At 44.7% G+C, this 71,943-nt stretch overlaps 1 protein-coding gene, 1 non-coding gene and 2 pseudogenes across 2 annotated transcripts; 3 read left to right on the top strand and 1 right to left on the bottom strand.

Moving 5' to 3' along the window:
• Positions 1-7,494: 7,494 nt before the first annotated feature.
• Positions 7,495-26,162, top strand: NNMT (nicotinamide N-methyltransferase). Its single transcript, XM_070426085.1, has 3 exons — positions 7,495-7,856; positions 8,576-8,783; positions 23,839-26,162. The coding sequence occupies exons 1-3, from the start codon at positions 7,703-7,705 to the stop codon at positions 24,269-24,271; spliced, it is 795 nt and encodes a 264-aa protein (XP_070282186.1). The 5' UTR covers positions 7,495-7,702; the 3' UTR covers positions 24,272-26,162.
• LOC139017646 (UPF0729 protein C18orf32 homolog pseudogene) lies at positions 11,808-12,108 on the bottom strand (annotated as a pseudogene).
• LOC139019087 (U1 spliceosomal RNA) lies at positions 23,505-23,682 on the top strand (annotated as a pseudogene).
• A 7,994-nt stretch (positions 26,163-34,156) lies between the features above and the next one.
• On the top strand, positions 34,157-34,262 carry LOC139019205 (U6 spliceosomal RNA). Its single transcript, XR_011473083.1, has one exon. It is a non-coding gene; the product is annotated as a U6 spliceosomal RNA (small nuclear RNA).
• Positions 34,263-71,943: the final 37,681 nt, after the last annotated feature.

A 71,943-nucleotide genomic window follows, 5' to 3' on the forward strand; every position in this document is an offset into this window, starting at 1 on the left:
ATGTTTTTGGTCACTCCGTTTCCTCTCCTCTACTAATTCCAAAGTTAATGCAATTTGATTACATTATTTTTGTGATGTCTAAATTGCTGGTAGGTATTTTACTTTGGATCCCATGAAGCACTAAATGAGTGAATGAGACAGTGAGACAGAAAGAAAAAAAGCCAGTGCAGGCTACATTGATGAACCAGTTACTGCTATGGGCAGCTGGGACCTCTGGGAGAGCATGGAGAACATGTTTCAGCATTCCCATCCCACAAGCAAGGAAGCTGGTACATTTATTCAGAACTGAGCTTTCATTAGCTCTATTAACTCCCTAGCCTTACTGGCCTGCCCTACATGGAGGCTGAATATACTCCTGCAACCAGAGAAGTCCCTCAGGCGGAGTCTCAGGTGCTTGCTGTAGGAAAACATTGACATATAGCCGTGGTAAGTGCCGACGGAATGTGGGCAGGCACCATCATCTGCTTAGAACGACATCATGCATAGCTAACGTATCAAAGTCTAAAGACAATCAACACTTTACCCCTCCTGGGCACTACACAGGTCTACAACACTTCGACTATGTAGTCACCCTCCCCTGAAATTCTTAGGCTATTGTTACTGTGTATTTTAATTCTATCTGGCTTATTTTTAACCACATATGGCATTATTTTTCAAATGTCTATTAGAATTACCCACATATTAGCCTGCTTACTTGTTCTGCATTCTTTCTTGCATCTCAGACCTTCTATTTGGGTCACATTCCTTTTGTCTGAAATATGTTATTGGTATACTAGAGGCCCGGTGCATGAAATTTGTGCACGGGAACGGGGGGAGGTGGTATCCCTCAGCCCAACCTGCACCCTCTCCAATCTGGGACATCCCTCTCACAATCCAGGACAGCTGGCTCCCAACTGCTCACCTGCCTGCCTGCCTGATTACTCCTAACCGCTTTTGCCTGCCAGCCTGATCACCTCGTAACCACTCCCCTGCCAGCCTGATCGATGCCTAACTGCTCTCCTGCCAGCCCAATTGCCCCTAACTGCCCTCCCTTGCCAGCCTAGTCACCCCTAACTACCCTCCCCTGCAGGCCTGGTCACCCCCAACTGCCCTCCCCTGCTGGCCAAGTTGCCCCCAACTGCCCTCCCCTGCAGGCCTGGGTCCCCCCCAACTGTCCTCCCCTGCAGGCCTGGTCACCCCTAACTGCCTTCCCTGCAGGCATTATCGCTCACAACTGCTCTCCCCTGCCAGTCATCTTGTGGTGGCCATCTTGTGTCCACATGAGTGCAGCCATCTTTGACCACATTGGGGTGGCCATCTTGTGTATTGGAGTGATGGCCAATTTGCATATTATCTCTTTATTATATAGAATTGGAGAATTGCAAACATTCGCCTTTATGGTCTGACATGTCTTTATTTTGTCTTAAATCTTGAAAGACTTTTTCTGGTTATATAATTCTAAGTTAACAGGTATTTTGTTTTAACCTATTGACAACATTATTTTCCTGCCCTCCCCAGCCCCCATCCAACAAAAAGTTCAGCTCTCAGTGTACTTGCCACTCTTTAAAGGTAATTGGTATGGCCTTGGCTGGTTTGGCTCAGTGGATAAAGTGTTGGCCTGTGGACTAAAGGGTCCTGGGGTTTGATTCTGGTTAAAGGCACATGCCTAGGTTGTGGGCTCAATTCCCAGTAGAGTGTGTAGGAGACAGCTGATCAATGATTCTTTCTCATCATTGATGCTTCTATCTCTCCCTCTCCCTTCCTCTCTGAAATTAATTAAAAAAATAAAAGAGCCCTAACCAGTTTGACTCAATGGATAGAGCATCAGTCTGTGGACTCAAGGGTCCCAGGTTCGATTCCAGTCAAGAGCATGTACCTTGGTTGTGGGCACATACCCAGTAGGGAGTGTGCAGGAGGCAGCTGATCGATGTTTCTCTCTTATTGATGTTTCTAACTCTCTATCACTCTCCCTTCCGCTCTGTAAAAAAACTAATAAAATATATTTAAAAATAAATAAATACATACATAAAGAAAGAAAGAAAGAAAGAAAGAAAGAAAGAAAGAAAGAAAGAAAAGAAAAATATTGCTATGAAAAATGACAAATTTTAATGCCTATGTTTCATTTAGGATTTTTATGGTTTTGATTCTAACATTTAAATCTTTAATCTCTTTTTTTTTTTTAATATATTTTATTGATTTTTTACAGAGAGGAAGGGAGAGAGATAGAGAGTTAGAAACATCGATGAGAGAGAAACATCGATCAGCTGCCTCCTGCACATCTCCCACGGGGGATGTGCCCGCAACCCAGGTACATGCCCTTGACCGGAATCGAACCTGGGACCTTTCAGTCCGCAGGCTGACGCTCTATCCACTGAGCCAAACCGGTTTCGGCAAAATCTTTAATCTCTTTTGAGTTTATTCTTGTGCATGGTGTAAAAAGGTGGTCTAGTTTCATTTTTTTGCATTATCTGTCTAATATTCCCAACACCATTTATTGAATAGACTAGCTTCACCCCATTGTATGTTTTTGCCTCCTTTGCCAAATATTAATCAACTATAAAGGGTGGGTTTCTTTCTCTATTCTGCTCCATTGACCTATATGCCTATTTTTATGCCAGTACCATGCTATTTTGATTACTATGGCTTCTTAGTATAGTGTGATATCACGCAGCATAATTCCTTCAACTTTGTTCTTCTTTATCAAGATTAGTGTTGCTATTTTGGGTCTTTTGTGGTTCCATATATATTTTTGGAATGTTTGTTCTAGTTCTGTGAAATACTATCTTGATAGGGATTGCATTGAATCTATAAATTGCTTTGGCTAGCATGGACATTTTTATGATGTTAATTATTCCTATCCATGAACACTACATATGCTTCCACTTGTATCTTCTTCAACTTTTTTTATAGTGTCTTATAATCTTCTGAGCACAGATCTTTTACATCTTTGGTTAAATTTATTCCTAGATATTTTATTGTTTTTAAAGCAATTGTGAATGGGATTGTTTTCTTAGTTTCCATTTTGGATAGCTCATTATTGATGTATAAAAATGCAACTGATTTCTGGATATTTATTTTGTATTCTGCAACTTGACGGAACTCATTAATTAGTCCTAGTAGTTTTTTGTGTGAAATCTTTAGGGTTCACTACTACATAATCAGGTTGTCTTCAAATAATGACAGTTTTACTTCTTCTTTTCCAATTTGAATGCCTTTTATTTCTTCTTCTTGCCTGATTGCTATGGCCAGAATTTCCAGTACTATGTTGAATAAGAGTGGTGTCTATTCAGGTGCTTTGCCCATTTTTTAAATTGGATTGTTTGGTTTTTTTGGTATTGAGTTTTGTAAGTTTCTTTTACATTTTAGATATTAACTCCTTCTCAGATATATATTATTGGTGACTATGTTCCCAATCTTAAGGGAAATGCTTGCAGTTTTTGCCCATTGAGTATGATGTTGGATGTGGGTTTGTCATGTATGGCTTTTATTATGTTGAGATATGTTCCCTCTATACCCACTTTGCTGAGAGTTATCATAAATGGGTGCTGGATTTTGTCAAATGCTTTTTCTGCATCTATTGATATGATCATATGGTGTGTTATTTTTTTTTACATTTTTTAAAAAATATGTTTTTATTGATTTCAGAGAGAAGAAAGGAGAGGGAGAGAGAGATAGAAACATCAATGATGAGAGAGAATCATTGATCAGCTGCCTCCTGCACACCCCTTCCTGGGGATCGAGCCCACAACCCAGGCATGTGCCCTGACTGGGAATCAAACTGTGACCTCCTGGTTCATGGGTTGACACTCAACCAGTAAGCCACACCTGCCAGGCTAAGGTTTCATTTTTAAATTGATTTTAGCCAGAGAGGGAGATGGAGAGAGAAAGAGAGAAAAACATTGATGTGAGAGAGAAACATCGATCAGTTACCTCTTGTACATGCCCCACCTGAGGCTAGAACCCGGCAATCTGGGTATGGGCCAATCTGACTGGGAATCAAACCAGTGACCCTTCACTGCATGGGATGACTCTCAACCAACTGAACCACATCAGCCAGGGCTCAAGGTATCTTTTAATTTCTTCACTGATCTCATTGTTAACCCATTCATTGTTTAGTAAAATGGTATTTAGTCTCCATGTCTTTGTGGGTTTTTCAGGATTTTTTTACCACAGTAATTGATTTCTAGTTTCATATCATTATGGTCAGAGAAGATTCTTGATATGATCTCAATCTTCTTAAATTTATTGAGGCTTGTTGTGTGTTATGTGATCTATCCTAAAAAATGTTCCATGTGCACATGAAAAGAATGTATATCCTGATGCTTTGGGGTGAAATACTCTGAAGATATCAATTAAATCCATCTGAACTAGTGTGTCATTTGAGGCTGCCATTTCCTTATTGATTTTCTGTCTGGAAGATCTATCTATTGATGCCAATGGGGTGTTAAAATCCTCTACTATGACTGTTGTATTACTTTGGATCTCTACCTTTATTTCCATCAAGATATACTTTACATTTTTGGGTACTCCTATGTTGGCTGCGAAATGTTTACAAGGATTATATCCTCTTGTTGAATTGCCACCTTTATTATTATGTAGTGTCCTTTTTAAAAAAACATATTTTTATTGACTTTTTCAGACAGAGAGGAAGGGGAGGGGAATAGAAACACTGATGAGAGAGAACATCAATTGGCTGCCTCTTGCATGCCTTTCACTGGGGATAGAGCCCGCAACCCGAGTGTGTTCCCTTACCGGGAATTGAACTGGTGACCTGTTGGTAGGTCAATGCTCAACCACCAAGCCACACTGGCTGGGCTATTGTGTCTTTCTTTGTCTCTTATTATAGCCTTTGTTTTAAAGTCTATTTTGTCAGATATAAGTATTGGTACCCCAGCTTTTTTTTTCATTTCTATTTGCATGAAATACCTTTTTCCATCCCTTTACTTCTAGTCTGTGTGTATCTTTTTGTTCTGGAGTGTGTCTCTTGTAGACAGCATATATATGGGTCTTATTTTCTTATCCACTTAGCTACCATATGTCTTTTGATTGAAGCATTTAATCATTTACATTTAAAGTGATTATTAATAGGTACGTATTTATTGCCATTTTATTCTTTATCTATATTCCCCTGTTTTTATTTTTGTAGTACTGATTTGGTGGTAACAATTCCTTTAGCTTTTTCTTGTCTGAGAAGCTCTTTATTTTTCATTCAATTTTAAGTGATAGCCTTGCTGGGTAAAGTAGTCTTAGTTGTAGGTCCTTGCTTTTTCTCACTTTGAATATTTCATGCCAATCTCTTCTGGCCTGAAATGTTTCTATTAAGAAATAAGCTAACAGTCTTATGGGAGCTCCCTTGTAGGTAACTGTCTTTCTCTTTAAGCTTTTAAGATTTTTTCTTTGTCTTTAACCTTTGCTATTTCAATTATGATGTGGGCCTCGTTGGGTTCCTATTGTTTGGGACCCTCTGCACTTCCTGAACTTGTCATTTTCCTTCACTATGTTAGAGAAGTTTTTGGTCATTATTTCTTCAAATAGGTTCTTGATCCTTCTCTCTCTCTCTCTCTCTCTCTCTCTCTCTCTCTTCTCCTTATAAGACCCCTATGATGCAGATGTTGTTATACTTGATGTTATCCCAAAGGTCCCTTAGACTATTGTAATTTTAAAAAAATTCTTTTCTCTTTATGCTGCTCTGATTGGTGTTTTTTTCTACCTTGTCTTCCAAATCACTGATTCAGTGCTCTGCTTCACCCAACCTACTCTTTGTTCCTTTCAGTGTATTCTTCATGTCAGTATTGTATTCTTTATTTCTGGCTGGTTCCTTTTTTTTTTTTTTGGTGGTTTCTCGGCCATTTTTTATGCTGTTGGGCATCCTTATAGCCATTACTTCGAACTCTATATCTGATAAATTGCTCACCTCCATTTTATTTAGCTCTTTTCCTGGAGATTTCTCCTATTCTTTCACTAGGGTCCTGTTTCTTTGTCTCCCCATTTCAGCTGACTCTTTGTGTTTGTGTCTATATATTAGGTAGATCTGCTCTGACTCCCCATCTTCATGGGGTGGCTTTATGTAGTAGGTGTCCTGTGAGGTCCAGTGGTGCTGTCTCCTTGATCACCTGAGCTGGGTGCTCCAGGAATGTTCCTTGTGTGGGCTATGTGGACCTTCCTGTTGTAATTTAGTCTTGATTCCTATTGGGCCATTCATGTGTAGGATTGACCCTATGGCTGGCTGACTGGGAGACTCAACCCGGACCATAGCATGTGAGCTACTGTGCAGGTGCTGACCACATGAAGCAGAATTCGCCTCACTAGGGCTTGCTGCCTGCCAAGATACCCCTTTGGATATGCTGCTCTGATGTTGTCTGAAGGTGGCCACTGGGTGTGTTGATTCTGAGCCTCTTGTGAGAGACTCTGGTGCAGGCCAATATAAGATGCTGCCTGTGACTGGCTCTCAGCAACCTGTTGGAGCCACAAGCAAGCCACAATTTGTGGCTACCTCTGCTGGGTGTGCACAGGAAGGACCAAGCTGCACACCAAGGCTGGCTTTTAGCAGCACCAGGTCCAGGGGCAGGTCAGCAAAAGTCCTAAGGCACCCCAAGATCTGCCTCTGCCTACCTTCACCTGCTAGCTGCCTGTCAGGCTCAGTCACTGAGAGAACCTCTGGCTGTACTCCTCAGCAGGCTGTAAGCTCCACAGTGTGGAATGAGAGGGAGTCCAGAGGCTGGGGCTATTGCTTTCCCCCAGGGCAATGCCACACAGAGGGGAATGCTCCACTCGAGAAAGATGGCATTGTGGTGTGGGAGAATGACCCAGCACGGGGATCCTGGCAGGTATCCCTTCAGCTCCTCCCAGAGCCTCAAACCCCAGTCTCTGCTCATGCGATTCTAGTCTGCTTCACCCCCCTCTGCTGGAGCCCCGGGTGAGTGGCAGGCAGTCTCCATGTAACTTCTTCTGTAATCCTTGGTTACAAGACTTCTCTCCAGCTAGTCTTCAGTTGGTTGTTCAGGATGATTACAACTATAATTACAACTATAGTTACAACTATAATTTAGTTGTAATTCCAGTTTGGTCCTGGGACGAGGTGAGTGTAGCTACCACCTATTCTACCACCATATCACATCCCTCCTCATTCAGGATTTTTAAATTGCTCCTTCACCTTTCCTTTTTCCAGACCTCATCTGAGACTCCTTCTTTAGTTCACATTCAGCCCTGAACACATTTCTTATCCTCGTCCTTCTCCTCTTTTCTTTAACTTGTTTAAATTTAAACCAGTCTTTGTGACTCTCTTTCCTGGGATAATCACTGTAAGAAGAGAAGAATGATGTCCTGAAGGGAGATGACCCATCTTGCTGGACTTAGTAGTTCTTCTATGAGTTAAATCATTTCCCCGGTGAGCTCAGTTGATCTCTCCTGTCTATAATCCCTCCAAGCTGAACTTTGCCCCTTGGCCAATATTGCATGCAGCTCATGGCTCTGCCCCTGCCACTCCCCCCTTTGAGAGGATCCCTTCCCCAGGAATTTCATCACTTCCTAGAACAGCCAAACTTTTTTGGTATATTTCTCTCAGTTAGTGTTTAACCAAACACCTATCTCTAAGGGGTGGGCTGAACTGACAGAGGAAATGTTAAAAACATGAGACTCAGGAGGACAATTTCTGCAGGGACGCCCTGGCTTCTGGAGGAGAGGGCGGTAGGGCAGTGGACAGGTGGCATAGGAGAGAGGCACAATGGAGTCTGGCTTCACCTCCAAGGACACCTATCTGAGCCATTTTAACCCTCGAGATTACCTAGAAAAATATTACAGCTTTGGGTCCACACAGTCTGCAGAAAACCAGATTCTTAGGCTTCTTCTGAAAAAGCTTTTCAATATATTCTGTGTGGGTAAGTTTGTCTGTTGTCTGTGTCTCCTATCTCCCCTCCCCACCCCAAAACGTGAGTCATATAGATAAGAGTCTCAGGGCATGACTGGAATTTTTGTCTAGTCATTGCTATTTAACAGCCCTTTTGGCATCACCTTCGTATGTAGCTAAGATAAAAACTAATGTTGGTGTGGATATTTTACAGTTTACAAAGTGCTTTTATATCCATTATCTTGTTGGGTCACACTAACGGGAAACCAGAAGACGGGAGTTCTGTCCTTGATTCTACATGGATTTGCTATGTGACTAGAGCCAGCCATTTAACTCTTGTGATTGATCACTTAAGAAAAGGAGGTTCTAATACTTATTCTGTTCCTAATTCAATGGACTATTGTGAATATGCATGAGATAAAGACCTCCCAACATACGAAAAACTGGATGAAGACATTATATAAACTCAAATTTACAAAAACAACACTTTCCCCCCAAAGTATTCCTTAATAGTTTTGAGCAGCATGCCTCCACCCTAGATGAGGGAACAGAAAATGAAAGTCTGTTTTAAAAAAAAAAGACTTTGACAGAATAGTCATGATGATATAAGTGGTGAGATGATCGAGGTGGTCTATCTCTGGGGCTCTCCCTGGGGCTCTCCATCATAATGCCAGCAAAGGCAATGCACGTCAGCTCTACCGCCACCATATAAAGCCTAATTCCCCTTCCTCATTCCTTCCTCTCAACCAGCTGGCGTGAAGGGAGACCTCCTGATTGACATTGGCTCTGGCCCCACCATCTATCAGCTCCTCTCTGCTTGTGAATCCTTCAAGACGATCATTGCTACTGACTACACCGATCAGAACCTGCAGGAGCTAGAGAAGTGGCTGAAGAAGGAGCCAGGGGCCTTCGACTGGTCCCCGGTAGTGACCTATGTGTGTGAGCTCGAAGGGAACAGGTAGAGAAACTGGGCTCTGCTTCTGGGCTTTCTGAGGGGACTTGGGTGACAGTTTGTTTTTCAGAACCAAGAATTATCTTTAGAGTCCAAGTTGAAAAGCAAAGGAGAGAGAAATCCAAATGGAGAATGAGAGAGCAAGAATGAGGTGGGGATGGGAGGTGTGAGCACGCACCAGAACACAGGTAGAGGGCTGAAGAGATGCACACTGAGCCAGGAGGAATAGAGCTTTCCAGGCCGGTGTGTGGGCTCAGTGTCCTGGCCAGGTACCTTAGGGCCTTGTTTTAGGACAGATTCAAGAGGCGAAACCAGCTCCTCACCAGAAGCTCTTGGGTGTCAGAACTGTCCCCCTAGTGCCATCCTGTTGCTAGCCACCCAAGCACACAGGATTCTGCTGTGAGGGTGGCTAACGCTGATACCCCCAAAAGCTGACTCTATTTTTAAACTGAGATTTGCAGCATAAAGGGGTTATTTGAAAGGAACTTGTTACTTCACCATCCATAAAGTGAGAGCTTTACATACTCACAACTCATGACCAAAATCTGACAGCACCTTACCGACAGGTAAACTTACGCCACAAATTTAGCTTAAATTGCTCCTTCTCCCCACACGAGAAACTGGCAATAGTCCACTAGGCAGAGGTGACAGTTCTGTGTTTCACTGCCTTGTGCTCCTGTCCTGATGTGCCTCCACTCTGCTGCCCAGCCATCTTCAGTCCTCAGAGCACCATGTCTGCTGCTACGCATACTGCTGAGACCCCAACAACTCCTTTGCAAACTGCATAAAAATACTACTTTAGTATTTTTCCTAGGATCCTGCTGGCCCTGTCTGCTACTTGCTCAGTTTACTTACTGTTTTTTCCTGCTCTTGTGGTTGTTTTTTGTTTGTGTGTCTGTTTTTGGTGCATTCTTTTTGTCTTTCCCCCAAGGGTTTAATTTTTACAAGAAATCTCTCTCTTCCTTCCCCAGTCCATTTTGCCATGTATTCCCCCCTTTGCTCATATAATGCACACTTTGTGTGTTGCACCACATCCTCTGTCTTTCCTTTTCTTTCACAACGGGAAAGCATATATATATTTTTAATTCACATGTCTCAAGATTTGGTCTAGAAAGAACTCTAATTTCCTGGCAAGACAGGCCTCTCAAAAAACAAGTACTGACACTTTTACACATGATTAAAGAAGTTCCTTCCTCCCTCCCTTCCTTCCTTCCTTCCTTCCTTCCTTCCTTCCTTCCTTCCTCCCTCCCTCCCCCTCCCTCCCTCCCTCTCTCCCTCCCTCCCTCCCTTCCTTCCTTCCTTCCTTCCTTCCTTCCTTCCTTCCTTCCTTCCTTCCTTCCTTCCTTCCTTCCTTCCACAAACCTGTACTGACCACCTATGATGTGCTGCAGTGCTAGCTACTGGGATAGAATGGTAAATGAGATGGAGGAGGGCCCTGTCTCATAGAGCTTACGTCAGGAAGGCACACAAGTGCCAGATCACTTGGGTCCTCAAGACCAAGTTGAAGATTGCTGACTTCAGATATAACAGGAATGCATAGAGGAATAACCAAGACAGTGCTGTGACCCAATTTGCATTTGTAAAATCTCTCTGGCTGTTGTGTGGGAATGGGTGAGAGGGGGTTAGAGGAGAATGAGAGATGCAGAAAGGAGACAATTTAAATCCAGGTAAGAGATGGTGGTGGTCTGGACTAGGTGATGGAGAGAGGTAGATGATTTTAAGATGCATTTCTGAAATAGGATGGGTAAGCATTGGTATCACATATCAGTGGTGATTTCCATATTCCTGAACTAAAAAAACAGGAAGATTGAGGCAATAGTCCTGAATCTCAGGGGGAAATATAAGGTAATGTGGTCTTCACATGTCCCTAGGAATGTGCCACCTCCATCCTCTTCCTCTGGAGTGATGGTCATTTTCCTGTCCTTGTACCTACCTACCTTCGGCTGCCATCTAGTTACCAGCGCGCTCATTTCCTTCTAAAGCTAACTCTAAAGTCTGTTCTTTAACCCTCCCATATGCTTTGAACTGTTTGCTAACTTTGAGCTATTCAGGGTGTTCTACACTTTATCTTCATTTCTTTACATATCATTGCTACACTGTCTTATTGTTAGCAAACATGAATTGTCAAATGGAAATAAGCAAGGTGACTCATTGGTGGTACAATTCTTTATAACTTTGGTTGTGATTTTTTTGACTTTACAGATCAATTTAGGAGAATGGGTATATTGACTCTTCAGTGCGTGAGCATGGCTTATTTTTTCACTTATTTAAGACTTCATTTCTCTCAGCAATATTCTGTAGTTCTCATATTTTATTTTGCTAAAATTTTCCTTTGTGTCACATTTTGAATGCTATTGCTAAATTTATTTTAAAATGTTTTAACTTTATTTTATTAATTTTTACTTCATTAGCTACTATATAGAAATACAATTGATTTTTGTATGTTGGCCTTGTGTCCTGTGATCTTGCTGACTTCATTAACTAATTTATGAGTGTTTTTGTAGATTCCATAGGGGCTGTTTTCTTTGTTTTTTAGAATTTTATAATATACATTAGACATTTATGTACGTTAAGAGGTATTCCATTTTTCAAAGAAATTTCCTCTAGCTCCTGTCTTCGCCCTCTTCTCCAGAGCAGTAAGCAGTAATTACTACTCTTGTAGGTGAGCTGCTCCATCGCGTTGGGCAGTGATTATAACTTTATGTTTAAAGTCATTATCATCTCCCCAAACTCATTTCACCACAGTCTCACTGCACTGTTCACAGTAAAAATACGCTCTACTCAGATTTGAAGCGCCTACTGAAAAGCTAGAGGCCCCGAAGATGTTTGGCTGCTGACCTAGTAAGTGTTGACTGGCACCAAGGTCTATTTGTTCAATTACTAAAACTACAACAATAGAAATGCAAGCTAACTTAATGGAAAAGGAACTTGGGAATGAGATCATTAAATATAACTAATAAATTGTAGATACAAATACCATGTATTTCCTGATTAGTATCAGGTAAATATCTAAACTATCCAATATCTGGTCTAAGGGGAAAAGGTCAGAGACTCTGGGGTCCATTGTGAAAACCTGAGGTCCTCTGGGACAGTCACTTTAGTCTTTTTCTCAGAGACTTCCGTTGGTCCTTTTTTTGGTACCCATTTGTGTCTGCATCTTTAGAGTCTACTTTGCCTTTGCTTTTATTATTGGATGGTGGGTAGCTTTTCTAGGCCACCATGCCACCTACGACTGACAAATGGGGAGACCACAGGGTACGTACATGGTGCCAGGAACTTTTTGTAGACCCAGAGCAGAACTGGAATGAGGATGTACAGGAACGCACACCATTGCCTCAGGCCGGAGCTCCTGAGTGGGAAAGCCCGGGACAGGAGAGCAGTAACTGGGCTGGGCTCCTTGTGCGTGGTCAGGCTGGAGCCTGCAGAGCAGCCGTCAGTGCCCAGGCCCCAACTTCCTCCCCCGCCTCACTCCCCACCCTTCCGCCCCCTACCAAAAGCCTGAGATCAACTGGGTCCATAGGGTTTCTGCATACAAACTTTTAAAATATATATATATATATATATATATATATATATATATATATTTTATTGATTTCAGAGAGGAAGGGAGAGGGAGAGAGAGATAGAAACATCAATGATGAGAGAGAATCACTGATTGGCTGCCTCCTGCACCCCTCCACTAGGAATCAAGCCCATAACCTGGGCATGTGCCCTTGACCGGAATCGAACCTGGGACCCTTCAGTCCGCAGGCCAATGCTCTATCCACTAAGCCAAACCCGCTAGGGCTCTACTTACATTCTTTTATCACCTGCAAATAAAAAGTTTTACTTTTATTCCAACTTTCCACCTTTTAGTTATTTTTCTGGCCTATTATACTGATGAGGACTTCCAGAACAGTGTTGAGTAGAAATTATGAGAGCAGACATCTGTGCCTTTTTCCATATGTTAGGAAAACATGTTCAATGATTCATCACTAAAAATGATGATGTTAGCTCTGGGTTTTTTCATGCATATTGTTTATCAGACTAAGTTCCCTTATAATTCATAGTTTCTTGGGACTTTTTAACCAAATGTTGAATTTTATCAAATTTTCTTTTATTTGTTGAGAGATAGTCCCATGTGATTTTTCTCATTTATTCTGAAAATGTGAATTACATTGGATGATTTTGAATGTTTAAACCAAATTGACCTAAACCCCTTGGTCATGAAATGTTATTCTTTTTATATCTGTATTTATGAGAGATATTGAGCTTTAAATTTAAATATGCTTGGCAGATGTGGTATCAGCATGATGCTAGAGTCATATACCAAGCTAAGAGTGTTTCTACACCCTCTATTTTTTAAGAGTTTGTATTTCTTCCTTAAGTGACTGGTAGAGTTCACCGGTGCAGCCATCTGAACTTGGAGGTTCTTTTTCATGTGCGTGAAGGATTTTTATTAAGAATACTACTCCTTTAATGGCTATTTGGATTTTCTATTTCTACTTTTGTGTTTTGATAAGCACTATTTTTCAAGAAATTTGTTCTTTTCATCCTGCTTGTCAACTTTTTTGGCACAAGGTTTTTTTGTTTTGTTTTAACATATTCCTTTATTAACCTTTTAATATCTGTAGCTTCTGTAGTAATCTTCCCTCTTTCATTCTTGAAATTGACAATTTGTCTTTTTAAAAATCTGGGTAAATCTTGCTGTAGATTGGTAAATTTTATTAATCTTTTCAAAGGTCCAACTTTTGGTTCTGTGATTCTCTTTTAAAATATATATATTGATTTCAGAGAGAAAGAGAGAGGGAGAGATAGAAACATTAAAGATGAGAGAGAATCATTGATCGGCTGCCTCCTGCACGTCCCACACTGAAGATCAAGCCCACAACCTGGCATGTGCCCTGACAAGGAATCAAACTGTGACCTGGTTCATAGATCGGTGTTCAACCACTGAGCCCCTCCAGCTGGGCTTGGCTTTGTTGATTTTCTTGATTGCCCATATTATATTGTATTGATTTCTGTTCTTATTTTCTTTCTTTCATTTACTTTAGTTTTAATGTGCTCTTTTTCCCTAGCTTCTTAAATAGAATCTTAGATCACTGATTTCACACATTTCTTTCTTCTAATGTAGGTATGTAAAGCTATAATTTCTTTTAGAATTGTTTTAGTTGCATCCCACAATTTTTGGTAGGTCATGTTTTTATTATTCAATTCATCATATTTTCTAAATTTCTTTGTGATTTCTTCTTTGACAGTAAATTATTTAGAATTGTGTTGCTTAATTTCCAAAATTTCTATTTTTTCTAGATATCATCTTATTATTAGTTTCTAATTAAATTTTGTTGTAGTCAGCCTGGCCAGGGTAGCTCAGTGGTTGAGCATTGACCTATGAACCAGGAGATCATAGTTTGATTCCCAGTCAGGGCAAATGCCTGAATTGCAGGCTCAGTCCCCAGTGTGGGGCATGACGATTCTCTCTCATCAATGAAGTTTCTATCTTGCTCTCCATCTCCCTTCCTCTCTGTAATCAATAAAAATATGTTTTTTAAAAAATTTGTAGTCAGAGATTTATTTTATGATCAGCATATAGTCTACATTGGTGAACAATCTATGTGCTTTCTACATTGAAAAGAATGCATATTGTCCAGGTCTCAGTTTAGTTTCTATAAATATCTATTAAGTCCAGTAGAATAATAGTATTGTTCAAATTTTCTGCATGAGTTTTTAATCAATTACTGAGAGGTGTTAAAATTTCAAATTATGATTGTGAATTTATCTCTTGCTCCCCAAGATGAGTCAACATTTCCTTCCTGTACATTGGAGCTTTGTAATAACTGCATATATTTTTAGTATTATTATATCTTCTTGATGAATTGACTATTTGTCATTATGAAATATCTCCATTTTCATCCAGTAATATACTTTGTCTTGAAATGTGGCCACAACAGCCATCTCATGCTTGGTGTCTGTGTGGCTAGTAGGTAGTCTCCATGGTGGCTCCCAATAATCCTCACCTCAAGTTTTCAAACTCTTGTTGAGCTCTCTCCACTTGACTGTTGGATTTAGTGATTGATTCTAACAAATACAATGCAGCAGAATGATGGGTGAGCAATTCTGAGGTTAGGTCATAAAAGACCACAGCTTCTCTTATGGGGTGCTCTTTCTTACTCTCACTCATCTGTGCTGAGGAGTGAGCTTGGAAGCAAATTTCCTCCCCGCTGGGCTTTTAGATGAGTCTGAAGATATGGCCAACACTCTGCAGCCTCACGAGAGACCTTGCACCAGAGGCTCTCAGCTAATCTGTGCCCAGGTATCTAACACAGAGGAACTGTCAGATAAATGTTTGTCATTTTAAATTGCTAAGTTTTGGGGTAGTTTACTAGTATTATACAGAACAGATAACTAATTTACATGGTATGTTTTTTCCCACCCTTTTGTTTTCAACATGTCTGTCTTTATACTTCAAGTGTTTTTCTTGCAAATAATAATGTTGTAGGTCTTGCTTTTCAATCCAATCTGACAATTTCTGCCTTTAACTGGATTGTTTAGCTGATTTACATTTAATACAATTACTGGTAATGTAGGTTGAGTTTAGTCTACCATCTCGGTACATGTTTTCTATTTGTCCCATCTTCTGTCATTCATTTATGCCTTTGTTCCTGCTTCTCCTTGGTGAATGGGATAATTTTTAGTGTTCTATTTAATATAAGTATACATATTTTTAGTATGTCTTTTTATATTTTCTATTGACTTTTAGCGCCTCTTTTGACCACTTTGTGTTTTGTGTGCGTGTAACACATTGTTGTGGGTAGTTTTTATCGCGCGCTAACAGGTGGCGTGTGGCGCAGGCCATTTTTGCTAATTTTTTGCGCAAATGGCAACGTTCAGTAAAATTACGATAACTTTAGTTTACGTATTTATATGTTACCCTCATTCTACCGCTAGTCTATAAAAAAAGTATTAATACGTGTCCCGCGCTCTACTTACTACCAGTCAACGTAAAACGTATAAATACATTTCCCGAATACAATGTGGTAAATGTGATTTTTCTAGAAATTACATGATATATATTTAGCATATCTATTACATCATGAACAAAGTAATATATTAAAACAGTATAATTCCTTTAACCCACTCTACCACCCCATATGCACATGTTGTCATATATTTTATTGGATATATACTATAACACTACAATACCTTGCATCACAGGCACTCAGCTAATCTGTGCCCAGATTATCTAACACAGAGAAACTGTTAGATAAATGTTATTTTTGCTTTAAGCAGTCAGTAGTGCATTTGGTTTTTTATTACTTTATTTATCATCCTAACTATCTTTAAGTGTATAGTTCAGCAGTTTTAAGTATATCCACATAAGACAGTATATATATATCTATCCAGTCTAGCATTCTTCATTCCTTTCTGCAGATCTAGGCTTCTATCTGGTATCATTCCCCTTCACCCGAAGGACTTCTTTTAGTATTTCTTATAATGCAGTTCTGCTGAAGACAAATCCTCTCAGCTTATTAATATCAGGTAAGAACCAATCATTTTTTCTTCCTGTACTATGAGGACTTTAACAAATTTTGAATCCCAAAGTTCTTCTGGCAAATCTTTTCCCAATGTTTATTGCTAAAATTGGGGATTTTAAATTGAAATATTGTTATTCAAAGTATTATTTTTATATTTCCTTTCAAGATCAATTTGGACATTTGCTTTGTAATTATATTTGCAAGTATGTAGACCTATTTTATGCTCACTTTATATGATTTTTCTAGTTATTTGAATTATTTATTCTGATTCATCTCTTAGTCAACTAGTCTTCAAATAATTTTTTCCAAAAGTACACATAGTCCCCTGCAGTTTGGCTCAGTGGTTGGCCCTGGGACTGAAGGGTCTTGGGATCAATTCCCAGTCAAGGGCACGTATGTCAGTTGCAGGCTAGATCCTCAGGTTTGTGTGCTCCTCCCCCCTCCCCCCACCCACCCAATTCTCCCTCTCCTTCACGCTCTCTAAAAAAATCAACAGAAAAAATATCCTTGGGTGAGGATTAAAAATAATAATAATAATTTAAAAAAGAAATATACATAGTGACATATTTTCTAAGCTCATGCATATACAGTATAGGAATGGATTTTTGCTACCCTTCACATGAGTAACAAAGTAAAATTGTTTAATACTGCTTAAATATTGCTCCATTTTTTCCTGGCATTTAGTAGTAAGTTGAAAAGGTCCTGGTCAGTGAGGTGCAGTGTCATCCTGTACACTGAAAGGTTGCCAGTTCGATTCCCAGTCAGGGCATGTGCCAGGGTTTCAGGCTTGATTTTTGGCAGGGGTCACGCAGGAGGCAGCTGATGGATGTTTCACTCTTACGTGGATTTTTTCTCTCTTTCTCTCTTCCTCTCTCTCTCTAAATAAGAGGCTATTTTCATTTGCCATTTTTAACTTGTAAACCCCCTTAGAATTTTATGCTAGCTATAGCCTTCAAATGGAAGATATCTCCTTCAAAATAAAAGTAATTTAAAACTGTTGTATTAACTATGTGTTCCCAAGAATTAAATTAGTATTAACTAGAAAAATAACTGTAGCTATAAGGATTTGGATAATATCTAAAATTACTACTAAATAACAACGAATTTCCCAGAATTCATAGAATTTCAGAGAAAGTTTGTAAAAAAAAAAAAGTTCTCGGTCATTGTCAGACAATACAGCTTTCTGAGGTCCAAATCATTTATCAAGAAGGCTTCTATAACTTTCTTAATTTCTCTAGCCATCACAAGCCTTTCCTTCTCATTCAGAAATGAGCCCTGAAAATCTGGCAGGGTACTAAAAGCATCACTTACCTCATGCAGAATCAGCAGCTTATAACAACAGGCTCTTAAGACACTGTCCCTTCCCAATTGCTCTGTGAGACTAAAGAACTTTATTTCTGGCAGGAAAATTCTGCATTCTCACCCTTATCCTTGTGCTAGATCCTGTGGCTTCAACTATTTTGAGAATGATAGTGATCCCATTCAACTGATGTCTTTCTTGAGTCTTCAAGTACCTCTATCAACCCACAACCTATTTCTCCTGAGAGCATTTCCTTTTTATCTGAAGCTATTTCTTCTCCTGACTGCTGCTGAAGACAATTGGAGCTGTCTCCCGTTCCTCTGCCTTTGGAGTGTGACTCATACATTTCAATACCACTCATTTTTATAACAACCCTAAAAGTTATAAGACACTGGCACCCAATTCTTTTTTCACACTATTCATTTATCAAGTGAGAATGTCAGATACTAACTTAGAACTAATTACTCATGCGTGAACCGAGAAAAATGAGGTTTTACCTTACGAACTCCTAGAAAGAGCATTAATTAACCGCTGGCTCCTGGAGCTTGGAGCACATTGCCTTGCGGCCCCAGCCAATCAGCTTCCACATCACCTGGGAGCTGGTGAGAAACTAGACTCTTGGTCCCCACTCCCTGTCTACAAAATCAGGATCGTCGTGTATGCAAGGTCTGCAAGGAACGGTCAGCATCTTACCGTTTGGGAAGCACCGGTGTCTGGAGCAGAGCGTCCCAGCAGGTGCGCCAGGGCAGCTGGCAGGTGGGGATGAGAAACAGGTGTGCTCTGCCAGCTGCCTTCTCGGCCTCGGGGCAGCCAGAGGCCGGGGAGGCCGAGCCCCGCACAGTCGCCTCCCCCAGAGCAGCTCCCCACTTACCTCTGTACTCGAGGGGCGCAAGCTCACACTGAGGAGGTGGCGTTTCTCTGAAGGGAATGTTCTCTATATGCAGATTTCCCATCTGTTTGAGAAGATGTTTGTCTATCGTCCCAGATGGACACAGTTGTGCCAAATCTGGTCCCTGAACTAGTGAAATGCCTCGGTTCCCAAGCACCTCTGCTCCCATGTCTTGTAAAGGCTGACATTCGTTCTCAGCATCCGGATCCTGATGGTCGTGTGGGTTGTTTCAGGGGCACCTGGGAAAGTTCCTGCCTTGCGTGAGAGTGCCCTTCTCTCATCGTGCTCCCGCGCATTGCCTCTTGGGGAACATGAGCAGGGCAGGGTGGGAGCCTTCAACTGGCCATTTCCTTCCACAAGTAAACATTCTACTCGTGTCTCAGAGCGTTTCAGCCCAGTGTGCTGCAGTCGAGCTAGGATCCTCCCCAGGTCTGCTGCAGTGCTGGTGTTCCCATCTCCTCCAGGGGCACCATCATGCAGTTGGACAAACCACTGCCTGGAAGCCAACCTTGCCACCTCGCTCGCAGTCATGTTCCTGGCCCAGCACCAAGTTCTATCTTACTGCCTGAGTCTCTCCTGAACCAGTATCTTTCTTCCCATATTTTCCATTGCCCTGGTCTAAGTAAGCTCTTATCCTCTCCCTCCCAACTGGCCTCCCACCTCCACTTGCCTCCTAACATAATTAACTCAAGATGTGAATCTGTTTGCACCCCTCCCTTCTTTAACATCCCTCAATGACTTCCAATGGCTTTCAGGACAGAAAGCAAAATTCTTAGTGCGGTCCTAAAGCCCTGCCTCCCCTCCCCCCGGCCACCCCCCCGCCCCCTCCCCCCCCCCCCCCCCCCCCCCCCCCCGACCTGTGACCCTGGTTGCCTGACTTTACTCCATGCTCTGCTTGGCCTTCGGAGACCCAGCCTCACTGCATTGTCCTCTCCGGGTCCCTCGGCCTTTGCATGCAGGCTTTGCCAGTGCGAGCCTTTGCACTTGCTCGGTCCTCTTACTGGAATATTCTCCTCCCTCCATACTCTCTTGGCCTAGTCAGCGCTACTGCTGCAGCCTCTCTATCTCAGCTTACCCGGCCCCTTTGCGGAGGAGCTCTGCTGATACTCTGACCAAGTCAAGCTCCCAACAGTCCTCCATTCGTGCCAGGTCCCTCCCCTTCCTAGCACTTATCACTGCTTTCATCTTTCATTTTTGTGGATGATCACTGCATGAGCTCTTCCTGGCACCTAATAGAGGTTCAAAAGATCCCTGTAAAATACTGACTGTGTGCGCACTCCCCTCAGCAGCTCTCTCCTAGAACGGCCTTCACCGGACCCAGCTGGCCGCACCCACGTTTACCAACGATTATTCCTTGTTCTTACAGTCCTTACATTGACATCCAAGCTTATTTAGCTTTTTATTTCCTTTACATGTCTGATGGCTCTCCCTCAGGAGGCCCAGGTGGAACCTCTGGGGTGGGGCTTGGGGGAGGTGAGTGTAATGGAAAAAAAGCCTGTGTGTGTGTGTGAGTGTGTGTGTGTGTGAGTGTGTGAGTGTGTGTGTGTGAGTGTGTGTGTGTGTGTGAGTGTGTGTGTGTGAGTGTGTGTGAGTGTGTGTGTGAGTGTGTGTGTGTGTGTGAGTGTGTGTGTGTGTGTGAGTGTGTGTGTGAGTGTGTGTGTGTGAGTGTGTGTGTGTGTGTGTGTGTGAGTGTGTGTGTGTGAGTGTGTGTGTGTGTGAGTGTGTGTGTGTGTGTGAGTGTGTGTGTGTGAGTGTGTGTGTGAGTGTGAGTGTGTGTGTGAGTGTGTGTGTGTGTGTGTGTGAGTGTGTGTGTGTGTGTGTGTGTGTGTGTGTGAGTGTGTGTGTGTGAGTGTGTGTGTGAGTGTGTGTGTGTGAGTGTGTGTGTGAGTGTGTGTGTGTGAGTGTGTGTGTGAGTGTGTGTGAGTGTGTGTGTGTGAGTGTGTGTGTGAGTGTGTGTGTGTGTGTGTGTGGTGGGGATTCTGATCGGCCACCTGCCTGGCAGAGACGGGCCGGAGGGGCCTCCTCCAGATCTGGGGTGCATACTCGGGGTGGGAAGACCTGCTTCAAAGCCTTCTTCCCAGGAGTGCTACTCTATCCGTTCCCCTCCCTGCTCCTCCGGCTTTCAGAGGTGGCATATTTACAGAGGAAATCGCTGCCCTTTTTGCATATTGATTCATTTGAGAGTACTTCCTCAGAACAAGAGACTCGGCCCACTGCTGTTAGCTTTCTGTAAAGCTGCACACGGCTTTTCGGTGTGTGTTTATTACGCGCCCCTTGAGCTAAATGTGAGGCTGAGTGGTAATTGCGAGTCCATTTCCCTGCAGGCGAGCTGGCCGCCCTGAGGAGCCCCGAGGTGTAATCTTTACGCAGCTGCCTTGGCAACGGAGTCCACCGGTGTTTGCTATCCGTCCAAGGACAAGCAAACATCCACAAGAGTGGCTGTTTCGAACGAATTTCCCTCTCAAATTGGCACATTCTCTGTGAGCTTTCCAGACTTCACAGCGTGCCTCACAGTTTGGGAACAATTGCCATCCTCACCTGAGCGGCAAGTACTGGTTCTGTGGTGACTCGTGTCTTTAAAAGGCCACAGAGGTCCAGCCCGCTCTGCCGCTATCACTTAGATACACACCCCCAACGTCCCCAGGATAAAAGGTCACCTTTTAACACGTTAAAACATCGCTGTGGCCACATCTTAAGCTTTTTGTGTACACTGACGTTATCCATAGGGTACTTGAAATTTTTATTCTATATTAATTTACCAATTCAAATCTGTGTTTCACACAAGACTTCCATTATGTTGAATTATTGTTTTTTTTTATTCTTAAAATGTCCTGTCGAAGAACTTCTCCATGTTCTATCAGGGTGGCTGGCGGCTTTGTCACTGGTTTGCCCACTTTTAGAATGACTAACGGGCCTACTTTGACCCAGGCTGAGAGGGGTTCCCAGGGCCTGGGTTTTCAGTGAGAAAACCAGAAAGTCCAGACCAATCAGGACAGATTGGTCACCCTCCTCCCACTTTCCCCAATCACAGGTAATTCCTCCCTGGTGGTAGGAATTCCCTGAAACCAATAACTTGTTAGCTTTCTCTCTCTGAGTCTCTGTCAATCTCTCTCTCTCTCTCTCTCTCTCTCTAATATAACAGCTTTACTGAGATAAAATTCACATAACATGCCATTCACCCATTTAAAGTGTGCCATTCTGTAGTTATTAGTATATTCACAGAGTTGTGCGATCCTCAACACAATCTTAGCACATTTTCATAACTCCCACAAACACCCTGTGCATTAGCAGTCACGCCCACTTCCTTATCCTCAATGCCTGCCAACCACTGGTCTGCTTTGCCTTTTCTGTACATTTCCTGTAACTGGAATCATATAATATGTGGCCTTTTGTGCCTGGCTTTCTTTCACTTAGCATGATGTGTTTAAGGTTCTTCCATATCATAGCACATATCCATTGTTTATTCCTTTTTTATCACTGAATAATAGTCCATTGTATAGACAGACCACATTTTATTTATCTAGTCACAAGTTGGTGAACACTTGAGTTGTTTCTGTCCTTGGGCTATTATGAATAGTCCTGCTACAAATACTTATGTATACGTTTTTATGTGACCATATTTTTCATTTCTCTTGAGTAAAAACCTATGAGTGGAATTCCTGGGTCATGTGGTAACTCTAGGTTTAATCTTTGAGGAACTGCCAGACTGTTTTCCAGAGTAGCTGAACCATTTGCATTCTCACCAGCAGTGTGTGTAGGTCCTAGTTTCCCCACTTCCTTGTCAACACTTGTTGTTACCTGTCTTTTTTATTATAGGCATCCTAGTGGGTGTGACATGGTAGCTCAGAGTTTGATTTGCATTTCCTTGATGGCCAAGGATGTTAAACATCTTTTCATATGTTTATTGCTAAGCTTCTTAAATGGAAAATTATAATAAATATAAAGGATGTTGCAAAGACTGATTATATGCTGTCGGCTTAAGATTTAAATTAAATATGTATATAGGATGTCCACATTATTATCTATTATCTCAGGTCACTCCACCTGGAGGTAAACCTCCACGTTTCATTTAAACCACTGACTCTTTCTCGCTCTCTCTCACCTGCTCTGATGTCGGGCCATCCTCTGCTCTCTCCACTGAGCCTGTTGGCCAAGTGACTGCTCCCTCCTGCAGCCAAGGACTGTGTGTTCTCTGCACGTAAGCCTGGACTTGCAACCCGGTGCTTTACCGATTAACTTCCTCAGGCTGGACACCCGGTCAGTGCTCCTGTTATCTGGGCTCCTCTGTACCCTCATTTCTTCCCTTCTCTCACCTCTCTGATTAGATGCTGCTTCTTTCTCCTCTGTCTTTTCCTCCAGTTTCTCTTGTGCATTCTGTATGTTTTTTTAATGTACCAACTTGTCCCTTCCTTCCTTCCTTCCTTCCTTAACAATTTACGAGAGGATCCAGGCTCTCTCTTCCATCGCCGGCTCTTGCCTCCTCTGCTCCTGTCAGTGACTGATTTTCTCTCAAGAAACCCCACTGACTTGGCAGAAGAGGACAGGACTCCTAGCAAGGCCACTGGGAACACGATCTGCTTTAGAAAACACACTCTCTACTGCAATCTGTTCTGGAGCCCGAGAAGGGTAATTAGTAGTTTCCTTCTCTCTAGAGAGGCCCTGGCCACAGTTGCGTGATAGTGATTAAGAGTTTCTAAAAATGTCTATGGATGACCCCACTCCCCTCATTAATCAGCCGCTACTACAAAACACCATTTCAGCATTTTAAACCCATTATTGCCTGACATGTGTCTGTCAAATGGCCATACCTTGCAATTTGGTAGAGGGGACAAGAATGATAATAATTAATAATTAATAATCAATGGGCCAGGTGCTACCTAAGCAGTGGAGAAAGAGTGATTCCATGCGGACAGGCCAGTGGAGAAGTGGGCAGCCAGGTATTTTCATTGTCATTTGCACATAAAGAGATCCAGCCAGCACAGGGTAACGTGTCCACAATTCAGATACAAAAATGGTTTCTCATCATACTTACCTGGCGCGGGGTGGGGGGATGGGAGGGGGTACCATGATCACGAAGGTGTTTTCCCAGGGAGAGGCTTATCCATTGCACTCCGGATGCGCTGACCCCTGCGGTTTCCCCACATGTGGGAAACTCAACTGCATATTTGTGGTCGTGGGGGACTGCATTCGCGCTCTGTCCTGTAAACAAAACAAAATAAAATATAAGAAGGTTTCTCGTTTCTCCTTCCTTAAAGATACAACACTTGGGACAACGCTGAGATTTTCAGCTCCGAGCAAAGAGATCTGTGGTCCCCCACGAGTGAGGTAGCACAATGTTTGTTGGTCTTTGTGTTTCAGAGTGAAGGGGCAAGAGAAGGAGGAGAAATTGAGGCGGGCAGTCAAGCAGGTCCTGAAGTGTGACGTGACCCAGAGCCGGCCGCTGGGGGCTGCCTCCGTGCCCCTGGCCGACTGCCTGCTCAGCACGCTGTGCCTGGACGCCGCCTGCCCAGACCTCCCCACCTACCACTCCGCCCTCAGGAACCTCAGCAGCCTGCTCAAGCCGGGGGGCCACCTGGTGCTCATGGATGCCCTGAAGAGCAGCTACTACATGATTGGGGAGCAGAGGTTCTCTAGCCTCTCCCTGGACCGGGAGGCAGTCGAGGCTGCTGTGCGAGAGGCCGGCTATGCCATCAAGCAGTTTGATGTGATCTCGCAAAGTTACTCTTCCACCGTGGCCAACAACGAAGGCCTTTTCTTCCTGGTGGGGCAGAAGCTGAGCAGATCTGCATGACACCTTGTGGCCACAATGAAGGCACTTCCTTGACTGACCCAGTTGACTTCAGTCCTTGGTTCTAATTGTTGCGGTCACTATGCTGAGTAGAGGCTAATGGCTGGGGCGCTGAGGGTTTGTCTAGGACAAGGCTATAGCCGTCAGTAAACCTGGAGGCGATTGGTTGACCACCTACTCTGTGTCTAGTCTTCACTACCTGTGATTATAAAAGAAAATAGAACGTTCCTTAAGCATCTTGCTTATGAAGGCTCGAGCCCACATCTGCCTACAGAGCAATGTCAGCATTCATTTCCTTGGGGCCTGCTTCCTCCTTCTTCCCACAAACAGACTTCTCCTCTTCCTCTTGCCTTCTCTAGAGACCCCGTCTTCAGCTGGGGTCCCCTGGTACCACCACTGCCTCTGGGGTCAGAGAACAGCCGTTGCTTTGCTCCTGGGTCCCAGGGATGAGTCAGGCCCTTCTCTTACTTCCCTCAACACACCTACCTGAAGAGAAGCTTAGGAGTTAGCAAGCGTGATAGCAGGTGCTCATTACAGCTGCTGTTAGAAACAGTCTTCAGAGCCCGCCTCCTGAGAGGGTCCTGTTGGCATAGCTCTCGGCCAAGTATCTCCTTAGAGTTAGCTTCTATCCTGATGGCATGCCATGCTCTCCTCCCAGGCACCATCACCCACGACGCTCTAAAACAGAGGTTGACAAACTATGTCCCATGAGCCAGAGCCAGCCTGCTGCCTGTGTTGTAAAATCTTACTGAGACATGACCATGCATTCACACATTGTCTGTGGCTGTTTTCGTGCTATAATGCCAGAGTTGAATAGTGTGACAGCAACTGTATGCATGACCTGTGAGGAACAGAGTAAAGACGTAAGATGGAGTCAAGCTGCTAAATGATTAACTTCAAGTGGGCTGAGTCATAGGGAAATGACTATTTTTGTTTTAAATGACTCTGGGGACTTAAACTTTTGAACTTTCCATTCTGTGTCAATACCTGGAAGCACATCAGTACATTGTGTGTTAATGACTGGACATGCACCAAACTGCCAGGTAACCAGCTGAATGACGTCAACAAGAAAATGTTGCGATGTCTAGACCACTGGGCATCTGGTGATTACCAGCACACATATGACGGTGACCATCTTGAACCAGTTCGGGGGCTAAGAATGTAGAACTGATTTTCCTCAAGAATACTTTTTCTTGTAAGAACCCTCAGCTATTCTTTCCCCTTCAGAACACTCTAGATACTGCCTCGTTGTGTTTCTGGTTTGCAAACCCTTAAGACCATTGAATAAATCTTTGTCACTTAATTTCTAGCCACAGCTCCAGGCTCTACTGAGCTCAGCTGACATTTAGCAAAGCCCAAACTAGCTATTTTCTGGACCATTACAGAAAAAGTTTGCTGATCCCAACATAAAGGAGAGAGTAGTGTCCCTTCCCACTCTTCCTCATCCCAAGATTTCCCTTTTCCCAGGTTTACTGACAGTGGACCTTTCTGCTTTCCACAAGGGAGAGTCCTTCCTCCCACTCCCCCCACATTCACGGACAATCACATCAGAGCACAAGAGTCCAACACCAGTACATTTTTGTTTACATGGTTGTTTAGGACAATGGTGTCATAACACAATATGGTCCACTTCCAGGATATTTCAATCACTCAAGCTCATAGGGCATTCACATTCAAACACAATATTCTGCCCTAACTGGTTTGGCTCGGTGGATAGAGTGTAGGCCTGTGGACTGAAGGGTCCCAAGTTTGATTCCGGTCAAGGGCATGTATCTTGGTTGCAGGCACGTCCCCAGTGGGGAGTGTGCAGGAGGCAGCTGATCGATGTTTCTGACTTTCTAACCCTCTCCCTTCCTCTCTGTAAAAAATCAATAAAATATATATTTTAAAAAAACCCCACAATATTCTAATCTGATTACAATTCTAGAGATTCCATCCTGAAGGACACAAACGGGCTAGTCCTGGATGGAGAAAGCCACGTGCAGCTCTGTTCCTTTAGCAGGCGCTGTGACTGGGCCTGCACGTCCGTTCTGTAAGCAACAGCCCCAGAAGGGCGCACCTAACTCACAGGACCCGGCACAAAGCACCAGGCTCCCAGGAAGTGCCCAAGTCTTTAGAAACGGGGTTCCCTCCAACATGTGCCATATCTCCCGGCCAGAGGGAAGGCCACAGCTTTGCCCAAAACATCTGTATTTGGTTACCTCCCAAAACAACAGCTCTTGCTTATTTATTTTTGCATAACTGTAAACAAAAACACCTTTTCATTTAAAAAAGGATTTTCTGGTTTAAAACTCTTAAAAATAAGCACTCTTCACCATTATTTCCATTATTGAAAATACAGCTCCTTAGATTGAATATTGCCTTCAAAACATTTTAAATTAAATATATCACCCTTGCCTGGCCGGTGTGGCTCAGTGGCTGAGTGTCGTCCCATGAACCAGGCGGTTACTGTTAGATTCCTGGTCAGAGCACATTGCCCGAGTTGTGGGCTCGAACCCCAGTGGGGGGTGTGCAGGAGGCAGCCAATCAATGATTCTCTCTCATTATTGATGATTCTATCTCTCCCTCTTCCTTCCTCTCTGAAAAAAAAAATGTAGCGCCCTTGAAAATTAAGAACAAACAACAGTTTCCTGTGCTCTGACATAAAGGATGTAGGGAAACTGAAATACAGCCCTGCCTACGTTTCGGGCCAGTGAACTCGGAGCAGACTGTCCTTGAAAACCAGCTACACTGAAGACAGATTTTTAAGAAAGAGACATAAGACTAATTAAATACCGTAGCATAGACAAGAAAACAAACAAACAAGAAAATCCCCAAGTGATCTCTTTTTAAGAGAAGCTTCAAAATGATAGGTTTTCTACTCTTTCCTGTGAAAGTCTGGGGAAGGGGAGAGTGAGTCTGAGGCCAGACGGGCACCAGCATCCTTAGACGGCACAGTTCTCCGCAGACCTCGTCTCTGGGGAGTTTTGCTTCCAGGATGGCATTTTCTATGTTGTGTTATAACTTTATTTTTCTGTTTCCCCACTGACCTGTGAGCCTCTGGTTTATATGTAGAATCCCTGACGCTTTGACCAGACATGGTCTGGGTGCCGGAGACAGAGCAGTGCATCATGGAGGTGAGAGCCCTGGTCTCCGGCGCTTAAGTTCCAAAAGAGGGAGTCGGGGGAGCAGACAAGGAAGCTAACTGGTAAATAGGAGACTCTCTGATAGTGACAAGATCCACTAAGGAAATACAACCGGGTAATGGAGAGGAGAATGTCTGTGTGACAATGAATATCTGACTAAAAATTGTTTCAACAAGAGGGTTCATCAATCTCACTAAGAGGTTCTGAGGCACACACTCTGGGAAGGATGGTGGCTCAGCACTGAGGGAGGGATGGTGGCTCAGCACTGAGGGAGGGATGGTGGCTCAGCACTGAGGGAGGGATGATGGCTCAGCACTCCGGGAGGGATGGTGGCTCAGCACTGAGGGAGGGATGGTGGCTCAGCACTGAGGGAGGGATGATGGCTCAGCACTGTGGGAGGGATGGTGGCTCAGCACTGAGGGAGGGATGATGGCTCAGCACTGGGGGAGGGATGGTGGCTCGGCACTGAGGGAGGGATGGTGGCTCGGCACTGAGGGAGGGATGGTGGCTCGGCACTGTGGGAGGGATGGTGGCTCGGCACTGTGGGAGGGATGGTCGCTCGGCACTGAGGGAGGGATGGTGGCTCAGCACTGAGGGAGGGATGGTGGCTCAGCACTGAGGGAGGGATGGTGGCTCAGCACTGTGGGAGGGATGGTGGCTCAGCACTGAGGGAGGGATGGTGGCTCAGCACTGTGGGAGGGATGGTGGCTCAGCACTGAGGGAGGGATGGTGGCTCAGCACTGTGGGAGGGATGGTGGCTCAGCACTGAGGGAGGGATGGTGGCTCGGCACTGAGGGAGGGATGGTGGCTCGGCACTGAGGGAGGGATGGTGGCTCGGCACTGTGGGAGGGATGGTGGCTCGGCACTGTGGGAGGGATGGTGGCTCGGCACTGAGGGAGGGATGGTGGCTCGGCACTGTGGGAGGGATGGTGGCTCGGCACTGAGGGAGGGATGGTGGCTCGGCACTGAGGGAGGGATGGTGGCTCAGCACTGTGGGAGGGATGGTGGCTCAGCACTGAGGGAGGGATGGTGGCTCAGCACTGAGGGAGGGATGGTGGCTCAGCACTGTGGGAGGGATGGTGGCTCAGCACTGAGGGAGGGATGGTGGCTCAGCACTGTGGGAGGGATGGTGGCTCAGCACTGAGGGAGGGATGGTGGCTCAGCACTGAGGGAGGGATGGTGGCTCGGCACTGTGGGAGGGATGGTGGCTCGGCACTGAGGGAGGGATGGTGGCTCGGCACTGAGGGAGGGATGGTGGCTCGGCACTGAGGGAGGGATGGTGGCTCGGCACTGTGGGAGGGATGGTGGCTCGGCACTGAGGGAGGGATGGTGGCTCGGCACTGAGGGAGGGATGGTGGCTCGGCACTGAGGGAGGGATGGTGGCTCAGCACTGTGGGAGGGATGGTGGCTCGGCACTGAGGGAGGGATGGTGGCTCGGCACTGAGGGAGGGATGGTGGCTCGGCACTGAGGGAGGGATGGTGGCTCGGCACTGTGGGAGGGATGGTGGCTCGGCACTGAGGGAGGGATGGTGGCTCGGCACTGTGGGAGGGATGGTGGCTCGGCACTGAGGGAGGGATGGTGGCTCAGCACTGTGGGAGGGATGGTGGCTCAGCACTGAGGGAGGGATGGTGGCTCAGCACTGAGGGAGGGATGGTGGCTCAGCACTGTGGGAGGGATGGTGGCTCAGCACTGAGGGAGGGATGGTGGCTCAGCACTGAGGGAGGGATTGTGGCTCAGCACTGTGGGAGGGATGGTGGCTCAGCACTGTGGGAGGGATGGTGGCTCAGCACTGAGGGAGGGATGGTGGCTCAGCACTGTGGGAGGGATGGTGGCTCAGCACTGAGGGAGGGATGGTGGCTCAGCATTGTGGGAGGGATGGTGGCTTAGCACTCCGGTAGGGTTTGGTGGCTCAGCACTCCGGTAGGGTTTGGTGGCTCAGCACTGAGGGAGGGATGGTGGCTCAGCACTGAGGGAGGGATGGTGGCTTAGCACTCCGGTAGGGTTTGGTGGCTCAGCACTCCGGTAGGGTTTGGTGGCTCAGTACTGAGGGAGGGATGGTGGCTCAGCACTGTGGGAGGGATGGTGGCTTAGCACTCCGGTAGGGTTTGGTGGCTCAGCACTGAGGGAGGGATGGTGGCTCAGCATTGTGGGAGGGATGGTGGCTTTGCACTCCGGTAGGGTTTGGTGGCTCAGCACTGAGGGAGGGATGGTGGCTCAGCACTGAGGGAGGGATGGTGGCTCAGCACTGTGGGAGGGATGGTGGCTCAGCACTGAGGGAGGGATGGTGGCTCAGCACTGTGGGAGGGATGGTGGCTCAGCATTGTGGGAGGGATGGTGGCTTAGCACTCCGGTAGGGTTTGGTGGCTCAGCACTCCGGTAGGGTTTGGTGGCTCAGCACTGAGGGAGGGATGGTGGCTCGGCACTGAGGGAGGGATGGTGGCTCAGCACTGAGGGAGGGATGATGGCTCAGCACTGTGGGAGGGATGGTGGCTCGGCACTGAGGGAGGGATGGTGGCTCGGCACTGAGGGAGGGATGGTGGCTCGGCACTGTGGGAGGGATGGTGGCTTAGCACTCCGGTAGGGTTTGGTGGCTCAGCACTGAGGGAGGGATGGTGGCTCAGCACTGAGGGAGGGATGGTGGCTCAGTATTGTGGGAGGGATGGTGGCTCGGCACTGAGGGAGGGATGGTGGCTCAGCACTGTGGGAGGGATGGTGGCTCAGCACTGTGGGAGGGATGGTGGCTTAGCACTCCGGTAGGGTTTGGTGGCTCAGCACTGAGGGAGGGATGGTGGCTCGGCACTGAGGGAGGGATCGTGGCTCAGCACTGAGGGAGGGATGGTGGCTCAGCACTGTGGGAGGGATGGTGGCTTAGCACTCCGGTAGGGTTTGGTGGCTCAGCACTGAGGGAGGGATGGTGGCTCAGCATTGTGGGAGGGATGGTGGCTTAGCACTCCGGTAGGGTTTGGTGGCTCAGCACTGAGGGAGGGATGGTGGCTCAGCACTGAGGGAGGGATGGTGGCTCAGCATTGTGGGAGGGATGGTGGCTTAGCACTCCGGTAGGGTTTGGTGGCTCAGCACTGAGGGAGGGATGGTGGCTCAGCACTGAGGGAGGGATGGTGGCTCGGCACTGAGGGAGGGATGGTGGCTCAGCACTGAGGGAGGGATGGTGGCTCGGCACTGAGGGAGGGATGGTGGCTCGGCACTGAGGGAGGTATGGTGGCTCAGCACTGTGGGAGGGATGGTGGCTCAGCACTGAGGGAGGGATGGTGGCTCAGCACTGAGGGAGGGATGGTGGCTCAGCATTGTGGGAGGGATGGTGGCTTAGCACTCTGGTAGGGTTTGGTGGCTCAGCACTGAGGGAGGGATGGTGGCTAGGCACTGAGGGAGGGATGGTGGCTCGGCACTGAGGGAGGGATGGTCGCTCGGCACTGAGGGAGGGATGGTGGCTCGGCACTGAGGGAGGGATGGTGGCTCCGCACTGTGGGAGGGATGGTCGCTCGGCACTGAGGGAGGGATGGTGGCTCGGCACTGTGGGAGGGATGGTGGCTCGGCACTGAGGGAGGGATGGTGGCTCGGCACTGAGGGAGGGATGGTGGCTCGGCACTGAGGGAGGGATGGTGGCTCGGCACTGAGGGAGGGATGGTGGCTCGGCACTGAGGGAGGGATGGTGGCTCAGCACTCCGGTAGGGTTTGGTGGCTCAGTGTCCGCCAGCGCTGGGCCCAGGTGGCATCTTCCCGTCTGTGGGTGGGTCATTCATGGTTGGAAATCTCTTTCAGACGCCCCCACAGGTGTCTCACGTCTTGTTGCCCCGGACTGAGTAACATGCCCGCCTCTAGACCAGTTACAGACAAAACAGGAAGGCACAGGCACATTCCTTAAGATGTGTTAGAAGAATGAACAAATTCTTAGATAACAACAAAAAGAAAAAAGAAAGCTCATGGATTCCATGAATGAGCCAGCATCTCTGTCGTCCTAGCAATCCATTCCCCCACCTCCACCCCCACCCCCCTCAGCTACGAAGATCATCCTATTTTCAAATTCTGGCTTGTCCCCTTACTAGCTGTTTTCCCTTGGGCAAGTTATCAAGTTCCTCTGCACCTCAGTTTCCCCATCTGTAAAATGAAATTAAACTAGAACTTCTTGTCAAGATAATGAAAATAAATGGCTACCTATAAAGGACCTAACAGTGGTCGGCAAACTCATTAGTCAACAGAGCCAAATATCAACAGTACGACGATTGAAATTTCTTTTGAGAGCCAAGTTTTTTAAACTTAAACTATATAGGTAGGTACATTGTTATTAACTTAATTAGGGTACTCCTAAGACTTAGGAAGAGCCACACTCAAGGGGCCAAAGAGCCGCATGTGGCTTGCGAGCCGCAGTTTGCTGACCACGGACCTAGAACAATACTTAGCATTCGATACGCACATACTTCTCTACTGTACGTTATAACCCTTACCTCATCATCTCCGCTGTGGTGTTAGTTGCCAAAGCCGCTGAGAAGAGATGTATTGTCTCCAAGGAGGAGAGACTTCAGTTCTGGGCTGCAGGCGTCCAGGCCCTTTCCTGGCAATGCCTTCCAGAGGGGCTCTGCTAAAACTCAGCTTCTACACCACAGGCCACCAATTCCTTTCTCATTTAAGAAATATTCAGCAAACATGTATCTAGCACCCCCCCCCCACCACCACCACCTTTCTACCAGAGGAACTGGGAAGGCAAATAAAACCCCCGTGTCAGCCCGCTCACGGTCCTGGGCTTGCAGTCACGGTAGCATCCCCTGTTTCCAGGCACTTCCCAGGTGCGCTGCAGGCTGCAGCCACGGTCCCACCCAGAGCCGCCATGCCAGCTCTGCTCAGGCTGTGCTCCGCTGGTCTCTGCTCACGCCAGTTCTGTTTGGCTGCCTCAGAGCACGCTGGTTTCCTCCCAGTGAGGTAGAGGACGCTGCCTCTATTCCGCGTGTTAGTACGCTTTTTCTGCAAAGGGCCATATAGTAGATATTTTAGGCTTTGCAAGTCTTATGGTCTTGATGGAAACTACTCAAGTCTACAATTACGATGAAAGCAGACCTAACAATATGCAAATGAGTGGGCATGGCTGTGTTTCAATAAAACGTTATTTAAAAAAAGAGGTCGATGAATGCATTTGGCATTTGGTACAAGGGGTGTAGTTTACTGATGCCTGATCTTGTCCCTGAAGCAGCCTTGCTTGTGCCCAAGGTTTTACAAGGTTTCTCATGGACATTCTGGTTAGTTTCAAACATCAGTCCTGCCTACAGGAGCTCAAACCCAGTCCAGATGGAGCTGGAAGGGGACTAGCAGAACATCGTTTCTCCATGGTGTAGTCCTGCTCCATCACGCTCCCCTGCTGCCTCCCCCAATCAGAACTCCTCCCTCCTCCCCAGTGTGAAGCATTCAATACTTACAGACAGAAAATAGGGGAAAGGGGGACGGGGGGAAGCAGATGAAGCCAACTACACTAATAGTTTTCAAACTGCAAGTTGGCCTTCAATAGCGTATCATAAAATCAATTCAGTGTACCACCACAAACAATAGTGAGTAAACTAGAAGACAAAATTCCAGATGTAGCATTTCGTATGGTATTATTTTGTGAAGTTTTGTGTAATTACATACATATATATGTATATATATATATATATATATATTTGTTACTACATCATGATATACAACATATATATATATATATATATATTCAGCTTGTGATAAAACATGTTTGAAAGTCACTAGCTGTACTCTGGGTTCTGGGACTCATTCCCAGTAGCTAACATCTTCCTTTCAAACAGAGATGAAAGGCGTGGCCCTGCTCTTAAATAACCCGAGCCACGGGGACATGGACAGGCACACCGTCAGCATGGGCATGGGCATGGCCAGGGCTCAGGATGAGTCAGCACACAGTGCCCAGAGAGGGTTGTCAGGAAAGGTGCTGTTTGCTCTGGGTCCTGTGAGCTGACAGGGGTGTGTTTAGCAGATGGGAGGTGGGCAATCACCCTTCTCATAGGTCTGTTGTCCGACTGAAGCTGGGACCTAAGCAGCTATTTGGCTGCTGGTCTTGTGTTTGTTTTCCTGAACTCAAACAGACCAACCCGGGCACTAGCAAACACTGGCTAGGGGTCACTCTGGTACTTACTTATAAATACCTTTGACCACTGACCAAACACAGAGTTTTTTTTTTTGGTCCACTTTCCAGGAAGATGTTCAGCAGTCTCACCCTGAGCAAACTGTTATGATGCGGGAAGATGCAGGTCCTGTAATCTCCGGGGCGAGGACCGTGAAGGGAGCGCTGTTAACAAGGTTGCTCACTGCTGGGTGCTGGGCAGCCCGACCAGCCCGGCCTCCGTCACGCCCATCAGCTGGCTGTCCAGAGGAATAAGGACACGTCCATGGCGGGACTTACCAGGCAGATCTTTAGAAGCTGGGACCGCCCCCTCTCATTTTAGCCTCAGCCAACTGGAGAATGAGACATGACCACTAAGTCTTATGGAGGCTACGAAAAGGTGGGAAAAGCTCAGGATTGCAGGATAAGCCCGGCCAGCGTGGCTCAGTGGTTGAGCGTCGACCTATGAACCAGGAGGAGGTCACGATTGGATTCCTGGTCAGGCATGTGCCCGGGTTGCGGCTCGCTCCCCAGTAGGGGGCGTGCAGAAGGCAGCCAATCAATGATTCTTTCTCATCATTGATGTTTCTATTTCTCTCTTCCTCTCTGAAGTCAATAAAAATATACTTTTAAAAAAGATTGAAGGACAGGTGCTCGCTTCAGCAGCACATATACTAAAATTGGAATGATACAGAGAAGATTGGTGTGGCCCTGCTTAAGGATGACACACAAATTCATGAAACGCTCCATATTAAAAAAAAAAAAAAAAAAAAAAAAAGATTGCAGAACAGAAACTGTGTGCGAATCACTTCCTTGCTATGAAAGCATCATTCCACCTGTCTCCAACAGCCACTGCTCAGGACGACTGAAGTCAGATGAGATGCCTGTGAGGCCATCTTGTGACCTGTTAAGTTACGCATGGCTATGAGATCGCTTCGGTGTTATTAACCCTGTCTAGGGAGCCGCTGTGCCCCGTGTTGCTACATCCATTAAGATTCCTTTCATGACCTGAGTGGGGGTGGACTTCAAAAGCTCTTGTAAAGCTGGACCGCGTCCTGGAGAGGCTCCAGCAGGGCCAGGGAAACCCACCTTGCATACGCTTCACGTCTAAGTCAGCGCCATGCACCTCTATAGCTCCTCGGTCAGTCAGGAGGTGTTTGCTGTGCCTGCTGGGTGTCAGGCATTGGGCTTGAGGGTGGAGGATGCAAGACTGAAGGTGACGCAGCCTCAGGGGATTATGTCGCCGTGAAGGAGACCAGAAGGTGATGCGCTCTTACAGAACCTTCAAATAAGGACTAAAAAGGAGAAAAGGAAAGAAAAGAAAAGAAGTATTAGATTTTTTTTGTTTCTCAAGTCAGGTTGCCCTTTCTGACAGAGCAGCCCATCAAAATGAGAAAACAAAAACAAACAAAACCCCCCACTATGGCTCAGGTGTTTAAGAAAGATGACCACAGCCCTGGCCGGTTGGCTCAGTGGATAGAAGGTCGGCCTGCAACTGAAGGGTCCCGGGTTCAAGTCCAGTCAAGGGCACATGCCAGCGTTGTGGACTCGATCTCCAGGAGGCAGCCAGTCAATGATTCTCTCTCATCATTGATGTTTCTATCTCCCCTTCTCCCTTCCTCTCTGAAATCAATAAAAATATTTTTTTAAAAAAAAAGAGAAAGAAAACATTTAAAGGAAGACGATCACAAAGACAAACAGGGGGTGAGTGGAATAAGAGGCTGTCCACGTATTCCCAGTGGAGCAGGGACTCTCTCCTCCTCGCCCACCACTCGCCCTCCCCGCTTGCTGGCAAGTTTTGGACAAAATGCTTTGCTTGGCCCTCGACAACCAGAAGAGGGCGAGCGAGGCTGCCGCTGGGGCCTTCCTTCCTGAATTTGCCCTTTGATGCGGCGAGGAATTTAAATTGAGCGAAGCCTTTCACAGCCAGAAGCCCGGCCACAGCATATCCTTTGTGCTCTCTGCTCCGGGCTGCTAGGGAAAGGCGAAGGGAATCCAGCCTATTTTCCCTTAACAAAAAAACCGTATAATTATTTTTACAGATGCATACATTTAAACATTTCCCCTTTGCAGTCTATACCCAAAATGCAAATTTTAATAAACCATTCATAGGCTCTGGGCCAGCTAAGCATAAGAAATGTTAAATATTAGATTATGCAGTTAACTCACCATCATCTCCTATTTCCTGTTTATTCAAAGAAGAAACTAAAAGTTTTTGTGCTTTTTCAAAACTCAGTTTTTTATTATTTAAAAAAATAGTCTTTCTATGGTTTGGGCCAAACCATGATGTTTAAAGCTTTAAATGTTACTTCCATAGCGTCTGCTGCGTTCAGGGGAAGAGCTGGGGTTACATTGCAAACCCTCAAGAAATCCCCGGGAATGAATATCGCCTCTGTGCTGCCCGGTGGAGACCAGGACAGGCTTTCTTCCCCGGCAGCCTACTGTCTCTCTCCCGACCACGGGAAAGCCTGCGCACCTTTAAACAGAAGAGGACAAAACACAAAACTGGGAACGTAGTTCGGTTCTCTCACAAAGATCAGTAGCAACAGGACCCACTCACTTGGAAGCCCACCACCCTGGGACAGGTCTTCTCCTCTGCGCCTGGCCATAGCTCTCCCTGTGCAACAAGGGGAGGAAGATGTTTCTGGAAGGCGAGTAAACCGTTCGCTGCCCCCTTCTCCTCGAGGGCCCGTTTCTGCCCCTCCTCATCACCCTCTAACGTTCGGTAAGAGCTGTGGAAACCCCAGTCACTCCATGTGATCCTGGTCCTATAGGATGTATATCTTACTTGTGAGTTAAAATTTACAAAATTGAAAGTCAAAATCTCCTATTTATAGATGAAGGCTTCAAAACGGACCTGGGCCAAAGAGCCTTCACCTTTCTGTGCCTCAGTCTCTCCTGTGAAATGAGAGGCTGAATTAGCTCCCTATAAACCCAACATTTTACGACATATGAATCAGAGAACAATACATGTTAAAATAGAATGCCAACACGTGCCAGCTAGCAAATCCCATTTTAAAATATTTAATAGAAATTGGCTCAAAACCCTATCCTTCATGCAAGCAACCCATGATTCCTCTACTGTTTCAGGGAATTGCGGGGGGGGGGGGGGGGGGGGGGGGGAGGGCACGGGGCAGTGACTTCCATTTCTCCTGGTGACCCCTGGATCTGAGCTCCCCCAGTCACTGGGTTCTAGGTTGTGAACCATCTCACTTCAAGCACATGCTGATCCTTTTCTGTGTCGCATGACCCTTGACCAGACTCATCCTCATTCTCTGAAATTCCACTGGCCCCAACATACGAGTATCAGACATGACGGAAGCTTCAAGACAATGGAAGGAGTTCGCACTGTAGGGACGCAGCAACTTAAAATACCCGGCACTCTCGTCTTCACCTTCTGGGGAGCTTCCCAGTGACACACTCTCTCCACTTGCCCTCACTGTGCCGCTCTGCTGTCTCCAGCCCTGTGCTCACCGCTTCTTGGCTGCCCCCCCCCGCCCCGCCCCCCCCCCCCCCCCGCCCACCTTCCCCACAAAGGCCTGTACCCACGTCTGCAGGTCACTGGCTTCTTCAGGTCCAGACCACACCCCTGGGGCTTCACTCCCCTCAGGCCTTCAGGGTGCTTTCCTTCATAGAAACTTGGGTGCCTGTATTTCATCAGAAAGTTCACCCCCATTTTGTTTTGGGCTCTGAGCTTCCCAGCACCCAAAGCAAAAAAAAAAAAAAAGAGAGAGAGAGAGAGATTAGTTACAAGGTTCCCTATACTTACAAATTCCAGACAAGCCAGCTGTGTTCGCATAAGCTGGACTCGTCCTGGCCCTGCACACTCTCCCCCAGTTCATGGTCGTGGGGGCATTGTGGGGAGCACGCCCACCTGCTGCCTGCATGGCGGTATGCCCGGCTTAGCTCAGGAGGTCACTGTAGCTTTTCAAGACTGTTTTCAAGTTTGAAACCTGAAGAAAAGCACTATTGATTCCTGTACACAAAAAGCATTTACTGAGCGTCAGTTACAGTTCCCGGTACTGGGCAGAGGGGAGCACAGGACAAGCATGGCCCCCGCCCTCCCGGAGCTCACAGCCAAGGTGGGCACAGGAGGCAGGTCAGCCTCAACACGCTAGTGTAATGCAGATGGGGAAGCAGAGGAGAAAACAGTCTGGTCATGAAGGATGGGCAAAGGCTTCCTGGAGGAAGTGACGCCTAAAGTAAAACTCAAAGGGAAAGTAAGATTTACCTGAGAAAACGGGAGGGAAGCAAGTTTGGGGCGGAGAGAAGGGCAGGTGGGAGGGGCCGGAGGAGAGGGGAACAACACCAGGGCAGTGCCTGCAGTAGGTGCTGCAGCGCCCACCCACACCCCTCTCCAGGCCACACACCAGCTCCTACCTGCCCGGAGTGCTGGCTGCTGAGGGCTCACAGCTGCCCCTTCTCATCTGGAAAGTTACAAGCCATTACCTCCTCCCGCCCCATCCCCAGGGGCAGCCCACACACTGGCTGATGCTGGGTTTCAAAAGGCTGGTGTTCTTGCTGGAACTGGGTGTGTGGTGGGGGGTACAGTTGTCAGTGCAGTTTATGCTCCAAGCTCCTTCTCCCTCGTGGATCAGGCTAAGGCTAGGTTTCACCTGAGACCACATCTCGCTCAGCTCCCTCCTCCCTTCGTTAGCGTTTTCCCTGAAGAGCACCCCCTCAGTAAGTCACATGTTCCCAAGCCCCTGACCTGCTTCTCAGGAACCGAAGCTAAGACAATGGCGAAGGGAAAATTGTTGAGACTGAATCCTCTCTATGCACTTGGTCAAATTTGAGCCCCATTCATCAGTAGCTTTGCCTACTTAAGTTACTCCCGTTGTCAATAAACATTCTTACGTGATATTTCCATTTAGACTTCTGATTACTAGGATCCCAGCTAAAACAGCCCTGACCTAAATTGGCAAGTAAGGACATCAAGGCCCAGGAAAGCACGATGGTTATCAAGGTACATACCTCAAAAAGATATGCAATGTCCTTTGACCTCCTGGGGTTTGAGGACACATATCCCAGGATGACAACCAATGATATTCTGAGTTCTGGCAATACACACTCCTCCCACCATGTAAAGAGTGTGTTCTGGTTATGACCCAGTCTCTTATGGAGTCTGATTAGTGTGAATCAGTGACCAGATTAAGTTTCTGAGCCTGGCCAGTGTGGCTCAGTTGGTTGAGCATTGTCCTATAGACCAAGAGGTGGCCGGTTCCATTCCCAATCGGGCGATATGCCCAGGTTGCAGGCTCGATCCCCAGTAGGGAACATGCAGGAGGCAGCTGATCCATGTTTCTCTCTCACATAGATGCTTCTCTCTCTCTCCCTTCCTTTCTCTCTATAAAAAAGTCAATAAAAACATATAAAAAAAAGAAAAAAGTTTCTGAACCTACAGGACTAGACACTCTCCGACATAATCTAAAATGGTCTCACATCCTCCTTCCTGCCTTTACCCCCTGGAGATCAGGGTGCATGACTTCCCACGGTGGGTCAGAGTGCGAGCTGGACCTTGACAGACGCATAGAAAGAAGTTCAAAATCCACTGCAAAGCAGAGCAAGGAAATGCCTCTACTGCCAAGGCAATGTTTTGTGTGTGTGTGTGTGTGTGTGTGTGTGTGTGTGTGTGTGTGTGGTGGTGGCGGGGGTGTTTGTTTGTTTCTTGCTCCCAGGCAAGAAGTATAATTCCTGAATTAAGGATAATTGTTGTCCTTTAGTAATGCAACTGTAATTATAACAGTTAAGTGCACTTAGTACACTGAGTCCTTAGTACAAGAGTCCATTGTTTCTGTTCACAGAGGGTCCTGCTAGCCGCTTGATCGTCCTCCACCGGGCGTGGGGCTTAAGGAAACCTGGGTCCAGGCCAGCGGGACGCACCGCGGAGAATGGGACATTCCACCTCCAGTGCGACCCAGGGCCCCACCACTCACAGCCCAGGTGAGCTGATGCCCAATCCCCTGAGGGGACCTGTTCTCTCTCTGCCTTTGGGCTCCCAGGCACCAGGTGGGATCCAGGCGGGAATTCAGACATGCTCGGTCACTGCCCTCTCAGAGGTTTCGGCCTATTTGGCAAGGATGGACCATAAAGCCAAGCCAAACAATTCCGTGTGAAAAGTGTGAGTAGGGAACATGCACGGGTATGGTTTCCAGGAGAAAGCGACTTTAAAATATGTATATACTATATATTAATTTCAGAGAGGAAGAGAGAGAGGGAGAGAGATAGAAACATGAATGATGAGAGAGAATCATTGATCAGCTGCTTCCTGCACACCCCCCACTGGGGATTGAGCCTGCAACCCAGGCATGTGCCCTGACCCAGAATTGAACCACGACCTCCTGGTTCATAGGTCGACGCTCAACCACTGAACACACCGGTGAGACCCAGAGAAAGTGACTTTGAACCTGAGATCTAAAGGATGAACAGAGTAGGCCAGTGATGGCGAACCTATGACACACGTGTCAGAGGTGACACGCGAACTCATTTTTTTGGTTGATTTTTCTTTGTTAAATGGCATTTAAATATATAAAATAAATATAAAAAATATAAGTCTTTGTTTTACTATGGTTCAAATATCAAAAAATTTCTATATGTGACATGGCACCAGAGTTAAGTTAGGGTTTTTCAAAATGCTGACACGCCGAGCTCAAAAGGTTCGCCATCACTGGAGTAGGCCAAGCATATGTTGTTGGCAGTGGGTGGGGGAAGGGGACCCATATTCCAGGTAAAATGCAGCCAAGACCGAGGGAAGGGAGGGAGAGAGAGAGAGAGAGAGAAGCTTTGTTTTTGTTCGGCTCAGGTTATATTGTCTCAGGCTTGGGAAGGACCAGGTAATGCTTCAAACTAACCAATCAACTTCCCAAGGTTTTGAGGGATTCTGATGGGTCCACCCCCTAACCAATCCGTTCTTTAGATCTTTGGGGTTTCAGGTCCCCTATCCAATCCAAAGCCTCTCCCAGGCTAGACTGACAGGCTTGTGGGTCGACATTTGCTCCTACTGCGCATGTGCCTCCCTCTTTATTGTTCTATCCTTCCCCCTAGTGATCTTCCTGAAACAAACCTGTGAAGCTGTTTGTACCCTGGAGTGTGTGAAGCTGTAACTTCCTGAGGAAGCAAGCCTATACTCCCTAGTCGATTACGCTGCATACTGTCTGGTTTCTTCCTTTATTAATATCTAACTACCTATGCCAACAAGCTGAATGACCAAATACATATTTCCTATAGATCACAGTATCACAGTAATTTATGTGTCTCTTTCTTCCACAAGAGCTAGAGACTACTACGCTGTGAGCTTTGTGAAGAGTTGTCATACAGTAAGAAATAACAGCAACAGGGGAAACCAAGATGGCGGCATAGGTTAAAGCCGGAGTTTGTTGTCTCGAACAACCACTTCAAAAATACAACTAAAAGATGGAACGGACATCATCCAGAACCACAGGAAGGCTGGCTGAGTGGAAGTTCTACAACTAGGAGGAAAGAGAAAAGCATACCGAGACTCAGAGGAGGCGCAGTGCTGAAGTAAAATACTAAGGTGCGGAGTGCATGCGGAGCGGGCTGGCGGCTGAGGGCAAGGTTGTCTGTTTCAATCAGGAGGGAGTCTCAGACTCTGAGCTCCAGATCCGGGCGAGTCTCTAGGGACTCAGACTCAAATGGGAGAAGTGGGACTGTCTGGCTTCGGTCGAAACTCAAAGGCAGCTTTCTCTTCGAGGGACTCTGAGAGGCAGAGCCTCTGAGGGCAAGACTGAGAGCAGTCATAACTGCTCGCTCCGCCCGCCCTGTAGATCCCCTGGGACCTGCCCCGCCCAAGCCCTGCACAGAGGCATTTGCGGGATAGCCTCAGGCAAAGGCTAGATTAGCACCACCCTAGAGCTCTAGGACAGAAGTTCTCCCAGTGCAGACACAGCTGATTCTCACAGCCAGTTGGCCTGGAGGTCAAATCGCCCCCAGTGTTTCCTACAACAATCAAGGCTTAACTACAACAAGACTGCCCACAAAGACCACTAGGGGGTGCACCAAGAAAGCATAAAAATGTGGAGACAAAGAAACAGGACACAGATGTCAGAATTGGAGGATATAGAGCTCAAAACCACACTTTTAAGGTCTTTTAATAATTTTCTAGAAACTGCCGATAAACTTAATGAGATCTACAAGAAATCTAATGAGACCCTCGATGTTGTGATAAAGAACCAACCAGAAATTAAGCATACACTGACTGAAATAAAGAATATTATACAGACACCCAACAGCAGACCAGAGGAGCGCAAGAATCAAGTCAAAGATTTGAAATGCGAAGAAGCAAAAAACATCCAACCGGAAAAGCAAAATGAAAAAAGAATCCGAAAACACGAAGATAGTGTAAGGAGCCTCTGAGACAGCTTCAAGCATACCAACATCAGAATTATAGGGGTGCCAGAAGGTGAGAGAGAGCAAGATATTGAAAACCTATTTGAAGAAATAATGACAGAAAACTTCCCCTACCTGGTGAAAGAAATAGACTTACAGGTCCAGGAAGCACAGAGAACCCCAAACAAAAGGAATCCAAAGAGGACCACACCAAGACACATCATAATTAAAATGCCAAGAGCAAAAGACAAAGAGAGAATCTTAAAAGCAGCAAGAGAAAGAAAATGAGTTACCTACAAGGGAATACCCATACGACTGTCAGCTGATTTCTCAACAGAAACTTTGCAGGCCAGAAGGGAGTGGCAAGAAATATTCAAAGTGATGAATAACAAGAACCTACAACCAAGACTACTTTATCCAGCAAAGCTATCATTCAGAATTGAAGGTCAGATAAAGAGCTTCACAGATAAGGAAAAGCTAAAGGAGTTCATCACCACCAAACCAGTATTATATGAAATGCTGAAAGGTATCCTTTAAGAAGAGGAAGAAGAAGAAAAAGGTAAAGATACAAATTATGAACAACAAATATGCATCTATCAACAAGTGAATCTAAGAATCAAGTGAATAAATAATCTGATGTACAGAATGAACTGGTAATTATAATAGAATCAGGGACATAGAAAGGGAATGGACTGACTATTCTTGGAGGGAAAGGGGTGTGGGAGATTCGGGAAGAGACTGGACAAAAATCGTGCACCTATGGATGAGGACAGTGGGTGGGGAGTGAGGGCAGAGGGTGGGGAGGGAACTGGGAGGAGGGGAGTTATGGGGGGAAAAAAGAGGAACAAATGTAATAATCTGAACACTAAAGATTTAATTTAAAAAAAAGAAAAAAAAGAAATATCAGCAACAACTAACAGAGATATTACTATGAGACCTTCCATATGTATTTTCTCATTCAGTTCTCACAAGAATTCTCTGAATTATATACTATTAATCCCACTTTAGAGATGGGGAAACCAAGGCTTAGTGATTATCATAGTACTTGCTTATGAAGTAATGGAGGCAGGATTTGCACACAGGCCAAGTCAGAAGCCCGCATGCTAATTGCTGGACCCGCTTGTGAATTTAAGCTCTTGTGGAGAGATGTTTGGAAGGAAATACAAGGTCTTCAGCATAATTGGATGGTCACTCATTGCTTTGAGAAGGCAAATGGTCACGGCTATTATTGTCCAGGAAGGTTTTCTGCTTATGGGTGAAACAAGAAGGTCTCCACTTAGTGGTGGCAAGTGAATTGTCTCGATGGGACCTATGTGCTTGAAGGCAGTGGTATAGGCACGGCAGGGGCCTGGGGGGTGGGGGGTTCTTGACAGCACTGGGTGGTAGGCTGGTACCAAACACCAAAGTTGGGGCCCAGAGAGGATATGACCTTGGGTAGGAAGGTCTCTCAGGCAGCAGCCAGGAACCGGGTTATGTCCGAAGTGATAAGATCATGCTGCAGCCACCCAGGATCTAGAAGGCATGCATGCTAGCATGAGGGAAGCCCATGGAGGGAAGACGCCTCAGCGCTCATCCCTCACGGGCTCGGGTGAGAGTGGGATACTCAACCAGGCCAGGCTCTGCGTCGGGCCATCTGCTGGCTGAGCCCAGGCTGCTGAGCCTGAGGAAACGGCTCAGGGATGGAGGAGTGTAGAGAACTGCCACCTCGGTACAGAGGCATCCACAGTCCTCGGCCAGAGAGGAGCTCCTTTCCCGCTGGGGGAACTGAGACTCACAGCCCATTTGCGGCCTGGAGATTCTGATTCTGAACATAACTGCACTTTGTTCAAAAACACGGTCCCCATTCACACCACGAGCTGCTCACAGTCCTCACTTGAGGTCCTCCAGTGGCCATGGGAATCTGGGGGAGCCAGCGGGGAGGCCTGAGGCTGGCGGAGACTCTGGCATGTCCCCAGTGTCCATACCTCAGAGCAAGCTGTCAGCCGTTTCCAGGAACAGAAAGGCCAAGGTCTCTAGAGAACAGACCACCACGGCCTGTGCACAAGTTCTCCTGCTGCCAGAGGCGGTGCTTGGATCTGTCTCCCACCCCCACCCCCAGGGAAGATAAAGAAAGAGCCCCTCCTCCCCCCTCCACAGTGTCTCCCTCCCAGCGCCCCTGCCTGCCACTGCTCGGATGATTTCATCTCAGGGAAGACCAGCCTCCCCCACCAGCGTTCCTAAGGCAGCCGGCCTCTCTAAGGAGCCTCAGGACAGTGACAGTCAGCACAGCTCGGCGCTGCGGTTATGTTTTCACCTTTAACAAATTCTCCTTGACCGTCATTTATATTCTTCAGGTCTGATCTAATTTCTCCAAGGCCTTGGCCTATGGACTTGTGACCATTTGTACAACAAGAATGGATCTGGTCAAAATGATGAAGTGAATGAAATCTGTCTCCATTAACCCCACACCACCCAGTTCTCTCCTATTCTAGACCCTTCCTGCTGCTGGGCGGCCGCAGCCTGCGCCTTCGCTCCCTCTCACAGGGTTCCTTTCACTGGTGCGGGTGTTTCGCCCTTGCAATTCGCACTGTTAAGAAACAGTGGATGGATGTGCAACCCAAATAAAACTTGTGGCCAGCCTCCACTGATACTACTCTAAAATGAAAATTTCAAAAATCTGACTTTAAGCATTGAAAGCAACAAGGGTCGTATCTGAGGTGTCCCGAGGCAGGCAGGGGGGTGGCTTGTACAACACAGAGCAAGACTTCCTAAAATCCCTCCTTTTGAGTCTCCTTCTTCAGCCCCATCCCTCACAACAGCAAATGTTTCTCCTTTCTCTTTCTTTTTCTCCCCCAAAACTTTTCTGCCCCAAGCCCCTGGCTGTCACTCATGTCTCAGGGGGCAGCCCCCAGCTCTCATCCCCCTCTCCTGCCTCCTGAGTAGTCTTCCCTCTGCAGCCCATTTCCTAGGTTTCTTCAGTTTTGCACTTTCCCCAGTTTTCCCGCTTGCAAAGTTCTAAGGTGATCAGAGGAATGGCTCCCAGCAATGGTGTCCCCAGCTGAGCTGCTCCTCTCCTGTGTGTGTTGGTGAGATGTAAGCAAAATGCTTTGTTCCCACTCAGAATCTATGGCTCCTTGGAGCTGTGCTGGTGTTTCAGATAGGCAAGGGGAACAGATTTCTTTTCAGGAAAATATTTTATTACCTTAAAATCATCCAGTGAGCACATTGCTTCTAAGGCTTCAAGCTGTTTGCAAAGTTCAGAATCTGACCCCTGACCGCTGTATTAGCACTAGCTACTTGCCTAGATGTTTCCTCCACTCTAACCTTAACTGACTACTAGCATCTTTCTTATTTTTATTCTTATTTTTATTCCTCACCCGAGAATATTTTTTTCCATTGATTTTTAGAGAGGGGAAGAGATGGGGAGAGACACAGAGAGAGAAACATGGATGCGAGAGTGACATATCAATTGGTTGCTTCCCACACATACCCTGTCCAACCAGGGCTGGGAATTGAGCCCGCAACCAAGATACAGGCCCTTGAGGGGAATCAAACCTGTGCCCTTCAGCCCACGAGCTGACACTCTAACCCAGCCGTGGGCAAACTACGGCCCGAGGGCCGGATCCGGCCCGTTTGAAATGAATAAAACTAAAAAAAAAAAAAAGACCGTACCCTTTTATGTAATGATGTTTACTTTGAATTTATATTAGTTCATACAAACACTCCATCCATGCTTTTGTTCCGGCCCTCCGGTCCAGTTTAAGAACCCATTGTGGCCCCTGAGTCAAAAAGTTTGTCCACCCCTGCTCTAACCACTGAGTCAAACCGGCTAGGGCTAGCATCATTTTTGATGTATCATGCCATTTTATGTCAGCATGCCCTCGATCCCTCCCTTCTCCAGACTGTGCTCTCTATAATGATTGCCACTAGACTGTAAACCCCGAGGGCCTAACAAGGAATCTGACAGATAAGGGGTTCTTAAAAACATTTCCTGTATGGATGAATAAAATAATGTGTGAATGAATGAAGAGTTAGAAAATGATTACAGTGTATTTCTAAGCTTTGGTCAAAATTTTTCAAATCATTATTGTGAAAATTATTACTGCAGGTAAACCATACACTGAATTACTTTTTTTTTTTTTTTTAGTCTAAGGATTTATAGTTTTTCTTTAATTCTGGAAAATTCTCAGTTTATTATCTCTTGTAATATTTCCTCTGCCTCATTTTAACTATTCTCAACACTTGGAACACCAATTCTGCACATGTTGGAGCTTCTCAGTCCAGCCTCTGTGATTTTTAAAAAAATCTTTATTGTTGAAAGTATTACATATGTCCTCCTTTTTGACCCATTGACCTCTTTTAGCCCGCCCCTGCCCCCACCCCCATCCCCCCAGCCCCCCACCCCCCCCACACCCCCCCACCCCCCTCACCCCCCCCACCCCCCTCACCCCCCCGCCCCAGGCCTTCAGCACCTTATTGTCTGTGTCCATAGGTTATGCATATATGCAGACAAGGTCTTTGGCAACCAAAGAACGTCTATGATTTTATTTTTACTTTTCTATGCATTTATCTTATTTGCTTGCAGTCAGGAAATCCGGTTTTCTTACGTGCCCGGGAAGAAGAAATGGAATTGGTGAATATGTAGCTAATCTCTACCACCTTTATTTAATTCTCTTTTCCAATAAACCGATTATCTTTTACCTTATCTACTCTACTATTGATCACATCTACTAAGTTTTTACTCATCTATTTTCAATCATTTTTGGTACATATGCCTTTTCCAATTCAATAACCAGCTGCCATTTTGAGTATGCTATTTCATCACTTATCTCTGAAGATTCCAAACAAACCTGTTTTAAACACCTTAGCTAGTTGCACCGTTATTTCTGTTTCCGTAGGTGTGATTTTTCCTATTTCCTGGGTCTGCCAACCAGCTTTCGTTATTATGGATACCACTAAGCGCTTTGTAATTTTTGTATGAAAGCTGATCTTGATGGGAATTCTTTCCCCTGCTTGCTCCTCCCTATAGAATGATCTCATCATTGCGTCAGCCTGGTCCTCTGAGATACACAGCTCTAAACTAAATCTTTGTATAAGAACTTGGGCATTTGGATCAATTACATATAGTATATCCGCTTGATCCAATGGTTGATTGTATATAGTACCATTTTTGGATGCCATACACAGGCCCAATTCCTGTTTTTATACAAGAATCACAGCTTCCTGTCTAAACAGAAAGGTTCTAAAAATTTAGTTGGAGTTTCTTAGTCCCTGTTCACTGGGAGATACCTTTGGCTTGGCCCCAGGGTTCAGACAGGAAGCCGGATTCCAATTTCCATGTGATGCCCTTAGACGTGTTCCTCACTGAAAGATTACAGACCGGCCTCCACACCTTGCTGACCCAGCTTTGCTTGTACACATGGCTTCAGTTCCCTTTTGTCAAGCCTTCTCCTGTCTTTCAAACAATTAAAGGTACCCTTTTCTGTGTTACCCAACACATTATTTGTGTGTAGCTCTGTCTTCTTAACTGGACTGTAAGCCCTCTGAGGGTGGAGAGTAAGCCCGGTTTATCAATGATTAGAGCGTCCACCCACGGACTGAAGGGTCCCAGATTTAATTTCAATCAAGGGCACTTACCAGTGCCTAGCACTATGGCTGTAGCTTAGAGATACTCCACACTGGTGAACTTGAATTTGAGATGTTTTAGGGACTCTTGAGAAATCGAATTTTTATTGTAACCCAGAAATGATTCTTCAGTGATATGACCTGATGTTTGTGGGAGATAATTTCAGACATGACCGCAGGCGTGCATTTGGACTCTGAAAGTGATGTCCTGGTCTGTTTGTTGGGGTGCTAACTTGTGCAGGGCCTTTTATTTGCTCTCATTTTGCTCCTTTGAAGATATAATTGCTTCTTGGTTCTATATTTCTATTGCTCATTACACTGTTCCATACCATTTCATTCTGAAAATAAAACAAAATAGGATATTTAAAATTAATGATGTGGGGCACTGCTTTTTTTTTTTTTTTTTTGCTTTCCCTCTACCTCTAGGCAGAATTAGCAAATGGCTTGAACACCAGCCTTTTTTTTTTTTTTATCGGAAGTATCTGGGTTTCATTAGAGTCGGAAAAATCACTGATTATAAGGTGAGAAGCCTGAGACTTCCTTTACAACGGATCACTGGGATGTTTATCGACTCCTACTGTCTCCTGGCCAAACCTGGCAGGCTTGTGGCAGCCACTTCTGTTTCAGAACAAGTTGAAGAGTCAACCTCATTGGTTTGGGAATTTGGAGATTCCCAGTATAAGGCTTCCCTCACTGGCTTTATTTTCGAAGACGCAGAAAATGCCAGTTCCTTGGATGACACAAGTTCCTGTATGGCTGAGCTCTGTGTCTTTCGGAACTTTCCTTGTTCTTGAAGAAACTCATATCATTGGTGTCCATTGGTCATGTTCTCAAGGTCATAAGGGTGGCTGAAGGTTTGTCCTTTCCTTCCCAAGCACCATAACTGAGTTAAAATAGAATCTGCAACCCTGGCCAGTTTGGCTCGATGGTTAGAGTATCCACCCTCGGACTGAAGGGTCCCAGATTCAATTCCAATCAAAGGCACATACTTTGGTTGCAGGCTCCATCACCAGCCCTGGTGGGGGCGTATGCAAGAGGCAACCAATCAATGTGTCTCTCTTTCACATTAATGTTTCTCTCTCTTCCCTCTCCCTCCCTTCCATTCTCTTTAAAAATCAATGGGAAAATATACTCTGGTGAGGATTGAAAAAAAAAAAAGGAATTTGCAAAGACAAGCAACATTCAGTGAGACTATTACAAAAGTAGTAGTAATAATAACATTAGTATTTGGTTTTGATTGTGACTTTATATACCAGGCCCTCTGCTTATCTTATTTCCTTTGGGTATATGTATGTTGGAGGAATGTTATTAGAGATCTTTCTGCTTACCTGAGCTTGGCTCTCTCTTCTCTCCCAACTGGATGATGTAGGTAAATCTGACTTCCTATTCTGGGGATCACCTCTTTTATTTTTAAATATATTTTTGTTGATTTCAGAGAGGAAGTGAGAGAGAAAGATATAGAAACATCAATGATGAGAGAGAACCATTGATCGGCTGCCTCCTGCACGCCCCTACTGGGGATCGAGCCCGCAACCCAGGCATGTGCCCTTGACCGAATCCAAGACCCTTCAGTCCACAGGCCGACGCTCTATCCACTGAACCAAACTGGCTAGGGCTGGGGATCACCTCTTCTTTTGAAAACTCTAGTAGGATTAGGGAAACCATGAAATAGGCCTCCTACACTCATATGCTTATGTGTCATAGTACATGTTAATTTTAAATACGCAATTACTGAAAATGCAACTCAAATTGGCTTGAACATAAAGGAAATGTATTGGCTCATATGCCTGAGCAGACTAGTAATACCAGGCTTCAGCCGAGGCTTCTAGCAACGGGGTTGACAGGCAGATCCGAGCCCCTTTTTCTCCTGCATCCACAGCATGCATTTCCACTCGTGGCCACTAGATGGCTGCAGGTAGCTGTGAGGGCTAAGTATGTCCCTCTTCACATCCAGAGAGAAAGTTCAGAAAAAAATAAAATAAAATAAAGGAGAAAGTTCCTCAAGTAGTTTCTAAGGAAGAGTGAAGCTGTTTTCCCCAGAATTCTCCAGAAAACGTGTCTTTGATTCACCCTAATTAGGTTATATGTTCAATCCTACCTGTGACGATGGGAAGGCGGGGACCCACCTTGGGTTAAAGTCAGTCTCCCCGGCACCAACTGTGTGAGGGAGGGATGGACACCTAAATGGAAACCAGGTCGCTGGGTCTGAGGGCACCGGTGGCAAGCGCTCTAAAAAGGCGTATTTCCTCAGGAGAGAAGCGCCTGGCTTTGTCTTGTCTACTCCTGCAGGGGAAGACTGGGGGGCTCAGTCAGCACCGGGATGAAGCCCCGAGGAAGGACACAGGGAGTAGACCAGCCTCTCCTCCAGCTGGAGCTGAAGAGACAAAAAGGCTCACCTGTGTCCTCCCAGCTCACCTGGCGAGAAGACCAGGTTTGACAGCAAGGCTCTACCGAGTGGGCTCCGAGTCACATGGGGTAGCAGCAGGGAGCTGATGAGCAGGTGTTGGTACAGGAATCAGAGATTCAGAATGTTGGCCACCTTCTTACCTTTAGTGCCACTATGAAAGAGGCATCATCAGACCAATACTAATGCTCACCAGCTGTATAATAACTCAATCGTTTAATTTTTGTTTCTTCATTTCTTCATCTGTAAAATGGGGATAATCGGATCATAATAACCTCCTTGCCCATTTTGTGGGAAAAAGAGGGAATGTTTCTGTTCTTAGTCCCATGTTTTAGTCTTGGCCCATAAAAGTGGGAACTATCATCGCCACCCCAACCCATATGGCCTCCCTCTCTTCCTCTTTACTAGCTCCTCCCAAAGGAAGGAGAAACTCCTAATTTGATTGGTCAGCTAGCTGTCATTCATCTTCTAGTTACACTAGAAGGCGGAGTTATGTATAAAAGTGCTGAATGAAGGTCAGTCCTCATACATGGCACGGCCCCTTTCATCTTTCCTTCCCCTTTGCTGTGGGTAAGTAGACAAGGCAGGACCTATCTCGGCACACCCAAACATCCCTTCCCATCACTTCTTGTGGTGAAATTGGTCAACCCTTGTGGGATCTGGTCAATTTTCCATCCACAGGTCCCCCAAGAGTGCCGCTCTTAAATTTGCATATGAGTTTGGAGAGAGGAGCCATCACTTTGACGTGGGCTCACCACTCCCAATTCAGCCTTTGCTAGACCTTCGCATTAGGATAGTGGGTCCTTGTCCTGCCAGCTTTAATAGTATGGTACTCTTTCCCGTTTGGCTGTTCTTTGTGTGTGAGCTCCTTTGGTAGGAAGCCACCTGGGGCTGATGGGGAGGGAGGTAAAAAGGTAGGAATCGATACAGAGGTCTACCCTAGCCCAGAGTTGCAGACATGGATGAAATTATATACATGAAACTGAAAACTGAACACAGATGTAAGGTGGCACTTACCTCTTGATAAATAATGTAGGAGTGATGCTCTCTCCTGGAAACTGCCTTGTACAGATATCAGTTCTGTGAAGGAGCGTTCCGACTCCAGACACAGGAACGGTGACTGTTAGCTGGAGCTTTTCTCCTCCCAGTTGTGGCTTGAATAAAAGTGTATAATGGCATAAGATAGAGGCACTGCACAGAAGTTGGGACTGATGTTCAACTTGGGGGAACAATTAGTGTTGTTACTGGACTGCTTCTGCACCAGGGGCTGGCCCTGCCCCGGCATGGCCTGGGACCATTTGCATGTCAGGCAACCTCCAGGTTCTTGACTCGTGCAGGAAAAATTTCAAGACACGAGTCCCAGTGAAAGTGAGAGTAAGTTTACTAAAGCTTGGGATAGTGAGACAATGGAAGGGCCACTGGGGACAGGATTGGAGGTAAGCCTGGGACCAGCAGCCACTGCCCATAATCTCGTTGGGACCGTTGGAGCTTAGAGTAGAAGAAGCAGAGAATGCGCCTAAGGAAAGGGGCCTATGGGTGCGCTCAGAGAAGAGCGTATGCTGGCATCCTTTGTCCTCGGGGTTTTCTCCATCGTCTATGGGCGGGGACTTTAGGGGTGCTCCCAAGGGAGGATCTCAGCAGAATATTCATCACACCTCCAGGTGTGTCGTTTAGTATGCTGGTGTATCCAATGATTGCAGTCTGGTTGGTTTCACCTCTATCTTTGATTAGTCTGGCTCTCCCTGGCTTTTTTTTTGTTATCTATGTCCTTAAATTGATTTTAAACCATCTTCTCTTAGGCATCTTTGTTTAGGGGGAATAGGTTTCAACTACCTACTCTTAGGTGTCTTTGGTTGGGGAGGATAGAGACTGGTGATTTATCAGCTGGCTGTTAATTGCTCAGCACTTGTCTGTTTCCTCATTCCACTTGCCAAGGAGTTTTCCTAGTTTCTTACTAACCTGCCTCATTAGATCCTCTCTTCCTCTTTCTAAGTCAATTTCCTTACAACGTGCCTTGAATTTCAGAGTCTCCTGTGTCTTTGGTCTCACCACAAGGACTCTACTATTTTGAAAGATACCTGTTTTAACCCTGCCTTTCTCTTGAGCTACTGGTCCCTCTTCTTCTCACTTCCCTTTACTATCCACCCCATGTTTCTTAGCCACAGAATGATTGTCCTGCCCATGGCTGTTCTAAGGTGCTCTCTCTAATGTCACCAATGATGTCATAGTCATCACATTCAAATTCAAACATGGTCTTAGTTCTCACCCTCCTTGATGGCCCTGTTATTATTGTTCACCATTTCTTCCAAAATTATTTAATATTTTAGTAGCTTATTCTCTAAAGCACATCCACAATTTTACCATAATGCAGCCACATATATAATATATATAGATAGATATATATAGATATAGATATATAGATATATATACATATATATCTATCTATATATATATTCCTAGTCTTTAGCCATATTTATTGTTTTTGTAGAGTTGGAAATGATGTTCAAAGAATTATTTGTTCTTTCACTTAGTATTATTTATAGACACATTATACAAAAGTAGAGATGAGGAAGGCCTACAGATAGGGGATCAAACCCACAACCTGGTATGTGCCCTGACCTGAATCAAACCTGTGATCCTCACTGCACAGGACAAGGCTCAACCGAGTCACACTGACCAGGTCATGTGACTTTTATAAGAAGCCATATGGTTTCTAGGTTTTGAGCTATGGGAGAAGAGAGGGAAGGAAGGAAGAAATAGCCCAAAAGAGTTGTGAGCTAGCTATTAACACCATCTAAGAAACATGTTAACCCAGTGCAGTTAAAATAAAAATCATTATTCCCACCCTGGCTGGTGTTGTTCAATGCTTAGAGCATTGGCCTGGACACTGAAGGGTCTCAGGTCTGATTCCTGGTCAAGGGCACGTACCTCAGTTGTAGGTTTGTTCCCCACCCTCAGTCAGGGTGCGTGTGGGAGGCAACCAGTTGATGTGTGTTTCTCTCCCCCCTTCCTTCCTGCCTTCTTTCTACTCTCTCTGGAAAAGCAATGGAAAAAAGTATCCTCAGGTGAGGATTAACAGCAACAAAAGAAATCATTATTCCTTCTTACATATATATCCTATACTTAGTTGGGTATAAAGGTTGCAAGACTACTACAATTACTGCCCTCTATGGCTCTATTTTGGCCATAACCTTTATTAGAGCTTTCTTTGGGTGTAGTGTGTGTGTGTGTGTGTGTGTGTGTGTGTGTGTGTTCATAGTGGATCAGAATGTAAATTTTCTTAATTTAAAAAAAATATTTTTGTTGTGTTTTTTTTTAGAGAGAGAGGAAGGGAGAGGGGCGAGAGATAGAAGATCGTTGAGAGAGAAACGTCATCAATCAGCTGCCTCCTGCACGCCCCCTACTGGGGATCGAGCCTGCAACTTCTGCAACCTGGGCATGTGCCCTGACCAGGAATGGAACCTGTGACTTCCTGGCTCATAGGTTGATGCTCAACTGCAGAGCCACACTGGCGGGGCATATTTCTTAATTTTTATAGTGGTCAAAACATTTGAAAGCTGCTAGGTTGTGAAAAGAACTGCATTGTTACAAGGCTAACACAGTTGAGGAAGTTTGAATCCTTAGTGTAACGTCATTTGAGTTTAGGCCTCTCCACTACCAACCCACTCAGTGAAGCCTACCCTCCCTCTGCGCGGAGTCCTCATGGGCTTTTATTTCTGCTGATGAATATTAGATTAACATACGTTACTACTTCCCTACTTGAGTATTTCATTTTTAGCTATTATAAATAATTCTGCTATAAGTATTTTTATAATTATAGGTTTGTTCTTTTTTGAGTTAATTAGATGGGATATGTTTTCTGGTATGATCATTTTTATGACTCTTACTAAAAAACACACACAACCAATTTACACTTCCACCAGCAACGATTTCCCCCTAGTCTCACTGGTACTGAATTTTATCATTTATCCTTATCCTTGCTTATTGGATATGTGTTAAATGGACCCTTATAATTGTTTTCATTTGAATTTTTTAAATTACTTTTGAGGTTTAATGTTTCAAATGTTGGTTGATGATGGCTGTTGCAGTGAATGAACTGCCTGTGTGTGTCCTGGACTATGTCTCTACTGGGAACCTGGTTTGAATGATTCAACATATTTTAGCCATTAAACTTTAAGTAAGAAGCCATATTTATAACAAACATTTTTCTTATTCTATTTCTTTTTGTTTTGGTTTTGTGGAATTTCATGGTTTTATATTTTTATATAATTCTATACATCATTATTCTTACTTTGAATTTCTTCCATTTTTAAAAAAAATATGTTTTTATTGATTTTAGAGAGAGGGGAAGGGAGAGAGGGGGGGGAGGGGAGAGAGAGAGGGAGGAGAGGGAGAGAGAGAGAAAGAGAGAGAGAGAGAGAGAGAGAGAGAGAGACCAGTATGTGTACTGAACCCAAAACCTGGGCATGTGCCCTGATGAGGAATTGAACCGGCAACCTTTTGGTACACCAGACAATACTCAACCAACTGAGTCACACCAGCCAGGGCTTCTTCCATGTTTAAAATCATATAAAGAAATAATCTCCTAGTTCTGTGGTTGGCAAACTGTGGCTCGCGAGCCACATGCGGCTCTTTGGCCCCTTGAGTGTGGCTCTTCCTAAGCCTTAGGAGTACCCTAATTAAGTTAATAACAATGTACCTACCTATATAGTTTAAGTTAAAAAAAATTTGGCTCGCAAAAGAAATTTCAATCGTACTGTTGATATTTGGCTCTGTTGACTAATGAGTTTGCCGACCACTGTCCTAGTTGTGAGAAAAAGCATTCTTTTTCTCTTTTTTTTTTTGTAATATGATTTTTAATTCTGATAAACATGCACAAAATAAAGAACCCCTTCCTTTTGTGGAACGTGAAGAACAAAGTTGGTTTTTTTAAAAAGGGAATAAAAAGAACAGTTAGTTACCAACCCTTTTGCTCTTCTAAATTGGTTGTTCTCAGACCAACAGCATCGCATCACCTAGGAACTTGTTAGAAATGTATATTCGCAAGCCTCATTCCACACCTACTACAGAAGCTTGGGGGTGGGGCCCCCTTAATCTGTGTTTTAATAAGCCCTCTAGGTGATTCTGATACACACTCGAATTTGAGAACCACTACTCTAGACCAATCCTAAGGCGTTTTTATTTGGGTACAAACTCGGCCACAATTATACTGGCTTCTAACTTTTAATTAATGGAGAGTGAGAATCATCTGCTTTTACCAGGCAATTCCCTTGGAGCCCGCAGAGAATCATTTATTCCGTTCATCAGAATGCTGAAATACAGTGTCCCTCTACCCCCACCCTTTATTAGCGTGGCCAATTATGTTCTATGCCGACAATTCCTAGTTTTGCTTGTAACTATCCTCCACTCAACACCCCCCTTAGTACTTTATACTCTTTAAGGTTTGCATGAAGCTGTTCTCCCAGTTACCCTCCAGGGCTATTAGCTTTGAGATATGATGTGTATTTTTGTCTTTGCTTATGGAGAACTTCTCAGCTATGCTTTCTGATTATTTCCTGCTCTCCTGGGTCTATTCCTAGTGGCTTCACTGCTGGTCTTTTTCCTTCTCCCAAGGTCAGTTTCCAAGTACCCTTCAATAATACATATAAATTGGCAAAAGATAATACTCTTAAGTTATAATTTTATTATTTTTGAAAAAATTTTATTGTCTAAAGTTTTACATCTCCTTTTCCCCCAATTGACCCCCTCACCCCGGAGCCTTTCCCACCCCAGGCAAACCCCCACCGCCCCAGTGTCTGTGTCCATTGATTATGCTAATATGCATGCTTACAAGTCCTTTGGTTGCTCTCTAACCCCCCCTCTCCTACCATTTGTCTCTGGATCTATTCTTGTTCATCAAATTATGTTGATCATTATATCCCACATATGAGTGAGATCATGCGATATTTATCTTTCTCCGAGGCTTATTTCGCTTAGCATAATGCTCTCCAGTTCCATCCATGCTGTTGCAAATGGTAAAAGTTTCTTCTTTTTTATAGCAGCATAGTGTTCCTGCCACTAAATAAATAAATAAATAAATAAATAAATAAATAAATAAGAAAGATACTTAGGAATAAACTTAATAAGGAGGCAAAAGATCTGTATTTGAAAAACTACAGGATGTTGAAAAAAGAGAAAGAAGAAGATATAAACAAGTGGAAGAATATTCTGTGTTCATGGGTTGGTAGAATGAACATCATTAAAATGTCCATACTACCCAAGGCAATCTACAGATGCAAATCAATCCCTATTAAAATCCCAACAGCATACTTCACAGATCTAAAACAAATACTCCAAAAATTTATATGGAACCAAAAAAGACCCTGAATAGCTGTAGCAATCTTGAGAAAGAAGAACAAAGTTGGAGGAATCACAATACCATATATCAAGTTATAGTATAAAGCCATTGTACTCAAAACAGCCTGGTATTGGCACAAGAACAGGCATATAGACCAATAGAACAGAACAGAGACCCCAGAAATTGACCCAAACCATCATGCTAAATTAATAGTTGACAAAGGAGGCGAGACCATACAATGGAGTCAAGACAGTCTCTTCAATAAATGATATTGGGAAAACTAAACCAATACATGCAAAAAATGAAACTGGACACCAACTTACACCATATGCAAGAATAAACTCAAAATGGATAAAAGACTTAAATGTAAGTCGTGAAACCATAAAAATCCTAGAAGAAACCATGGGCAACCAAATCTCAGACATCTCTCATAGCTATACGTTTATGGATACATCTCCTAGGGAAAGGAAACTAAGGAGAAAATAAAAAAAAAAATGGGTCTACATCAAAATAAAAAGCTTCTGCACAGCAAAAGACACCATCAACAAAATGAAAAGAGAGCCCACTGCATTGGAGAACATATTTGGCAATGATACATCTAATAAAGGGTTAATATCCAAAATATATAAGGAACTCACACAACTAACAAAAGGAAGACAAACAACCCAATTAAAAATGGGCAAAGGACCTAAATAGACACTTCTCTGAAGTGGACATACAGATGGCCAAGGGACATATGAAAAAATGCTCAAAGTCACTGATCATCAGAGAGATGTAAATGAAAACAACAATGAGGTATCACCTCACACCTGTCAGAATGGCTACCATCAACAACTCAACAAACGACAAGTGTTGGTGAGGATGTGGAGAAGAGGGAGCCCTAGTGCACTGCTGGTGGGAACACAGACTCGTGCAGCCACTGTGGAAAACAGTATGGAGTTTCCTCAAAAAATTAGATATGGAACTGCTATTTGACCCAGTGATCTCACTTTTAGGAATATATTGTAAGAAACCTGAAATGCCAATCAGATAGAACGTATGCACCCCTATGTTTATTTATAATAGCTAAGATCTGGAAACAGCACAAGTGCCCACCAGTAGATGAGTGGATAAAAAAGCTCTGTACATTTATACCATGGAATACTATGCAGCAGTAAAAAGGAAGAATCTCTTACCTTTTGAGACAGCATGGAGGGAGGGACCTGGAGAGTATCATGCTAAGTAAAATAAGTCAGTCAGAGACAGACAAGTATCACATGATCTCACTCATACGTAGAATCTAAGTCAGCAGTTGCCAACTGGTGGTCTGTGGACCACTGGTGGTCGGTGAAGTCTAAAAGGTTGGTGGCCACTGGTTTAAGGAAACCTTTGGAGCAATGGTCGCCAACCAAGGGTCTGTGGACCACTGGTGGTCGAGGTCCGAAAGGTTGGCAACCACTGATCTAAGTAACAAAATAAACTGATGAATGGAGTGGATCCAGAGACATGGAAGCATGGAACAGAGTGCGGAATCTTGGAGGGAAGGCGGGAGAGGTTGGGTGGATGGGAGGTAATTAATCGACCTTGCATGCATATATGCATAACCCATGGACACAGACAGTGGGGTGGTAAAGGCCTGAGGTGGGGGGTGGGGGTGGGGGCGGGCTGGAGGGGGTTAATGGAGGTCAAAAAGGAGAGATATGTAATACTTTCAACAATAAAGAATTATTTTTAAAAAAGAAAGAATAAAAAAGAATGTCATATAGTTGGAATCATAGAGTATGTAGCCTTTTTAAATTGGCTTCCTTAGTAAATATGCATTTAAGTCTCTCCATGTCTTTTTGTGTCTTCGTAGATCATTTATTTTTAGCTTACTTCTTTTCAACACTGAATAATATTCCATTGTCTGGACACACTGTTTTGCTTATCATCCTCCTATTGGAAGACCTCTTGGTTGCTTCTATGTTCTGGCAATCTATAATAATAAAAGCCTAATATGCTAATTAGACCAGACATTCTTCCAGACGACCTTCTGGAAGAAGCTGGGGCTGCAAGGGAAGCCTGGGTCCTGGGTGCCAGAGGGAAGCCTGTGCTAGCAGCTAGGGGAAGGAAGGCCTACTCTTGCACGAATTTTGTGCATTGGGCCTCTAGTTATAAATAAAACTGCTACAAATGTGTGTGCAGGTTTTTGTGTGGGCATGTTTTCAACTCCTTTGGATAAATACCAAGGAGCAGGATTGCTGGATAATATGGTAAAAGTATATTTAATTTTGTAAGAAACTTCCAAATTGTCTTTCAAAGTAGCTGTATCATCTTGCATTCCTGCCAGCGATGAATATGAGTTCCTGCTGCTCATTCTCCCCAACCTTTGATGTTTTCAGTGTTTTGCATGTCAGATATTTTAACAAATGTGCAGTGTAACTCACTCTAGTTTTAATTTGCAGTTTCCTAATGACATATTTTATTAAACATTTTTTCATATCCTATTTGCCATTTGTATAACTTCTTTGGCGAGGTGTCTGTTCAGATCTTTTGCCCATTTTTAAATTGGATTGTTTTCTTATTATTTAATTTTAAGAATTATTTGTATATTTTGGATAACAGTCCTTTATCAGATACTAGAGGCCTGGTGCATGAAATCCATGTATGGGGGAGGGTCCCCTCAGCCCAGCCTGCACCCTGCACCCTCTCCAATCAGCGACCCCTTGAGGGATGTTTGACTGCTGGTTTAGGCCGGATCCTGCAGGGATCCGGCCTAAACCAGCAGTCAGACATCCCTCTCGCAATCCGGGACCTCTGGCTCCTAACCACTTGCCTGCCTGCGGGCCTAGTCACCCCCCAACTGCCCCCCTGCTGACCTGGCTGCCCCCCAACTGCCCCCTGCTGGTCTGACTGCCCCCCAACTGCCTCCCTGCTGGTCTGGTCGTCCTCTAACTGTCCAGAAGGAAGTTGGATATCCTGAAGATGTCCGGTCACCCGGTCTAATTAGCATATTATCCTTTTATTAGTATAGATGTGTTTTGCAAATACTTTCTCCCAGGCTGTGGCTTGTCTTTTTTACTTTCTTTAGTGTGTTTTACAGAGCAGAAGTGTTTTGTGTTTTTATTTAGAATTTTTTATTGATTTTAAAAGAGGAAGGGAGAGAGAGAGAGAGAGAGAGAGAGGGAGAGAGAGAGAAATGGATGTTAAAGTGAAATATCAATTGGCTCCCTCCTGCATGCTCCCTACTGGGGATGGAGCATGGAACAGAGGCATGTGCCCTGGCTGGGAACCAAACTGGCAACCTTTCGGTGCACAGGACGATGCCCAACCAAGTAAGCCATACTGGCCAGGGAGGATGTTTTTAATCTTTATGAAGTTCAATTTATCCATTTTTTCTTTGATGGATTGTGCTTTTTTTGTTACTAATATATCTAAAAAGTTATTGCTACCTGGCTGGTGTGGCTCAGCTAGTTGGCGTGTCATCCTGTATACTGGAATATTGTAGAATCAATTAGCATATCCTCAGGTGAGGATTAATAAATAAATAAATAAATAAATAAATATAAAATAAAATAAAATTGCCAAACCCAAGTTCACCTAGATTTTCTCCTATGGTATCTTCTAAGAATTTTATGGTTTTGTATTTTACATTTAGGTCTATGATTCTTTTAAAGTTAGTTTTTGTGAAAGGTATAAGGTTAATGTTAGGATTCTTTTTTGTTGTTGTTTGTGGATGTCCAGTTGTTCTGGCATTGTTTGTTACAAAGCCTATCACTTATGTATTGTATTGCCTTTGCTCCTTTGTCAACAATCAGTTGGTTAGATTGTCATCTGACACAACAAGGTTGCAGGTTCATTCCCCAGTCGGGGCACATCCAAGAATCAACCAGTGAATGTACAAATAAATGGAACAACAATCGGTGTTTCTTTCTCTCTCTCTCTCCCTTCCTCTGTCTCTCTAATATCAATTTTTAAAAATCTGTTGACTATATTTGTGTGGGTGTATTTCTGGGCTCTCTATCCTGTTCCATTGATTTATTTGTCTGTTATTTTACCAATATCACACTGTCTTGATTACTTAATTTCATAGTAAGTCTTGATATTGCAGAGTTCAGTACTCTGACTTTGTTCTTCTCCTTCAATATTGTGTTGGCTATTCTGAGTTTTATGCCTTTCTATATAAAATTTAGAATGGGTTTGTTGATAGCACACATTTTTCTGAAATTCATAATTTTTGAAATTTCCAACAATTGACACAGAGGTTGGAAACGGTTACCCAACGTACCCACTCATAAGGGAGCTGTGAGGATTTTCCCAGTGCCAGGCAGGGCTCAGATGGCAGGTCTCCCACAGCCAGCTCCCCCGTGTTGCCTTTCCACTTAGGTCTAAATAGCAGGATCAAATGTGTAGATACCGGCTTCGAAGTGAGTTGATTGTCTGGTGCATACCTGGCCTGGGTGCAGAGCAGTCCCCAGTTCCTATCAGGCCACAGGTCTCCTGCACAGCAGCCTGCTTACAAAGCCACCCACAGTGCCGAGTGACGGGGAAGCCCACAGCTTGTGGTGTTCAGAGCACTGGGAGCGAGGAGGTTGGCACCCCCCATGTCAGACAGGAGCGTGGTCACGCTGTTAGGATGTGGCTGCCTGGATCTTTCTTTAACAGCCAAACGCAGCTCACGGGAACTTTCACCAAAACACTAAGAGGCCAAGTACTTCAGTTGTCTGAACTGAAGCACAGATAGCCCTTGATCTGAGTCCTGGCTATTTCACAAGTACATCTTTAAAGCCGAGTGGAAAATTATTCTCTTCTCTCATGTGACACACTTCCCAGGCCAAGTCTTTAAAAAAATCTATTTTTCTTATTAGAAAAATAATACAGGTTTTAAAAAATAATTGAAAAGTACAAAAAATTCTAAGAAGAAAAACAATTACATATATTCTTGTCACACAGAGATAACCTCCATTACCAGTTTAGTAATTTTTCCAGCACTTATTCTATGCGTGTATACCTAGTGTCTGAGGGTTGGTATTTTTAATTAATTATTTTCCTTTGGCCCACAATATTTGGATATGTGTGTATGGACTTTTTGTTACATTTTATCACAGCATTTCCTATAACATTGCATATGCTTCATGAATATAACTTTCCGGTTGCATTATATATATTCTATGATTTTTTAACCGTCCCATTACTACTAGAAAATTATGATTAACCATAAGGATGATCAGATGACCCAAAAACCTTCTCTGCCAATCCCAGTCTTGCACATATGTCTTCGTCTATGTCTCTGACTTCAAAATTGTCCTTCCTAAATAAGGACAAGGACACTTTTTGTCTCAGTGTCAGGCAGGCTCAGATTTTGTGTCAGTTTTGTCAAAACATGTGTTTTTAACACATTAGTGTCATATTCTTCCTTCTGTCTTCACATCTGAAAACAATGTGAAACACTTATCTTGTCTCTTTTCCATCAATTTGTTCATTTTTATCCTTCTAGTTCTTAGCCAGATATAACTATTCCCCCACCCCCAGTTAAGATCGTGATGTGGGACAGCGGCTGTAAAAAGAGGCCCTCAAATGGAAACTAGGCCAAAGACCTGTCAGAAAGCCCACCCCACCCTGTCATTCACAGGGACCTGCCCGCCGCAGTGCTGATTTTGCAGATGCTTCTCTGCATAGGGATGACCCAGGTGACCCGAAAACCTTCTCTTCCAATCCCAGTAAGTTGAATTTCCTCACTTTGAAATTTATAAATATAAATGCAAGAAAATTATAATAAAATGGGGAAAAAAAGCTTCTGGCTCTCTTTCTCTCTATCTCCCCATCTATATCTATCTACCTGCATATATATATATATATATATATATATATCTATGTATATGGCTGAATCCTTTATTTTGCCATTTTTGTCCAGCTTATCAAATCAGCTGTGCAGTCAATTGGATTGAGCCATTGAAATCACCTAAGATACTATACCAACTATATTTGTATAGCAATGTTTAAACAAACCATATATATAACAAGTATCTTAAAGTACTGTGAGCGATTCATTGTCTACTGATATAATTTGAGAGTCACCAAAAAGCCTACCAACCCTCAATATACTCACCCATAGCCCCAGTCACTTCTATATTAGTTATTCATGAAAATACAGTCCTGCCTGGCCAGTGGCTCAGTTGGTTGACTATCATCCTGTGCACGGAAAGGTTGCCGGGTCGATTCCTGGTCAGAGCACATACCTGGGTTGCAGATTTGATTCCCGGTTCGAGTATGTATGGAAGGCAACTGCTAGATGGTTCTCACTCTCTACCTCTCTTCCTCTCTCTAAGCATGTCTTCCGGTGAGGATTTAAAAAAAGTAGTCATTATAAGGACAGAAAAAGGCCTCTCTTTTTCTTTGCTGTGGCCTTTCACAATTTATGAGAAGCACCTGGTAGTTAAACCCCAAGATTGTTGGCTCCTCTGATTCAAATGCCTCCTCTGTTCAAACTTCAGGACAAGGTAAGACTATTCTCAAGGTTGCATTCTTTCATCCCCTCCTCCTTGCTGTTTTCACAGCTTCAGGATGGTTTGCTCCTCCTCATCTTCCCTTTCCCTACCTCTCTCCCCTTCAGACAAGTCTCTTCTGAATTCTTCATACCTTGTGTTCTAAGCTTGTTTTACAGGTTTGGGGAAAATACTAAGACATCCTTAGGACATCTGCCTGACTTCTGGAAAGCAAACAAACCGTAATTTTTCAAGACAAATTACCATTTTACAACAGCAACACAACCCCCACCCCCCACCCCCACCCCCACCCCCCTCCCCCGCTTCCTTATTGCTTAGCAACAGCAACTGCTTGCTCTTTAAAAATGCAAGCCACTCTTTCCTCCCTGCCCTGCATTGACTAGCAATATGCTGGCCCTCTCCTCCCTTGGAAAGTAAAATAAATTTTCTCCCTGCATCTATCTCTTTTCTCAGTTGTGAATTCTTTCATAGCCCATGTCACCAGTGAAACCCCAACACTTATTACAAGAAAATAACAGCAACTACAGGCTAAAATTTCTCATGGATAAATGCAAAATATCCTGAATAAAATATTAACAAATCAAATCCAGCAAAATGCATAAAAGATAACAGGTAGTGACAAAGTGGGTTTCGTTCTAAGAATACAAAGTTAGTTTAACGTTTAAAATCGATCAATGTAATTTACCATTTTAACAGAATAAAAAAGAAAGCAATATGAGCATCTTAGTAGGTGAAGAAAAAGCAATTAACAAAATTCAACATCAATTTATGATAAAAATTCCCAGAAAACTGAGAATAGAAGGAGGCTTCATCAACCTAATGAAAGGTGTCTATGAAAAACAGAACCTACAACTGGCATCATAGTATCTGAACTCTGAACCTTTCCCCACTAAAACTGCGAACTAGGTAAGGATGTCTGCTCTCCTACCCAGTGCAAATAGGCAAGAAGAAAGGAAAGAAATTGCGTTGGCAAAGAAGTAAAACATTCTCTATTTGCAGACAACATGATTGTTTACGTAGAAAGTCCTAAAGATCTAAACAAATGAACAAAGAACTACTAGAACTAAAACAGAAGGTCTCAGCTACAAGGTCAACATATAAAAATCAACTGTATTTCTATAAGCTAGCAGCTTAGAGAAAATTTTAATTCATTTACAAGTGTCAAAACTGAGTAAGATACTCATGAATCATTTAATAAAAGACATGCAAAGACTTAACCTGAGGTGGTGAACTCACAACACAGTGTATAGATGATGTGTTATAGACTTGTGCACCTGAAACCTGTATAATTTTGTTAGCCAGTATCATCCCAATAAATTTAATAAAAATAAAAAATAAAATCAATAATATAAAAAAATAAAATGGGTCTTTCAAGTAAAATAAAAAAGACAATCATGTATAATATCTATGTTGATTGTGGTAATAGAAGAAGGAGGGGCAAGGACTGAGTGGAGGTGGGTTCGGGGGAGGGGAATGGGGAACATTGTAATAGTGTCAACAATAAAAAAAAAATGTGTATGTTGAAAACTATAGAGCATGACTGAGAGAAATTAAAGACCTAAACAAATGGAGAGATATATCAGGTTCATGAAGCAGAAACTCTGTAGTGTTAAAATGTCACTTCTTCCCGTATTGATTTGTAGAGCCAATATAACATCAATGACAATACCAGCAGGCTGTTTTTTAAAAATAAAAATTAACAACCTCACTCTAAAATTGATATGGAAATGCTAGGCTTCTAGAATGCCTAAACAATCTTAGAAAAGAAGAGCAAATCTAGAATACTTACACTACTTGACTCCAAGACTTATAAAGGTACAGTAATCACATCCAAGGATAGACAAAGAGATCAATGCACTGGACCAATGGTCGGCAAACAGCGGCTCTCGAGCCACATGCGGCTCTTTGGCCCCTTGAGTGTGGCTCTTCCACAAAAAACCACGTGCGGGCGCGCAAGTACAGTGCGATTGAAACTTCGTGGCCCATGAACAGAAGTCGGTTTTCGGCCTGGGCGAGTCTATTTTGAAGAAGTGGCGTTAGAAGAAGTGGAGGGTGTCAGTCGGTCGGGCATCGGGAGACACCGCGCAGGCGGACCACAGACCATGGGATACGCAGCGCGGGGGAGGCGCACTCGATTCATGCACCAGCTGAGTGAGCCAGTCAGTGAGCAGTCTCATTGTGCAGTGGTTAGTGCTAGTTGCGTCCGCAAATCACGCACAGGTGACAAAAGATAGACGAAACAAGTATACAAGACGAGTGTGGATGGGAGAGTTGGAAGGGGTCGACCTCAGCGAACGTACCTCAATCAGATTGAGGATGTTTTTAGCAAAGGCCAGCTTAGGAGTACCCCAATTAAGTTAAAAACAATGTATCTACCTATATAGTTTGAGTTTAAAAAATTTGGCTCTCAAAAGAAATTTCAATCGTTGTACTGTTGACATTTGGCTCTGTTGAGTAATGAGTTTGCCAACCACTGGACTAGACCAATGGAACAGAGCCCAAAATAGACCTATACTTATATAGTCAGTCAAAAGACAAGTCTGTTCACCAAATGGTGCTGGAACAACTAAATATTCACATATAGAGAAAAAAGAAACTTTGAATTATATTTTATATCATACACAAAATTAACTTGATGTATATTATAAATATAAGAGCTAAGACGATGACATTTATAGTAGAAAGCACAGGATAATATCTTCATGATCTACAGTAAGCAGGTAGAAAAGACACAGAAAGCAATAGCCATTAAAAAAAAAAGATTGGTAACTAAGTCCATCCAATTGGAGCAGTTATGCTCATCAAAAAACATTGTTAGGAAAATAAAAAGGCAACCTACTTACTGGGGAATATATTTACAAAGGACTTACATCTAGAATAACTACAATAGAATAAAAAGTGTCAAACAAGAGAAAGACAAATACTGGATAATTTTACTTATATGTGGAAGCTAAAACAAAACAAAACACAAACTCAGAAAAAGAGATAGAAATCAGATTTGTGGTTACCAGAGGGTGAGGATAGGGAGAGGGGAAATTGCAGGAAGGTGGTCAAAAGGTATAAACTTCCAGTTGTGAGACAAAGAAGTAGTAGGGATGTCATGTACAACATGATGACTGTAGTTAACACTGTTGTATGGTTTAATTGAATGTTGTTAGATCCCAAGAGTTCTCATCACAAGAAAAAAACAATTCTTTTTTTTATATCTATACTATTGACCCAGAGCGCGAAATCGCGCGAGACCCGGGACCCCCGAGTTCTGTCAGCACTGCAGGACTCCCCCGAGTCCCGGCATGCCGTGGGACCCAGAGTCAAGTCCCCACCCACCCACGCATGCCTCGCCACACACGCAGCCTCCTGGTGACCGGTCTTTGGTCGTTACAGCGTTATGACCACTGGGTTTTTATTATATAGATGAGATGATCGATGTTAACTAAACTCATTGTGGTAATCATTTTGAAATATCTGTAAGTCATTATGCTAACATCTTAACCTTCCATAGTGCTGTGTGTCAATTATATCTCAATAAAACTGGGAGAAAAGTATAAAACAGCTCAATTTTTTTTAAAATAATTTTTATTTCTTAAAGTATTACAAAGAGTATTACATATGTCTCCTTTTTTTCCCCCCCTTGACATTCCCCCGGCCCCTACCCCCCCCCCCACCCTTGTCTTGTGTCCATTGGTTAATCTTATATGCATGCATATAAGTCCTTCAGTTGATCTCTTAATCCCCCCCGCCCAACCCTCCCCAGGCTTCCCACTGTAGTTTGACAGTCAAACAGCTCAATTTTTTAAATGGGCAAAAGACTAAAGCAGACACTTTGCAAAGAAAAACATATGGGCCAATAAACACAAAAAGTACCCAATATCATTGGTCATCAGAGAATCGCCAATTAAAACCACAATTAGACAATAGTACATACTAGAGTGACTAGAATGAAAGAGATTGACAATACCACATGTGGGAATGAAATGGAGTAAGCAGAACTCTTAGACATTGCTAGTGGGAATGGACAATGGTACAACCATATTGGAAAAGTTTTGACATATGCCGGCACCTCTTAAGCTAGCGATTCTACTCCTATTCACCCAAGATAAATGAAATATATGTGTTCAAAATGACCTGTTCATAGCAACTTAATTCACAGTAGGCAGTAATTAGAAATGACCCGAATGCACACTAACAGTGAAAGGATCAATAAACTGGGCTGTAGTCTAGAAGGGAGTCCTAGTCAGCAGTGAGAGGAAGGGAACTACTGGTAAGCACCACAGCGTGCCTGGGTCTCATAGACCTACGTTGAATGAAAGAAGCCAGTCACAAAAGAGTGCATATTGTGTGACCCCATGTATGGAACATTCTAGAACGGAAAAGTTAACTCATCTAAGGGGGAAACATCATCCTGATTTTGGATTTTAGGAGGTTGGTGACTGAGGACACAAGTGGAACTTCTGGGAGGCTGAAACTGTGACAGGCATGTGGGAAGACACAGGTGCATCCTTTTGTCAAATGGGACATCTAAGATTTGTGCATTTCAATGCATGTAAATTTTACTTTAAAAAGAACTGTAAATTATATTATGTATTTCACTGGCAATGGGGAGCGTTTGGCAATATAGATAAAATAAGAATGGCAAACTGGTAATTGCTGGAGCTTCATGGTGGTTACATGAGGGTTCATTATACTTTGTTTACTATGTATATGTTTTATACTTTCTGTAATTACAAAATTAAAAGTTATAACCCTTGCGTTCTCAGACTATAGTAATCCAAGGACGATAGCCAAGGAGATTGAATTATAAAAATAGGTTTGGGCCCTGGCTGGTGCTCAGTGGTTAGAGCATCGACCTGTGCCAAAGGGTCCTGGGTTTGATTCCCCATCAAGGGAACATACCTGGTTGCAGGTTCAACCATCCCTGTCCCTAGATGGGGTGCATGTGGGATGCAACCAAGCGATGTGTCTCTCTCACCTCTCTCTCTCTCTCTCTCCTCTCTCTCTCTCTGAAAAAATATCAGTGGAAAGAATATCTTTGGGTGAGGATTAATTACAACAATAAAAATCGTTTGCCCTAGCGGCTAGGGGCAAACTCATTAGTCAACAGAGCCAAATATCAACAGTACAACAATTGAAATTTCTTTTGAGAGCCAAATTTTTTAAACTTAAACTATATAGGTAGGTACATTGTTATTAACTTAATTAGGGTACTCCTAAGGCTTAGGAAGAGCCACGCTCAAGGGTCCAAAAAGCCGCATGTGGCTCACGAGCCGCAGTTTGCCGACCACGGCCCAAGCCGGTTTGGCTTGATGGATGGAGCGTCAGCCTGCAGACTGAAGGGTCCCAGGTTCCATTCCGGTCAAGGGCACATGCCGGGTTGTGGACTTGATCCCCAGTGGGGGGCGTGCAGGAGGCAGCCAATCAATGATTCTCTCTCCTCATTGATGTTTCTATCTCTCTCTCCTTCTTCCTTCCTCTCTGAAATCAATAAAAATGTATTTTTTTTTTAAATCGTTTTGGTCCAGGGCTACTTTTTGGTTTAGAGTTTCAATCTAAGTGTCCTGAGGTCGAACCATCTGTCTCCCAGAGCCCACCTTCGGTCCTACGCAAACAGGCCTCCAAAAGGTCCATCCTAGACAGTCAGGACTTTCCTGCTGGTGGAATCGCAGCTCTGTGGGACGCTGAGAGGACTCCTCCTCGCGCAGCAAACCCTGTCAGAGGCCGGGTGGTTGAAGGGTCTACACTGAGAAGCAGCACAGGGGAAATAGGCAGGGGGACTAGAACTTGGGCGCCTTGAGTCTGCGTCCAGAATTAAAAGGCTTATCTATAAACATGTGCTGTGATGAAGGATGTTTTGTTTTAAAGAAAGAAATTCAGTGCAAACTAGTTTAAGCTCCAAATGGAATTATTGGAAGGATGCTGAGGTAGTTTACAGAATCAAAGGAAAAACACCTCTGGACTCAAGGAAGGTACCGGATAGCACAGAAACTAGAATTGTGTACTCAAACACCTTTGGCAGGTTATGTTTCTTCTTTAATTTTTGTTTCCTTTTCTTTCAGTGATGGTTCCCCAGAAATTTATACTAATGTTAACGTCCTAGAGATTGCTGATGTGTCTTAAAACTAAATTAGAGAGAATTCACACACACACACACACCCCAAACAAAAAACAAGAGAGGATTCAGTTATTCTAATAAGCTAATTAGAGTTACTTATATTTACATTGCAGTGCACAATTTTGTTTATTTTTTTTTCCTAATGAGTATTATTGTTGGAAAATTCACTATTGCAAGCCATTGTAAAAGGCAACTTCTTGACACTTAATTGTATAATTTTCCTGAGGCAACTTCTCATGCTGCTCCCAGTCCACCTTCCATTGGTTTATTTATTAAATTCCTCCACTCCAGATATGCTACTACCCCTGAGAATCACTGCATTTTGTTTATGTCCTCACCAGCTAAGAAGCTTACATTGAACTTCTCTCTGTGTTGTCTACATTACAAAAACAATGGGTGTTTTGTCACATACACCCTGCCCCACCAGCCTACTGCCCTCAGTGCGTGGGGGAGGTAGGAAAGGCAGCCCTGCACACTTGCTCAACCTCTGCATGGCTGCGGCAGAGTGTGCCTTGGGCCTGACACGTATCCTTATGGGGATGGGGAGTGCTCAGAGCCTGTGCTGGGCTTAGCGTCCTGTTTGGGAGAATCTTTCCCCATCCTGGCCTGGTGTTCACTCCTTCATTCTGCTTAATGTGTGTGCATTATAAGGCCAACCTGCTATGGGTGTTCCTGGTGGGAGAACACAGGATCTCTGCCTGAAGCACAAGAGGGATGCTACAGACCATGGCCCTGCACTGGCCATGGGAGGAGATCCGCTGGCCCTGGGAGACCAATGTTATTGAACCTGATCTTGCTCTCCCTCTTCTCCATTCGAGTCAAGTGTTGCTCCATCCAGTGCCTGAGTTGTGTCTTTCTTGGCAACTCCGACACCTGTGAACCTGTAGAGGGCTGACATCTGGGATTGCTACTCCTGGTGGCAGGCATTGTAAGCGCTTTGCTGCGTCCACACAGGGGGACACTATGGGAACCATACCAGAGTCACCTGACAGCCAAGGCCACTCAGAGTGTGAAAGGCCTTGTTGTTAGTATGCCGGAACGGCCAAGGCCGCTCTGAACACAGCCGCAAGGCCACAGCGATCTCGCGGTATGCTGTGCCCTTCTATAGCCGAATGATTGATGTCATTGTTGGCAACCAGCCTCCTCTGTCTAAGTAATATTAAAAGTATATTACTAAGGCTAGAGAACTCAGACAGAGCTGAGAGCTGGTACTGCTACGATGTAAGGCTAAGAGCTCATAGAGGGCTAAGAGCTCATAGGGAGCTCAGATATAGCTGCCAAGTTAACCAGCCAGTGTGCTGAGAGTGAAGCCCAGAGGTAGTTACTCTGTGAGGATACAGGGACCAGCCAGTGTACTGGGCCGGGAGACAGGAAGTTGCTGAGCCAGAGAGGCTGGAGAGGCTACTGAGGCTGTAGCTCTAAGGGAGAGCGCAGGTACTATTGCTGTGTAAAGCTATAGGTCTAGAGGCAGCGGTTGCTCAGATAACACCTGTGGGTACAGAGTAATGCTGCTTTTGGGGGAAAGATGTATCTGTTCATTAGTGATATACAGCTGACTGTTTATGAACTGCTCAAACAGTTGTTTTGTCTGGTGGCTATATGGCCACTGGCTTCTGCAATAAAGACTCATTCTTATATACCCACAACTTCTCATGACTTCTCCGTCTACCACCAGGTGGCCAAGAAGGTCCAGTCCCCTGGCAAAGGAGTAGGCCCTGACAGTTAGTGCAATGGGCAGGGTTTGAGAAGGAACCTCCCCTGCTACTTGGCTAGTTGAGGAGAATTTAGAAGAATATATGGACTCTGAGCAACTCAGAACAGCTATGCTCTGGCTGTCTTAATAGAAGGCATCTGTTCCCTGGAAATGGGAACAGATGCCACTTGCTCAAGGACAAGTATCCTTCCATACCCTGAAAAACACCATAGAAGAATACATCTATAGTTTTAATCCCTTACCATCCCTAGTCCATAACAGATCCCCACATGTGCTTGTTGAGCTGGTTGGCCTATAATAAATATTACTCCAAAGATCGGTTGTGCAACCCTGAGGAGCAGCAAGTGCACTCATCGATTGGATTCTGCGGCCGGCACAATGCTCCCTCACGGAGGCCCTGTGTCCCCAGGGACAGAGGCGGCTACGTGAGGCAGTCAGCCCACAGCCTGACACCACAGTGGCTCCTGGAAACGAAGCCACTGACCTAAAGAGGGCAAGCACCGAGGTTCCCAGACCTCCACCTAGCTGCATTTTCCGTGACAGACAGGAATGGATTTTGTTCATTCTAGCCAGGTTCTGGTCTAGTAGTAGCACATCTAGAAGCTTGGCCCAATGAGGCATCCATAGTTAAGATAATAACAAAACCAGTCAATGACCTGCTTTTCCCTACAACCCTTACTTGCTTGTCCAGTAGATGAAAAGAGGGGAGCTGGGACACCTGGGGACAGAGTGGAGCCCACATTTCTTGACAGGTCCAGACTGCCCTGTACGTGGAGCACACAGAGAGAAGGAGCATGCCTCCCCTTCTTAGCTCTGTAGGCTCTGTTATGTGGATACAGCTGCTTGGCCCATAAATCCGTCATATTCTAACTCAAAGCTGTCTTCCTTCTTCCTACCATACATGCATGACTTACTCAGAGAACAAGTCGTGGAGCTCATGTATGAATGCTTTGCTTTCATAGAAACACACCCAAAGAGCTGTCTTCCCTGCTCTGTGCAGGTGTCAGGCAGCTCCCTGGCCCTCAGAGGATGGGATGGAGACAGCCCACACAGAAGAGTGTGCTGTTAGTGTATTAGCCAGGGTGACCCATTCTTGTAGGCTATTCAGAGAAATAACTGTCATTTTCCGTGGTTGCAGCCAAGCGCTCTATCATTTTGTGTAATCGGGACAGCATTTTCCCGAGGGTGGCAGAACATGAGGCCGTTCGGGCTCCCCACGCCTCACCCCTACCCGGGATAGAATAGCTCCAGTTCTGAAGCCCTCAGAGCATGGATGGTCTTTGGGCGGAGTGAGCCATTGAGGCAGCAGTGTCCTAAACATCCGGGAAGCCGAGCGGAGAGACAGGCACAGACGACATGCAGTCAGCTCTGCAGCAGAGAGATGAGTGACAAAGTTGCTTGCTGATGTCCTACCTGCGCATCACCTGGTGCCACGTGCCCCGTGGACATCTGGCCTCTT

This window comes from Myotis yumanensis, unplaced genomic scaffold, assembly GCF_028538775.1.
Source record: "Myotis yumanensis isolate MYYU_CA2020_CCGP unplaced genomic scaffold, mMyoYum1.0.hap1 SCAF_10, whole genome shotgun sequence".
Lineage (NCBI taxonomy): Eukaryota > Metazoa > Chordata > Mammalia > Chiroptera > Vespertilionidae > Myotis > Myotis yumanensis.

Bases quoted from the DNA above. Each gene is read 5' to 3' on its own strand.
- NNMT (XM_070426085.1), top strand. From the start codon at position 7,703: ATGGAGTCTGGCTTCACCTCCAAGGACACCTATCTGAGCCATTTTAAC. The intron at 7,857-8,575 runs GTAAGTTTGTCT...CCTCTCAACCAG, and splicing joins TTTCAATATATTCTGTGTGG to CTGGCGTGAAGGGAGACCTC. The intron at 8,784-23,838 runs GTAGAGAAACTG...TTTGTGTTTCAG, and splicing joins TGTGAGCTCGAAGGGAACAG to AGTGAAGGGGCAAGAGAAGG.